This window comes from Lotus japonicus, chromosome 3 (genome assembly GCF_012489685.1).
Source record: "Lotus japonicus ecotype B-129 chromosome 3, LjGifu_v1.2".
Taxonomy (NCBI): domain Eukaryota; kingdom Viridiplantae; phylum Streptophyta; class Magnoliopsida; order Fabales; family Fabaceae; genus Lotus; species Lotus japonicus.
The window spans coordinates 45626571-45698659 of NC_080043.1; the positions used below are offsets into that span (position 1 = coordinate 45626571).

The 72089-nt window shown below is 38.4% G+C and overlaps 2 protein-coding genes across 5 annotated transcripts; one reads left to right on the top strand and one right to left on the bottom strand.

Annotated features, from left to right (window-relative positions):
- Positions 1 to 34378: 34378 nt before the first annotated feature.
- LOC130743079 (uncharacterized) lies at positions 34379 to 56164 on the bottom strand. Of its 4 annotated transcripts, XM_057595191.1 has the most exons (20): positions 55897 to 56161; positions 55172 to 55281; positions 51457 to 51538; positions 50918 to 50995; positions 50779 to 50838; positions 50582 to 50686; positions 49506 to 49616; positions 46094 to 46135; positions 43979 to 44092; positions 43692 to 43870; positions 43145 to 43284; positions 42972 to 43078; positions 42838 to 42880; positions 42643 to 42734; positions 42277 to 42325; positions 41347 to 41417; positions 40188 to 40307; positions 35668 to 35753; positions 35140 to 35185; positions 34379 to 34718 (listed from the first exon to the last, which is right to left on the bottom strand). In XM_057595191.1, exons 2-20 carry the CDS (start codon positions 55246 to 55248, stop codon positions 34686 to 34688), a joined length of 1635 nt encoding a protein of 544 aa, XP_057451174.1. In that variant the 5' UTR covers positions 55249 to 55281; positions 55897 to 56161; the 3' UTR covers positions 34379 to 34685. The 4 variants fall into 4 exon arrangements, 2 of the variants coding, with proteins under 2 accessions (XP_057451174.1, XP_057451175.1); XM_057595192.1 differs by lacking the exon at positions 55172 to 55281 and having other exon boundaries at positions 55897 to 56160; XR_009021342.1 differs by lacking the exons at positions 34379 to 34718; positions 35140 to 35185 and having other exon boundaries at positions 41343 to 41417; positions 55897 to 56163.
- A 3903-nt stretch (positions 56165 to 60067) lies between these two features.
- Positions 60068 to 60958, top strand: LOC130744220 (uncharacterized). Its single transcript, XM_057596414.1, has one exon. The coding sequence runs from the start codon at positions 60068 to 60070 to the stop codon at positions 60956 to 60958; it is 891 nt and encodes a 296-aa protein (XP_057452397.1).
- Positions 60959 to 72089: the final 11131 nt, after the last annotated feature.

Sequence of the window (72089 nt, forward strand, 5' to 3'; positions counted from 1 at the left end):
AGAAGTTCTGAAGACCAGATGTTCCAGAAGGAACGGTCCTGAAGTAGAAGACTCAAGTTCTGAAGACCTGTAAGAAGTTGGCTCTGAAGACCCAAGCTATTCTAGCTCTGGCGTTCAGAAGTTCTGAAGAACTTGTCCAGAAGCAGAAGTTGCAAGGTCAGAGGATCCAAGCCTCCGTCTGACTATGATCAAAAGCTTCACCAACGTCCATCTAAAGCACTCTAGATCATAAGTCAGCTGGTGAAAGGACAGGTCGCTGTCATAGTACACATCTTACTATCATAGCCTGTCCGCCACCTACCTCGTTCAGCCTAGCAATCTGATATTACAAGATTGCCACTCCAACGGGAAAAACCCTAGCAACGGCTACACCAATTGCCTTGGAGTATATAAGGGCTGAAGATAGAAGAAAGAAGCCAAGAAACTTTGCTGATATTCTTGAATTCATTCTAACCGATCTCTTAGCAATATTTCTTCACTGTTCTTAAACATCTGAGTTTACCATTAGCTTTTCAGAAGCATTTCTTGTAAACCCAAAACCTTTAACACTTTGTAAAGTTCCTTAAGAGACCAAGTTTGGTCGGATCTTGAGAGGACTGAATCAAGTTTGGTTAAGTGTTTAGCTAGTCTTGAGAGGATCGGTAGATCAGCTTCTTGAGAGTATACTAGTGAGAAAATCAGTGTACTGTTAGTCACTTAGCAGGTTGCAAGTGCAGTTGTAACATTCATTGATTTTAGTGGATTGCCTTCATCAGAGGAAGGAAGAAATCACCTTCACGGGTGGACTGGATTAACTTGAGCTTTTATCTCAAGTGAACCAGGATAAAATACTTGTGTGCTCTACTTCGTTCTCCTTAGCACCTAGTTCTTATCCTTAAGTTTTTCTAAACTTAAAAAGGGGAAACTTTTGTTTAAAAACTCTATTCAAACCCCCCCCTTTCTAGTGTTTTTCGTACCTTCAGGCAGTTGTTCTGCTGCCGTATGTCATCGACACTTCGGATCAGACGCTGCCAATCTCGACCAGTGATCGGAGCTTGTGGCGGCAGTGTTCCTCCCCTTGAGGCTCCTAGCGAGTGTGTTGGTGACCTGTGTTGCTCCGATGAGGACGGCGGAGAAGATAAAAGAGGTGTTGGAGAAGGAGGAAGTGGAGGCGGTGGTGGTGGAGGAGGAGTCAATTGCTCAGACTCGTCGCGGCGGACCTGTTCTCTTCGCGGCCTGCCTCTCACGCGACGCGGTGTCGAACCGCGCCGCTGCTCCTGCTCTCCGTCGCGTCTTCGACGACGTGTCTCCATCAGACTTCACAAGCGAACCAACAATTAAACCAAAATTCTAGAAAACCGAAGAGAATTGCAAGAAAAATTGAACTTCTCTCAATCAAATCACAATCCACGTGATCCGGGAATCGAAATCTACCATTCCCCACAGACGACGCCAAATGTTCTATCCAAGAACATAGAGATGAGGTACGGTACCCATAGTGAGAGGATCATGACGTGAGAATCTAGAGAGAGTAAGAACGTAACCGCTTAGAGAGAGAAAGTAACTGAATTTCAAGTTTGTATTTCTCAAATGAGCCAAGAGTCCCTTACAATTGGTAACCGTTCTCTATTTATAGATTTAGGGGTTGGGCTTGGCGCCCCTAATTTCTCCTAATGGGCCAATTGGGCCTCCCGAGAGAAGGCCCAACTCCCTAGCTCGCATATCACCCCAGGCTGACGTGCCTGGGCGAGAGACCCTAGGATCTCGCCCAGTCCACGCCTGGACCACTTTCTCCTCCGTGGGTAAAATATTTCTTCTTTTGACCCGGTTCCCACTTGTTGTCTTTATTTGATGGTCCTTTTCCTCTTTGTTGCTTGGTCCACATCTTCTTGAATCTTCTGTTTTTGAAGGCTTGTTCATCGTGTGACATTTCTCCTGAAGTTTCTTCATCATCAGACGATTCCTTAGCTTGAACAGTTATAGAACTTTTAGCTATGAAAGCAACGATCTTTTGCTTCTTCTCTCCTTCCTCTTGAGCAAGTTCTATTTCATAAACTTTCAATGACCCAAGAGATCTTCAATCTTCAAGGTGCTAAGATCCTTAGCCTCTTGAATAGCGGTGACTTTGGGTCTCCACTTCTTGGGAAAACATCTTAGAATCTTGGTGATTTGATCGATATTTTCATATTTTCTATCAAGATTTGTAAGACCATTGACAACGGTTTGGATTCTTCCAAACATGTCATCAATGCTTTCACTTTTCTTTATCTTGAAGGTTTCATACACAGCCACAAGCAGACTGACTTTAGCTTGTCTTACATTTGTTGTGCCTTCATATGCAACTCCTAGAGCATCTCATACTTCTTTGGCTGTTCTTAGCCCATCAACTTTGTAACACCCCGATTTCGGTGGCGTCACTTTAGTAACCAAAAGTAAACTTAATGCGGAAAAACGTGAAATATTTTTTTTTCGATAATAACTAAGACAAGACTGAATTAAATAAAACCCAGCTGAAAAGTAATAGAGCTAATATACAATATATAAACAGCCCCCGCTGTAAGTAACCTCGTCACGAGTAAACCTCCAGTGACGGAAAGAAAAGTGTAACGCCCGAAGGCAAAATGTACAAACCAAATCTAAAGGTAAGTGTCCGCAACACTATCCCTCAAAACTGAGAATAAGCTGGCCCATCGGCTTGAAGCAAGACCTCCTAAGTCCAACCAACTCTCTGTGATTCTCGTAAAGAACCACACAAAAAGCTATAGGTGGGAAACTACCCTGTCCCCAAAGAAAACAAATGATGTTCAGAGCTAAGACTCTACTCCTACACTAATCCCATCTCGAGGAGCTCACACCAGCACTAAAACCTACATGCTAGCATGATCGTCGCCCGAATCTGAATCCAGAACGACCTAGTCTATGTACACCATCCGTCCTCCTCTCGCTACCGCGATGCGCTCCTGTTCCAGCTTCTCCACTCTAGTCTCCCCCGAAGGGTGAACCGTCATGAACCAGCCCGCCAAAGACATCTGACAAAGGGCGTTTGTCCGCCAAAGCGCACACAGAAGACGCGAGGGTCAACTCCAAAGAATTATGTAAATAATAGCACCAATAGATATAAATAAGATAATAGCCACTTAGGCTTATAACTAGGGATAACATCCTAGGGTTGCATATTTCCACAAAGAATAGAACGACTGTAAATCACAGTTAACATACATCAAGTAGAACTAACAAGTATCAAACACACTCATTAACTATGTCAGTATGCATGTCGCATGAAATGATATGCAGGTTAACCCAGTCAACCAATATGCAATCCGGAACGGATGGACATCATCGGATCAGCCCTTCACCAGCCACGGTGGTGCCATTTCGGCCCGTGATGCCTCTTACTCCAACAACAACGGTAGCCAGATCTGCTACTAAGAGTCGCCTAATAGCGCTCTTACGCGGAAATCCAGGTCTTATGACCATTTTGGAATCCACCGAGGTCCGGTATCACGCCGTGTATTAACCTCCAATCCACCGAGGTCCGGTATCACGCCGTGTATTAACCTCCTATGTATGCATGAGTGCAATGTGATTAGCCAAACAACGTCTCCGACCTCACTCGACACGTCGCCACGTGTTCTAGGTAAATTAATGTCTCTAAAAGCTTACCCTAAGGTAAAAGTCGATTCTGCGACAAAATACAATAATCATAAAATGAGTGCAACCACTCACGATAACTCTTCGAGTCATCAATGCTCTCACGAAGTCTCACGCTTCAGTAGAGTCTCACACATTCACAAAGTCTCACGCTTCAGTGAAGTTTTATGCTTTCACAAGGTCTCACGCCTCAGTGAATTTACACACTTGCACGAAGTCTCACGCTTCAGTGAAGTTTCATGCTCTCACAAGGTCTCACGCCTCAGTGGAGTTCCATGCTTTCCACAAGGTCTCACGCCTCAGTGGAGTATCCCGCATTCACAAGGTCTCACGCCTCAGTGAAGCTTCATGCTGTTCACGAGGTCTCACGCCTCAGTGAAGATCCATGCTTTCCACAAGGTCTCACGCCTCAGTGGAGTATCACACATTCACAAGGTCTCACGCCTCAGTGAAGCTTCTCGGCTCATCCTTTGGATGGCTAACAAACTGCTCAACGAGCGAAGGAGTACCAACATACTCAGAACTTACCAAACTCCTCAACACTTGGATCCGACGACACTCCTCGCTTTTCCAAAACCATGATTTGACTTCCAATGCCTTCCTTCGAGGTTGTTATCATTACTTAAAGATTTTGAGGTTATTTAAGGTCTTATGAATTTTCTTTATAAAATAGATTCCATTTTGTCTTATCGCAAGTCTTATACATTTTCAGGATCTCCCAATCCCAAGTCGCTTCCAGAGGATGTCTCGATCCACTAAACAGAATTAAGGCCCGAACCTCGTTCGTCCTATCAAACTTTCTCAAAACTCTCAAAATAAAATCGGCATGACCTGCCCGCTATTCTCACCATTCAGAATCTCAGATTCCAGTACAGAGCATATTTAAATCATCACAATCAACAACATGTCATATATCAATAGATCGCATCATAAACACTTAGCACTTAGCATATAAAGCATGCACCACACATCCTAGATTACCCACATAGCACATAGCATGTAAGACAATCTCAAAAACATTCAGTAGATGAATCATCTACATTGTCAGCCGAAGCCTCAGAAAACATTTTCCAATCACACACAATTCCAGTGCATAAACAGTAAACAATGTCGAAACATCGACCCTAAGCATTAACTAGAGATTCAGTGAGAAGCCCTCACCTGCAGATTCTCCAGGATTATCTTCTAACTCTTCCTCACAAGCAAAGCGTTGCTCCTCAGGAAATTCCTCAAAAGTTCCTTTAAAGCAAAGTCACAGAAATACTATCAGAATCTATCGAGAACTAAGCTATCGATACTTACTAAGGTTACACGAAGTAATCTATACTCTAAGGTACGATAATCTAGCGCGAAAGGACAAGTTTTCGGAAAAGGAAATTTCCTCCTCCCCCCTAAATAGGTTCGGCCACTTTGGTTAATTATGGGGCTCGATTTTTCTTCGATCAAACTTGGTTCCTATGCTTTCATACGCCGTAACTAAGGGTATTCTGAACTCGGAAAAATTATCGGATCAAAAACTGTCGCAGGGGTATTTTGGTCATGATTTTTAACTTAGGATTTTCAAAACTGAAATCCCAAAAATAAAATTTTGCAGGGACGTCACCAACGACGTTTATGACAACTAATCCTACTAGCACTAAGCTAAGGCGATAGTTTTTAGCCTAAAGGTTGAAGCTTTACCTCAAAAACTCCAAAAATGGGTATTTAAGGCTAAAATAGATTTCGGCGGAATTCCGGCGACATAACGGAAAATCTAATCCGGCAGAAGTGATCTTGGGCACATATAGAAGAGGTTTAGAATCAGAAATGAAAGATTCAGGATAGTTTTGCAAAAACCCATAAACTATCCGCTCAGAAAACTCTACAGAAAAGCTATGGAAAAAGCGATCAGAGGTAAGGATTAGCGACTATACCTCGAAGACTTGAAGTAGCAACTGATTGATCGACGATCAAGCAAGAAATGAAGAAAATCTCTCCTCCTCCTCTCCTATGCAAACTCGCGGCCTTGAATGGGTTTTTGGGTGAGTTTTGTGATTTTTTTCTCATTTCTTGGCTATATATAGAAAATGGTAATTCGCGGGAAAATGAAAGTTTCGCGAATCTGATTTTTCCGGCATCATTCTCCATGAATTCTAAGATAGGTTTTGGCAAAGGAATTCCTAAGCTAAGAAGATGTCTCCTTGTATTTTTGGCAACTAATGCAAAGTCGGTGCAAAGTCGGTGTAAAACTATTTTACCCGATAAGTTGCTTTTTGCATCGAATGTCGGAATGGAAAACTTCCTTCTGAAGAAAGATTGAAATCATCAAGAGAAATGGGTGTACGCGTGTAGAATATCCATTTCAAGCTCTGAATAGATAAAGTCTTCATTGTCGAGAAATTCTAGGGTTTTGAAATACCAGGGATTCGGTTTTGGCAAACTTCCGATGATTGGAATCGGACGTTCGTAGATCCTAGAGTTTCGCCTCGAAACGATTGTGATATATGGAAAAAGAGAAGTTCTAACATTTCTCTGAAGATTTTTGGAATTAACTTCCGTCGTGCCTAAAAGTGAAAATTAGCTATATACTAGGGTTTCTGACCTAGGTTTAAGCGTATAACGATCGTGCTATAACTTTTATCGACTTCGATACGATCCTTTGACTTTTCCTGAACTTTCTCCCTCATAAATTTATTTCATTTGGTAAACTCTTGTTCAGGTTTCCTTTCACAATACATCAAGCCTAATCGTAAATGGAAATCTCTTCCACTTATTCTAAGCTTAAAAACTTGGGTTTTACATTACTACCCTCCAAAAAGAAAGTTTCGTCCTCGAAACTTAGGGTTCAGTAAAAGCTCTGACTATCGTTCTTGATCTTTTCCTCTAACTCCCATATGGCATCGTTTGTGTCTTTATTCCAAATAATTTTCACTAAAACACTCTGCTTTCTCTTCGATTGTTTCACTCTTCTAGTCCCAAGGTTGACCAACGGCGTCTCAACAGACATATCATGTTTCAACTTGCCGAGGTTTAACTACAATCATCAATGATAACACCACTAAAACTCTTACTCGATTATGATCTCCAGCTTCTGAAGTCAATCTTTACCCTAAGATTCTCATTCCACTTAGCAAAATTCACTCGCTAATCTCTAGCTTGTATCACCGAAATCCATAACAAGTTTCATTCACTCTTAGACTTTAAGCAACTTGTCCAAATATGACAACCTCAAGTGTTCATCTTAATACTAACCTTCCCTTTTCTGTAACTTGATCACCATCTCGTCAATCCACTTCTTAATCCCTCTATCAAATCCTAACCAACGTCGAGTCCTAGAAACTTAAGACAACAATTCATAGACCTAAAACCTGAACCTTCACCAAGTTTGGACCTTTAATGTCCGTTAATTCTTCAATGCTTCCTAAATGAATATCCATTTCTTCAAACTATATCTCCTTCGCAAGAGAACTTATACTTAATGCGAACTTTTTCCTCCCAGCTCGACTAATCCTCGATCCAATCAAGTTAATCTTACCTATCCTTCTATCAAAGTCCATAGCCAGCTCTGATTCCGAATATCACCCCCTCAATATTAAGTTGATCAAGCCTAATACATCGAAGGTGAAATTTAGAAAAAACCCACTGGAACAGTCAATGAGTTCCTATCATCCAGTAATCACAATATCCTGACATCACATCCTCAACGATTCCGCTACGGAACTACACGCCCTCAACATCATACGTATACTATCCATAAGAAATCTCTATGAGATTCATTCTTCAGCTTCTAGCTTCCTTTTAAACACATCGGTAGAAGACTACTTTCTAGGCTTAGCGTGTCATTCTAAACCTCGTATAACTTCTATAGCTAAAATACGAGCTACGGTCAAATAAGGTATTAATAGGCGTAATAACTATAAGGTCAAAGCTTAGACAGTATAAGTAAGTTAGGTGTGTTTGCACACGCTACGAGAGTAATGGAATATATTGTACTGAAATGAGAAAGAATGGTTAGAAAGTTACCATCGTTCTTGCGCTCTCCTCTGGCAAACCCCTCAGCTCTCTCACCGTCCATGGTGTAAACTCTTGCTTTAGCAGCAGGACGCTTTCCACGAGCAGTGTTCATGGTTGACTCCGTCTTGGGTGCTCTGCACTGACCAGCATTATGCCCCATTTTGCTACAATTAAAGCACTTGGGCCTCTTGTCGGGACAAGCATTAGCATAATGCCCCGGCTCCCCACATCTGAAACATGTCATCTCCTTCTTCAAAGTCTGATCTCCGGAACCTCCAGCAGTACCCGTCATGGGTCTGTAAGATCCTGAAGTAAATCCTTTTCCAGCAGGACGCTGATATGGCCCCCTGCTCTGAAATTTCTCTCTGCTCTGAAAATTTTGAGAGCCCGGCCTCATCGGCCCTCCAGTCCCAGCCCGGTTTAATCTCCGGTTCTTCATCAGCTCTACTTCCGTGGCTTTCTCAACCAACGACTGGAATCGCATGATTCCCAGCGGCCTCACTGAGTCCTCAATATCAGGCCTCAGTCCATTTACAAAGCGCTTGCACATGTAGCGCTCATTCACATGATCATGAAAGAATTGAAAATGCTTCTCCAAAGATTCCAGCTTTGAAGCAAATTCCGGTACTGACATACCTCCCTGACGGAGTGTCAGAAATTGTGACTCCCGCTCATCCCGAGCACTTGTTGCAAAATACTTTTCCAAGAATGCGGTCCGGAATGAGTTCCAGCTAATCTCCTCGTGATTGTCTTCCATAATTCCTCTGGTGCCCTTCCACCAGTACTCAGCATCCCCGAGTAGCAGATAAGTCGCCATGCCCACTTTGGCACCCTCAGCAGTTTGTAGTACGCCGAATATCTTCTCGATTTCCTGAATCCAGAGATCCGCTGCGTCTGGGTCAGTACCACCAGAGAACTTTGGTGGGTTTTGCCTCCTGAAGTCATTGAGGCCTTTGTTCTGGTCCAGAGTTATCTCTCTCTGACGTTGATGCTGTTCACGTGCTTCTTCAGTAGCACGCCTCATGGCATTATCATTTGCCTGTGCTGTTACCGCTTGGGCCTGCGCTGTTACCGCTTGGGCCATAGTGGCCATCATCTCAGCTAGCTGATTAGTATTCACCATGTTCTGTTAAGTTAAACAAACAGTTAGTACTCATCATAAGATAGCATCTAGTATAACTATACAATATGATTAAGCAATAACTTCAATCAATTTTTAAGCGAAAAATCGCTTGCAGACAATCAATTTTTTCACTCTTTGCAGAGTCACACAACCTAGCACAAAAGACCTATTCCCCAACAACTCCCGAAAGACTCGACCGGGCTCTGATACCACAATGTAACACCCCGATTTCGGTGGCGTCACTTTAGTAACCAAAAGTAAACTTAATGCGGAAAAACGTGAAATATTTTTTTTTCGATAATAACTAAGACAAGACTGAATTAAATAAAACCCAAAAGCGAAAAGTAATAGAGCTAATATACAATATATAAACAGCCCCCGCTGTAAGTAACCTCGTCACGAGTAAACCTCCAGTGACGGAAAGAAAAGTGTAACGCCCGAAGGCAAAATGTACAAACCAAATCTAAAGGTAAGTGTCCGCAACACTATCCCTCAAAACTGAGAATAAGCTGGCCCATCGGCCTGAAGCAAGACCTCCTAAGTCCAACCAACTCTCTGTGATTCTCGTAAAGAACCACACAAAAAGCTATAGGTGGGAAACTACCCTGTCCCCAAAGAAAACAAATGATGTTCAGAGCTAAGACTCTACTCCTACACTAATCCCATCTCGAGGAGCTCACACCAGCACTAAAACCTACATGCTAGCATGATCGTCGCCCGAATCTGAATCCAGAACGACCTAGTCTATGTACACCATCCGTCCTCCTCTCGCTACCGCGATGCGCTCCTGTTCCAGCTTCTCCACTCTAGTCTCCCCCGAAGGGTGAACCGTCATGAACCAGCCCGCCAAAGACATCTGACAAAGGGCGTTTGTCCGCCAAAGCGCACACAGAAGACGCGAGGGTCAACTCCAAAGAATTATGTAAATAATAGCACCAATAGATATAAATAAGATAATAGCCACTTAAGCTTATAACTAGGGATAACATCCTAGGGTTGCATATTTCCACAAAGAATAGAACGACTGTAAATCACAGTTAACATACATCAAGTAGAACTAACAAGTATCAAACACACTCATTAACTATGTCAGTATGCATGTCGCATGAAATGATATGCAGGTTAACCCAGTCAACCAATATGCAATCCGGAACGGATGGACATCATCGGATCAGCCCTTCACCAGCCACGGTGGTGCCATATCGGCCCGTGATGCCTCTTACTCCAACAACAACGGTAGCCAGATCTGCTACTAAGAGTCGCCTAATAGCGCTCTTACGCGGAAATCCGGGTCTTATGACCATTTTGGAATCCACCGAGGTCCGGTATCACGCCGTGTATTAACCTCCAATCCACCGAGGTCCGGTATCACGCCGTGTATTAACCTCCTATGTATGCATGAGTGCAATGTGATTAGCCAAACAACGTCTCCGACCTCACTCGACACGTCGCCACGTGTTCTAGGTAAATTAATGTCTCTAAAAGCTTACCCTAAGGTAAAAGTCGATTCTGCGACAAAATACAATAATCATAAAATGAGTGCAACCACTCACGATAACTCTTCGAGTCATCAATGCTCTCACGAAGTCTCACGCTTCAGTGGAGTCTCACACATTCACAAAGTCTCACGCTTCAGTGAAGTTTTATGCTTTCACAAGGTCTCACGCCTCAGTGAATTTACACACTTGCACGAAGTCTCACGCTTCAGTGAAGTTTCATGCTCTCACAAGGTCTCACGCCTCAGTGGAGTTCCATGCTTTCCACAAGGTCTCACGCCTCAGTGGAGTATCCCGCATTCACAAGGTCTCACGCCTCAGTGAAGCTTCATGCTGTTCACGAGGTCTCACGCCTCAGTGAAGATCCATGCTTTCCACAAGGTCTCACGCCTCAGTGGAGTATCACGCATTCACAAGGTCTCACGCCTCAGTGAAGCTTCTCGGCTCATCCTTTGGATGGCTAACAAACTGCTCAACGAGCGAAGGAGTACCAACATACTCAGAACTTACCAAACTCCTCAACACTTGGATCCGACGACACTCCTCGCTTTTCCAAAACCATGATTTGACTTCCAATGCCTTCCTTCGAGGTTGTTATCATTACTTAAAGATTTTGAGGTTATTTAAGGTCTTATGAATTTTCTTTATAAAATAGATTTCATTTTGTCTTATCGTAAGTCTTATACATTTGCAGGATCTTCCAATCCCAAGTCGCTTCCAGAGGATGTCTCGATCCACTAAACAGAATTAAGGCCCGAACCTCGTTCGTCCTATCAAACTTTCTCAAAACGCTCAAAATAAAATCGGCATGACCTGCCCGCTATTCTCACCATTCAGAATCTCAGATTCCAGTACAGAGCATATTTAAATCATCACAATCAACAACATGTCATATATCAATAGATCGCATCATAAACACTTAGCACTTAGCATATAAAGCATGCACCACACATCCTAGATTACCCACATAGCACATAGCATGTAAGACAATCTCAAAAACATTTAGTAGATGAACCATCTACATTGTCAGCCGAAGCCTCAGAAAACATTTTCCAATCACACACAATTCCAGTGCATAAACAGTAAACAATGTCGAAACATCGACCCTAAGCATTAACTAGAGATTCAGTGAGAAGCCCTCACCTGCAGATTCTCCAGGATTATCTTCTAACTCTTCCTCACAAGTAAAGCGTTGCTCCTCAGGAAATTCCTCAAAAGTTCCTTTAAAGCAAAGTCACAGAAATACTATCAGAATCTATCGAGAACTAAGCTATCGATACTTACTAAGGTTACACGAAGTAATCTATACTCTAAGGTACGATAATCTAGCGCGAAAGGACAAGTTTTCGGAAAAGGAAATTTCCTCCTCCCCCCTAAATAGGTTCGGCCACTTTGGTTAATTATGGGGCTCGATTTTTCTTCGATCAAACTTGGTTCCTATGCTTTCATAAGCCGTACCTAAGGGTATTCTGAACTCGGAAAAATTATCGGATCAAAAACTGTCGCAGGGGTATTTTGGTCATGATTTTTAACTTAGGATTTTCAAAACTGAAATCCCAAAAATAAAATTTTGCAGGGACGTCACCAACGACGTTTATGACAACTAATCCTACTAGCACTAAGCTAAGGCGATAGTTTTTAGCCTAAAGGTTGAAGCTTTACCTCAAAAACTCCAAAAATGGGTATTTAAGGCTAAAATTGATTTCGGCGGAATTCCGGCGACATAGCGGAAAATCTAATCCGGCAGAAGTGATCTTGGGCACATATAGAAGAGGTTTAGAATCAGAAATGAAAGATTCAGGATAGTTTTGCAAAAACCCATAAACTATCCGCTCAGAAAACTCTACAGAAAAGCTATGGAAAAAGCGATCAGAGGTAAGGATTAGCGACTATACCTCGAAGACTTGAAGTAGCAACTGATTGATCGACGATCAAGCAAGAAATGAAGAAAATCTCTCCTCCTCCTCCTCTCCTATGCAAACTCGCGGCCTTGAATGGGTTTTTGGGTGAGTTTTGTGATTTTTTTCTCATTTCTTGGCTATATATAGAAAATGGTAATTCGCGGGAAAATGAAAGTTTCGCGAATCTGATTTTTCCGGCATCATTCTCCATGAATTCTAAGATAGGTTTTGGCAAAGGAATTCCTAAGCTAAGAAGATGTCTCCTTGTATTTTTGGCAACTAATGCAAAGTCGGTGCAAAGTCGGTGTAAAACTATTTTACCCGATAAGTTGCTTTTTGCATCGAATGTCGGAATGGAAAACTTCCTTCTGAAGAAAGATTGAAATCATCAAGAGAAATGGGTGTACGCGTGTAGAATATCCATTTGAAGCTCTGAATAGATAAAGTCTTCATTGTCGAGAAATTCTAGGGTTTTGAAATACCAGGGATTCGGTTTCGGCAAACTTCCGATGATTGGAATCGGACGTTCGTAGATCCTAGAGTTTCGCCTCGAAACGATTGTAATATATGGAAAAAGAGAAGTTCTAACATTTCTCTGAAGATTTTTGGAATTAACTTCCGTCGTGCCTAAAAGTGAAAATTAGCTATATACTAGGGTTTCTGACCTAGGTTTAAGCGTATAACGATCGTGCTATAACTTTTATCGACTTCGATACGATCCTTTGACTTTTCCTGAACTTTCTCCCTCATAAATTTATTTCATTTGGTAAACTCTTGTTCAGGTTTCCTTTCACGATACATCAAGCCTAATCGTAAATGGAAATCTCTTCCACTTATTCTAAGCTTAAAAACTTGGGTCTTACAAACTTTGTCCAGATGAGCCTTACTCAATGCACATAGAAGAAATAGTTTTGCTTTAGCATTGAGTTGGTAGTCTTTGTGTTGTGCTTCCGTTAGCTGATCTTTCTTGATTGGTTCTCCAGCATTGTCTTTGTGGACAATGTTGCCTGTCTCAATGATGTCCCACAATTTATAGTTTGAGGACTGTAACGCCCCGATTTCTCGACGGTCACTTTAGTAACCTTTTTCCAAAAACGTGTGTAAATTTTAACCGAAATAAAAACCTTTTCGACACATTGCTTACAAATAAAAAGTTGTAACTTGAGAAGTAGACTGAATTATTCATTTTATTAATAGAAGCTTTGGAAGCGTACAATGATTCTTTCAAATTACAACATAATGATTAAACTAGTGTTCGACCGCCCCGAGCCAACACAACAAGAAGGTCTCTAGGTTAAGTTCGAACCCTATAAACAAACTCACCTCACCCCCAAGTACAGACTCAATTATCACACTCAGTACCCGACTCATAGGTCGCGTGCTCTCCAAGGCCTCCTCCAACGCTTGCATCACATCGTCCCGTATCCTCTTCTCTCGCCAATCCCATAGATGAACCATCAGTCGTGCGGTCGATGTCTCAAGCCTTGTCGTCGTCCACATCAAGCAGGTATAGAACCGCATCTTGACTGATTACATGCATGCTTGTTGTCTAGGCGTTAAGCGCCCCAAACAACAAACTGCAAACAAGCAAGGGTCAACTTCTAACACACACGTATCATAAGTAGGGTATACTACCCTATGAATCACAAGTTCTTCCCTAAGCTAACATTCACAAATAAGGGAACTATTTTAAGTTCTAGGTTTCACAAGTATAGGGAACTATTTCATAATTCTAAGTTATTGTTAGTCAATGCTCGTGCGCATGCATGCAGACGCTTTGGATATCCATAAGCCAATCCCTCTTGGAAAGGCTGGACGAACACGACTCCACGATTGGGGCTGGACCTCTCCAACGCACCGCTGCCCAACAACTTGATGATCGGGGTTGGACCTCTCCAACGCACTGTCGTTTCACGTTCATCCTTATTCAGGGCCTCCCCTGAATGTGACCATCGACTAGCCCAGTCCAGGTCACTAGCCGTGGCCAACCAATCCCAGTCCAGGTCACTTGGTCCACAGTGCATGCCATGCAAGTCAGTCATCATCACAAGGCCCTAAGCCTATCACGTCCATCTCTCATGAACAACATATCATAGCATAATAACTTGCATGCATAGCAATAAATATGGCTAACACCCTAGGCATTTTGGCATGTTCATAATAACACTAGCTAACATTTATTGCATCATTATCATATAGCATATCTAGTACATATATCATCGATAGTCCTAGCATCATGTTTGCTAACAATCACAATCACTACCAATTCATCTAGGCCGAGGTCGAAGTGCCCTTACCTTAGTCACAGCAGAACACGTCCTAGGACTTTGGATTTGGCGGGATCACGCTCGCTTCGAACTGCCTAGTCATGTGGACAGAGTAACGGTACGAATTAGTAGTCGTTTAGCGATAATATATCCCTTCTCCGTCATTTCAAAAAAATTATCTTAAACCACGAAAAACCAAAACTTTTCCTTTCACAAGATCAAAACCTCCTTTCTAAGATCCTTGTTTGAAGATCATAAGAATACTATAAGAACATCATGAATTTCTTTAAGAAAAACCCCACATTCATAAACATTCCTAAGCAACCCGATCAAGATCATTCTCTTCTGGTTTTTGGCAGATTAGCTTAAGCTACAACCACAGAGCATATTGAGAATGGCCTTGCTCAAGGCTTAGAAACTAAAACAAGAAAAATTAAAAGAAACACAAGAGAGGGAGAGGAAGCTCACGGCTAGAGAGAGGAGAGAGCAAATGAGCTTGGTGTGAAGAAATGAGAGGGGGAAATGCTCTATTTATAGTGAGGGGTGAGAGCCAAGCATTAAATGCTTTTCTTTCTCCCGAAGGAGCAGCCCAAACCCACGAAATTCTCAGCCCATATCACTACTAAAAAAATGTGATTTAGCGAGGGATTTTAGCGAGGGACAAAAATCCCTCGCTGTTAGCTACGGAATGCAATGAATTTAGCGACGGATTCACAGTTTTGAATTCAAAATGATGTTTTAAAGTTTAGCGACGGAATTAGCGACGGATTAGTAGCCTCGCTGTCGTTCCGTCGATGATTCCCTCGCTAATATTATTTAAATACTTTATCTTGGAATTTAGCGACGGATAATAACCGTCGCTAAAGGTTTTATATTAAAAAAGATAAACTTGTTTTACCAGGGAATCGAACATAGGACATCCCTGGCCAAAGAGTTGGGCTAAGCCATTTGAACTACGGCACAAGTTTGAATTATATTATAAAATGTGATTATTTAAACGTGTTGAACTTAAAAGTGTTAAGTTCAGGCACAAAACAAGACTAAGTCCATTGACACATACTATCTCACGAAAAACCCTAAGTATCAGTTTTCTCTGAAATTTCCTCTCACACTCTCATGGCCGACATCGTCGCTCCTGCTTCGTCTGTACCGTTCTTGCAGTCTCGCATACCGAACCCTCACCCTTCACGATCGAACATCTCATCTCGCACCCCAAACCTTCACCGTTCTCCATCATCTGGTTGTTGGGCACTTCTCTTGTTCAGGACAAAGTTGCGGACTCAGGGTAGCTCTGGTTCTAGATCGACGAAGTTGCGGACTCTTACGGTAGCACTTGCTCAGGCCATTCCAGAGCTTCATCAGCTTTTTAAGTTTCACTCTCCCTTTCTTGTGAAACCCTTACTCTCTCACTTTCTCTTCAACTAATTTTTTAAGTGTCTATCTCCCTCTGATTTCAATTTCGTATGGTTTTAGCTTCTGTTTCGTTCCCCGGCATTGAATAGAAGGTATGATTTTGCTTTTGGCTAGTTTTCTTGGAGGAATCATGAGCACATTTGATAATTAGAAGATTGGCTGACTTGATTTTGCTTTTGACTGGTTGGTTGTGCATATATGTGTTATTTGTAACTTTCATCTTCATAAAGTTGTTATTTTGCTATTTTCTTATTCTGATTATGTTCTCTTATGGGATCTCAATTATGTCTTTTTGTTAAAAGAGGGGCTAAAATCTTTAATGTTGGCAATACATGTACATGTTTATTTAGAATTAGGTGTCTATTAGTTTCTTAATTTCCTTCAGATTTGATGATTAGGAGTCAAGTATTAGTTTAAATAAGGGTTAGCCTTCGGCTTTTTGTGTTGAACTATAGTTACAATTTATAATCTGAAGTCTTTTATTTAGCCAATCTGATTTTCTGCTGCAGTGGTAAGAAATAAAGCCTAAGCCTGGAGCAATGTGTCTATGAAGATGATGTGCGCAAAATACTGATCTCGTTATATGAGGCTAAGGACACGTTAGTTGAATGAAGTGGTGTTTAAATCTGCTACTACTGCTGTGAATAAGGACAGGTTAGTTGAATTAATTAAAATGAAATCCTAGAACTTGTTGAGATGCAAGTTAAAGGGGTTCTCCTACTCATATTATGAGTGGTCTGCCAATCCTAAGTTATGCTTGGAAGGTATTGGTTGAATTGGGTTATGGAGTTACATAAATGTATAAAATGTATGCCAAGGAAAACATAATGTTTTACAATCACTTATTTTCTCTGTTTTGTAGTGATACCTTCTCCAGAGCTAAGGTCTTTGATCTTCTAAGGGAGGAACGCTAAAGATCTCAGGTACTGCAAACCATTCATAATACCACCTATTGCATCTCTTAATTAACTAAAGAATAACCAACTAATTGATTTTGATTTTGTAGATGGATGCTCTTTCGATCGAGAACTCATTAAATGAAGTGGCTCACGCTGCAAATGGGTCGCATCCTAGAAACTGCATTTCCCTTCCTCGCAAGATGTAAGACCATTTTCCAAATAAGCTTGGATCTGCTTTACCTTGTACAAAGCATAGAGTGGAGGATCTGCTTTTCTGTCTCTTTTGTTGGTAGTAATGAAGAGGCTAAATAACTCAGATTTCTCTGGACTTCTTTTTATCCTCTAGATCAATTTCTGGCCTCTTCCTCTCTGTGATAATTATTACTAATGATTTCTCCTCTGATTCTATTTCTTCAATAAATAGATAATTAACACTACTAGCATGTATAGTTTTCACGAGTTTGCTATTTTGCTTTAGCTTTCTATTGTTTCCATTTATTTAATGAATTATTAAGTGAATTATTGTTTTATCACATTAGTGAATTATTTACTGGATGGTGTATGATTCTTTTGGTTGCATGTGTATGAAGATGCTAACTTAACCATGGAAGTTTTTTAAGTAAATTGTTGTTTTATCACATTAGTGAATCATTTACTGAATGGTGTATGATTGGGAAAAGGGATCAATTATCACCATAATATGAAGCCTCTTACTGTGCCTTGGGATCTAAAATCCCCAAACCTGTTTCTTTCGTGATTCATTGAATTTGATGTTGATTTGCTGCCCTATGTACAGGTTTGGGTTGGAACTTGCGGTTTCATCTCCTCTATAAGCCTCGACATCTCAGGATAGAGAGGGTGCAATCTGCTTTGGGTTTCCCTTCTGTGGATGTGAAGCCTCTTGAATCAAGAGGTACATCCCTATTTGTCTTAAGTTTGAAGCTACTGAAGGGTTTGACACATGTGCTTCTAGGTAAAATCATTGTTGGGACATAACTTTATGGGTTCTCACTATTTTCCGCAACAATCTTTACTGAACTGCTACCATATGTTGCTTTAAAACCTTGCTTGCATGAGTTAAGTATGAGGATTCAAACCTTCAAAGTTTATTTTAGCTTGAAATCCTTGTTATGTTTTAGATTTAGTACCATTTCCTTGTTTTGTCAATTTACTTATATATTGAATGCTTTGATATAAGCCTGAATATGCTTTTAAATTGGAGATTCATTTACTGAACTGCTACTTATTGTGTTAGAAACATGAATGTGCCAGAAAATAGGAAATGGATGGATAGTAGATTGGATTGTCAGAAGCATGTGACAATTCCTATAAATTTATTAGCGAGGAAATGGAAATAAAAATGTCAGACGGTTGACGAACACACTGTCGCGGGTGCGTGTCAAAGTATTTTTGCTTTGAATGCAGTACAAGGTGTTAACACCAGGATCGTTCTCACAAGGACTTGATAAATTATTAATTGATATTAGAGTAAAACAAAAAACCTAAAAGGGGTTGATTGATTGGATTGAAAAGTAACAAAGCAATAACTAAATAGACTAGACAGAAGAGAGAAAGCGTTAGTCATCGGATTATAACATTCAAGTGCAACAAACCTTCATTGGTTACAAAAGATTAATTCTTCCTTATTGTTTCCCTAATTCGTGAGAGTTGATTAACTAAGCGAAAATCAATTCACAGTTTCCTAAACTAAGCGATTAAGAAACAGTTACGAACTAACATGAACTAAGCGAACATGCATCAACTCTTATTTCTAAAACTACGGAATTAAGCAAACCCTAGATCAGAAATAGAGATGAAGAGAATTAATAAAGAAAGAATTTGCATTAAGAACAGAACCTCAAGTTTGCAAACACATGAATATTAAAAATCCTAAGACTAACTATGGAGTTTAGCAACTCATACTAGAAAAGATGGAGAGAGATATTAGGAGAAGGTGGAGGAGGTGATGGTGAGATGTGGTGAGGTGATGGTGTGGTGAGGTGGTGTTGTCTAACTAAAGCCTAAACTCACTTATTTATACAAATAAATAAACTTGTTCATCAAGTAACAATCTTTGTTATCTAAATCTTTTCTAAATCTTCACAAAATCGGGCCCACATAAAGGAGTAAGCTGCTGAACAATCAGGCATTCTCAGGTCCCACAAGAAGTCTGAATCTTCAATTGAGGTAAACATGAGAGTTGTAGCTCTTTAAGTCAGCTTCGAGGGCCTTCAATCGGATCCTAATTTGGAGTTCTGTAGCCCAAGATATGATCATTTTAGTGCAGACTGTTCCAGACTCGCAGGATTAGCGACAGCAACTTTGCAAGGAATTTATGACCATGTTAGAGGCTGATTCTCAAATTGTGCTGAACATGAAAGTTGTAGGGCTTCGAGTGATCTTTCCAATGACATATTATGCGCCCAATTTGGATATTTGTAGCTCCAGGTTCAACCTGTTCTAGCAAAACAGTCACAGAAACTAAAAGTGTAGAATTAAGCACTTTTCCATGAATAATCCAAATAAGCACTAATGGTCAAAACATGGCTAAGTCATAACAATTAAGCACAAAAATATATATAATGAAGCTTTGAAAGACACACGTAAAGTGCATCAATTATGCGCTTATCAAATACCCCCACACTTAACCTTTTGCACTCCTGGGCAAAACTTAACTTCAAAAAAGATTCAGAAAATCAATTATGATAACAAGTACTTCCTAAAACATAAAAACTCAGCTCACACTTATCTTTGAGAAGTAGAAATTCAGATTTATGAGCAAGAAAACAACCACTTCATTTTCCACAAAGATTAGACAAATTAGATTCCATCACCTACATTCCAAGCCAACAAGAAATCGCAAATTGAACATCAAAGTTGGATGCAAGTGTTATACTCTCTACTCTCAAGTGTTTGGGCTTGTGTTTAATTATGCTTAAGCAACTCTCATCATCTTATGAAAACATGCATCTATCATAGGCTTGACAAGATTCTAACACACCAATTAAATTGAACAAATGCATACAAAGATCAAAGGACTTTTGAAGGTTGTAATGAGGCTAAGGTCAAGGAAGGATTTATGAAAGATATTCAGAGTTAAAACCTTAGGAAAAATAAGAGCAATGGGGAAAAATTCAAATTAAACTTACTCACAACCCCAAGAATTAACACATTATTCCTTATACAACTTTATTTTTTCAACTTCCACTTCCTTTTCTTTCTTTAGTACCTTCCTTCACTTTGTAACTTCTCTTTTTTTCTTTCTTTTTCTTTTTTGACATTTGCATATATTTTTTTTTTTCAGCATTTCCATTTTTTTTTCTTTCAACTTTTTTTTTTCAGCTTGCTTACAATTTATCCACAAGGAAGGTACCTTTTTAGAGCAACTTAGACCATGCATTCAAATAAATCACCCCCGCACTTGTTGAATACTCATTCCCAAGTCAATTCCAAAGCTCTTACATTTCCTAAGGTAAGGTATCATCATTGTTTTTCACTTAGGCTTGTATTGAGCTACAAAAGAATGGAGATATTAGGCTCAAAGGGGCTAAAACAAAGGTTAAAACATGCAAGGTCAGCTTTTTAGGCAAATAACTTATTGAAAAAGAATGCCTTATCACTTCAATGTATACACATGAACAACAATTTCAGTCAGAATCAAGTCAAGTTCTGCAGTGCATATAAACATGAGGAAATCACACAAGAAAGAAGAGAATGATGGCAAAGACATTACCATTCAAGTGTTTGGTCCAAAACCTCACAAGGTATTCTCACATGGCAAACATATAACACAATGAATCCAACAAATCAATTCTCAATGCAAATCATGATGAACTCAAAATACAAGCAACTTCATCCAAAAGAGACATGAAACTTAACAGAAAAGTGGTTACATTGCTCACAAACTCAGCATCTCTAAAACTCATTGAAAAAGTGTGAACTATTTTATTGAAAACAATAAAAACAAAGCAAATAAATTATAATTGCAAACTATCCTAACTGAGGTTCTACTACTCCTAAATAAGATTCTCACCCCACACTTAAATCACACATTGTCCTCAATGTGAGGCACAAATCATCAAATAAATTAGACAAGTGTAATAAAAGAGAAAGGTTAGGAAAAACCAGGGATCAAGGGAGCTGGCGAGGCATGAAACCTGGTAATGCTCTGAAAATGCTATCACCTGGGTCCGGTGGAGGCCTTGCATTAAGGGGAAGCTCATAGTCTTGAGGCACAACAACAACAATCCACAAGTCAGGTGGCTTTGGAGGGATCTCATCTGCAACAATCTTACCAAACCCAAACTGTTTTCTAGCACCTTCAGCATGACTCATGACAATGTTCAGTTTGAGTGAAAACTTTTTTCGAGTATGTGTCCAACCTGAAATAAGAGTAAATGAAAAATCAGTACATTCAACAATCAACTCTTTGTCTGGAGGTTTCGGTAGAGGTTTCAAAAAGTATTCCTCCATTGAGGTTGGCTTCTTGCAATCAACAAACTCTCCAATAAGCACGACTTTTTCAAAAATGTCTAGGTTAATTAAAAGTGGCTTATGTGGAAAAATTGCTAATTTAGATCCACGTTCTACATCCATCTTCTTAACTTCATCCCCTGCAAAATATTTCTTGAAATTATCCAACAACTTATTTTCTTCTTCACTAGGATAAATCTTCTCACTCTCATAAGTTCTATGTGGAAGAGGGAGATATATTTCTTGTTTGTTGTCCTCATCATTAGAATTAGCATCAGAAGCAACATCGACTTCAAACTCATTAACATCACCAGAACCATCAGTGCTAGCATCAAGATGAGTATCAACACAAGGATTAACTTCATCATCAATCTCTGCATCAGCTTCATGTTGCAATGTGGGAGCGTGTGCAACTAGCTCGTTAACTGGAGCTTGTAAATTCGCAGTATCTTGCAGGTGTTGATTAGCATTTGCATTGAGATTTGCAGACATTTGGTTCAACATGTCTTGAATTTCTTGCAATATGGAAGGTTCCTCGTGTCGAGGTTGTTGAAACTGGGCTTGGTTTGCTTCATATTGCTTTGAAATGTCTTCCAGAAATTCGGGTGGATCATTCCAAGGTTGATGAAATTCCTCTTGTGAATGGTAGCATGGTGGTGAATAAATAGGCTGCTGGTATTGCCCTTGTGGATGGTAGCAAGGTGGGTCACACCAAATATTTTCAAAATTCTCTTGTGGATAACATTGAGGTGACTCAAACTGTTGTTGATAGCTCTTGAGCAACATTTGTGTAACAGAAAATTGTATCTTGTCGAGTTTGGCTTCTAGCTTATCAAGTTTAGCTTCCATCACTGCAAAAGCTCCACAAACTAACACTTGTGTTCTCTTTATTTTCAAATTAAACAAAAATATGTTAGTGGGAAAGGAAAAAAAAAACGTTTAAAAAAAAATAAGGAAGAAAAAAAAAAATAATCCAAACAGTAAAAGAAAAAAAAAACTTAAAAAGAATAATAATGAAGTTAGTAACAGCAAATATATAAAAGAGAAGAAAAAGAAAATCTAAAGCAAAACCCAAGGATCTGAAAAAAAAAAAAGAAAAAAAAAAGTTAGTATACCTTAGAAAAAAAAACAAATAATAGTAATAATAGAAAGAATAATATTAAAGAGAAAGAAGATAGAAAAGATAGCAAAATAAAATAAAAGATTGGAAAAAGAATTAAAAGATAAGAGATTGGGATAGAAGATATAAGATAGATATAGAAGATATAATAGAACAAAAGAAATAAAAAACTACAATCTAATAAAATAAAAATCAAATCAAATCAAATCTTTGTTCGCTGGTCTTTTTTTTTTATTAAAAATGAAAATAAAATAAATAAAACAAAAAAAGAAACAAGTACTCTAAAAACAATTAATAATCACCGAAGTCCCCGACAACGGCGCCAATTTGACGAACACACTGTCGCGGGTGCGTGTCAAAGTATTTTTGCTTTGAATGCAGTACAAGGTGTTAACACCAGGATCGTTCTCACAAGGACTTGATAAATTATTAATTGATATTAGAGTAAAACAAAAAACCTAAAAGGGGTTGATTGATTGGATTGAAAAGTAACAAAGCAATAACTAAATAGACTAGACAGAAGAGAGAAAGCGTTAGTCATCGGATTATACACATTCAAGTGCAACAAACCTTCATTGGTTACAAAAGATTAATTCTTCCTTATTGTTTCCCTAATTCGTGAGAGTTGATTAACTAAGCGAAAATCAATTCACAGTTTCCTAAACTAAGCGATTAAGAAACAGTTACGAACTAACATGAACTAAGCGAACATGCATCAACTCTTATTTCTAAAACTACGGAATTAAGCAAACCCTAGATCAGAAATAGAGATGAAGAGAATTAATAAAGAAAGAATTTGCATTAAGAACAGAACCTCAAGTTTGCAAACACATGAATATTAAAAATCCTAAGACTAACTATGGAGTTTAGCAACTCATACTAGAAAAGATGGAGAGAGATATTAGGAGAAGGTGGAGGAGGTGATGGTGAGATGTGGTGAGGTGATGGTGTGGTGAGGTGGTGTTGTCTAACTAAAGCCTAAACTCACTTATTTATACAAATAAATAAACTTGTTCATCAAGTAACAATCTTTGTTATCTAAATCTTTTCTAAATCTTCACAAAATCGGGCCCACATAAAGGAGTAAGCTGCTGAACAATCAGGCATTCTCAGGTCCCACAAGAAGTCTGAATCTTCAATTGAGGTAAACATGAGAGTTGTAGCTCTTTAAGTCAGCTTCGAGGGCCTTCAATCGGATCCTAATTCGGAGTTCTGTAGCCCAAGATATGATCATTTTAGTGCAGACTGTTCCAGACTCGCAGGATTAGCGACAGCAACTTTGCAAGGAATTTATGACCATGTTAGAGGCTGATTCTCAAATTGTGCTGAATATGAAAGTTGTAGGGCTTCGAGTGATCTTTCCAATGACATATTATGCGCCCAATTTGGATATTTGTAGCTCCAGGTTCAACCTGTTCTAGCAAAACAGTCACAGAAACTAAAAGTGTAGAATTAAGCACTTTTCCATGAATAATCCAAATAAGCACTAATGGTCAAAACATGGCTAAGTCATAACAATTAAGCACAAAAATATATATAATGAAGCTTTGAAAGACACACGTAAAGTGCATCAATTATGCGCTTATCAACGGTTAGCGACGGACACTTCCGTCGCAAACAGCGACGGAATGCTATGTTCCGTCTTAAATAGCGACGGATAGTTCCGTCGCAAATAGAGACGGATTGTTATGTTCCGCCGCAAATAGCGACGGATTATCCCGTCGGAATTAGCGACGGATTCATGGGATAATCCAGCAAGCTGTTTTGCGACGGAACAGCGACGGATTTAATAATCCCTCGTTAAATATTTAGCTACGCTGCTTTGCACGGCGGACGGGCTTCCGTCGCTAATTCCGTCGCTAACTGTTTTGCGACGGAATTTTCCTTATTTAGCGACGGATTTCTCCCCTCGCTAATTTGCTTTTTTTTAGTAGTGTATTAGGGTTTCTAGAGCTTTCCAAGCTCCCCATATTCAGCCCTCAAATTTAGGTTTATTTCCTAATTAAACCCTTTAAAAAAATAGCATTTAAATCCTTAATCATTAAAAATATACAAATCTGAATCCAAATAGTTTTAAATCAGATATAAAAAGATCCTTGGAGGTTTTAAAAGTTCAAAAATTAATCCCCCATTAATTGAAAGTCAAGGAATCAAAATCCCTAAAATTTCACCTTCATAAAACCTAGCCAGAAAAGGAAATTACTTGCAAAAGTCTCATTTTCCTTCCTCCACAAGCCTTGGCCGTCCACCACCTTCACCATGCTCATATTTTCTCAAAACAATATTTAAAATAATAATTTAAATAAAAACCCAAAATAATTAATGCATTAAATACACAATTTCCCTCCTAAATGCATCAAAACTTCAAATTTAAAATTAAAAACCTTATCAATGGTTTTGGCTCCAAAATTTTGTGCACCACTCTCATAATATCTCAAAAATATTTTTCATAATAAATTTTGATATTAAACCATAGGTTAAAATTATTTAAATGCATTTTATGTAAATAAAAACTCATTTTATTTAAATAAAACCTTCAAAAACAAAACCAAGGAATATTCCCTCATATAATATTCTTAAAATCATCCCGAGAACCTCCCCACAAGGTGTGGCCCACGAAATCGTCCTCGTCGACTCGATTCGCCAACTCATCGCTGCTGTCGGGCTGATTTTCACCTAAAAGTCGCCGTCACAGAACACTAGCAATATTACAGTCCAAATGCTCGTATCGTCGCGCACATCAACGTCTAGAGGTTTCTAAGACTTAATATTGCTTCTAAAAATTAATCACCCTTTTTAAAAGGCATAATATCACATATAGCACAAGAAATTCACAGAATATTATTTAATATTATTATTAAAATAATATGCCATAAAACCGGGTCTTACAAGGACTCAATGAATAATTGCATATGAGTTTTCCAGTAAGGATACTCAGTTCCATCAAAGAAGGGAGGTTTGTTGGTGGATTAGTCTGTAGCGATAGCTAGATCTTCTGTCATGGATCTTTACTCTACACCTGTTAAGATGTTAGTTCTAGACACTAAGCTCTGATGCCAATTGAGATGTAAGTAAATAACACATGAAAGGGGGGAATGAATTGTGTCCTCTTAAAAATAAGTTTTTCGAAAAGAATATAAGTTTTTGAAAGCTTTTCGTAAACGTTTAGTGTAGCAGAATTATATGCAGAGTTATCAGACGATCAACACACACAAATTTATACTGGTTCACCCCTAAACGATGGGCTACGTCCAGTACTTTGCCACCACCAAGATTTTCACTTGCAAGTACCAAGGACTTCTCCAATACAAGTATTCTCCAGGACTTCTCCTACAAGTATTCTATAGGACTTCTCCTACAAGTATTGTCCAGACTTCTCCTACAATCTTTACAAAGATTGTTTGGTTCTACAAAGATTCTCTTCTTACAAGAGTTATGGTAGAGAATTTATAGTACTGGAATTCTAAGTCTTTTGGTTCAGATTTGACTTTGGATCACTCAAGAGTTCTGAATCTAGAGAGAAATAAATGAACAGGTTTGACTCTTTACGGTTCTATCTTTCTCTCTTTTAGCAGATTTGGTGGTTAAGTATTTGACACTTAAGAAAGTTCTTCTTTGAGTTTGAAGAGCTTTGAAGAATGAAGAAATGAATGCTTTGATGTTCTTGTTCTTTTTGCCGTTTGACTCTTGTGTTCTTCTTTCTTGAACTCTGCCTTAAATACTTGCTTGCAATTGTTGTAGCCGTTGTGAGATAAATCTGGTCGTTGTTCTAAACGTTGTGTGATGAGATCTGGCCGTTGATTCAAATACCTCGGTTATTAGATGCATTGAATGCATGCACCTGTTTAAGTCTATCCTTTAGCTCAAAATGTGATGTTTGTCAGCTAGTAGGTGACAATAGACTTTGGCTACTTTTCAGACATGAGAGAAGTCATTTTCCCTTATTGGTCAGCGCACTTTAAGGAAAGAGATAGTCTTCACGTGATCTCTTTTGAATCCTTAACAATTAGTTTCATTTTGACTTTGTCTTTGGCGCCTTGAAATTTGTCTTCAACTTTCTGAATAATGAGCTGGCATTGGACGGTCAGGAACGAGTGTGCCTTGACTTGTGTTGTACGTGTGCCAGACGATCTTGTGAATTTTGAATCCTTTTCTTTTTGAAATGGTTTGACGTTGAAGTACTTTGTTCAATTTGAATTTATCCTGAAATTATTAACTGAAAAGCTTGGTTTACATTAAAGTGCTTCTAGATAAAAAGTTTTATTCATCAAAATTAGATTTTCAAACGATATGATGCGTTTGAACTTAACATATGTTTCGTTATTTTTTTCATTCTTCATGTTGGTCACTAGAAGTTTAGAGATAAGCTTTGACCACTTACTTGAAGCTTCTTTTCTCGAGATGGATTGTCTTGAAGTGTGTTGCCTAGATGAGTAGATGATAGTAGGCAAAGACAATAAGTTGTATTCCATTTCTCCATTTCTTCTATGAGAGAGAAAGAGGAAACCTTGATGATGACATCTTTGTACACGTTACTTTAATCAACATGCTTCATAGTTTGTCACTTGATTCTTTGCACTTGACTGTCTCCTCAAGCTTGTCAAAAAAGAATTTCATATGAGTTTACTATATTTATTTGTGTTATTTAGAGATATTTATTTTAAAGAACTAAAATTGTTATATGTTTATAAAATTTCATGAGTTTGAAACCCATTGTCATTTATAAATTATAACACAGTGTCTTGCTTGTAAGCTACTGCAAATTTGATATCTTTATTTTTCAAAAAAAAATCATGTTTATTATAGCTATTTGTTTTGTTTATAAATACTTAAATAAAGAAAAACCACATATTTATTTTTTTTCTTTAAAATAAATATCTATAAAGAACACAAATAAATATAGTAAACTAATGAAATTATACAAAAATATAAGAATTTGGAAAAACCAGGTTTCTGCCCACACTTTGGAAAAACGGTTGCCTTATACCATGGCCTTTTCCCCAAATGCTACCCCAGTTTGTTAAATAAAAAAAAATTTCACCCTTTTTTGCTAAATAATTTTTTTTCCCATTATTCAGAAAAAAATTGAATGTTATTCCCCATATTTATATAACTGTACTTTTCCTCTAAAAAATTATCACATTAGTTGAATTACAACTTTTCACTTGCCAAACTCGCTAGCAGAATGAAGGTTCGAAGCACGCCGAGGGGACTGAAGGATCTCAAGAAATCGAAAGATAAAAGATAATGCTACAAGAATGATCAAAAAGTACGATAATGCTACAAGAATGATAAAAAAGTAGTGAACCATCGACTAAGTAGAAGAACCTTTCGAATTGACATATGTAGCTTTAATGAAAGAGCTTGGCATGCAAAAATTGACACGCCAAGCCGAGATATTGTTTTGGTCGGCTACCGAGCCAAACGACCAATAGCATCGCAACCAACCCTTCCCTTGCACATAAGAAAATGCTATAAGGGTATACTTGATGACTTAGTAAAGGAACACTCAATCTCAGCTTTATCAATTTGTGGCTGAGTTCGACAATTTTTCCAACGAGTACGACCCAAACGCACATGTTGGTGTTAATCCCAATTCCATTAACTCTGACATGCTTGACGAATGGTGAAACTTCCACCCTTTTTGTTTTTTAATCAGTTTTAATCCGGTTGAATTTTGGGTTTTGATTTTTGAGATTGATTCCTAATTTTTCCTCCTGTAATTCTTTGGGGACTGGGTTGCTCTGGCCCATTATTTTAGTACATTCACCATGGCCATTTTTCCGGCCAGCCACCACCCACCACCAGGTAAAGGAGGTGTTAGGGTTTTTTGAGAGGAAGGAGAAAGCTTAGTGTAACACCCCGATTTCGGTGGCGTCACTTTAGTAACCAAAAAGAAAATAAAGCAGAAAAAAAACGTGAATATTTTTTTTCGATTTGTTTAAATAATAAACTTAACGACTTGTCGAAATAAAGACTCTTCAGCGAATGATAAACATAACTAATGTACAATATATTTACAGCCCCCGCTGTAAGTAGTGAACCACGTCACGAGTATCCTCCAGTGACGGGAAGTAACCGAAAGTAGTGCCCGTGGGCAATATGTACAAACCAAAGTGAATGGTCAAGTGTTCGTAATACAGTCCTCCAAAATGAAAGTAGATTAGCCCAAAACGGCCTAAACAAGACCTCCTAGTCCGACCAACTCTCTGTGACTCCCATGAAGAAAACCACACAAAAAGCTAACGGTCGGGAACCTACCCTGCCCCAAAATACGAACATGATGACCAGAGCTATAACGCTACTCCTACCCTAATCCTGTCCAGAGGAGTACACCCCAGCACTCACAACTACATGCTAGCGTGATCATCGTCCGAATCAGAATCCAGGACGACTAGGTCAATGTCTGCAACCATCCCCCCCTCTCGCTACCGCAATATGCTCCTGAGCTGGTCTCACGGGTCCGGAACCCGATCCAAAGTCATCAGCAACAACAACAGTAGGTGAGCTAGAGTCTGATGAAGTCCCTCCCACAAGCTCCTCCTCCGAGGGGTCCTCGTCGTCAGAAGACGATGGTGGTGGTGGTACTCCTACACCGGGTCCACAGTGTACACCGGGTGGCAGGTTAAAGCTGACAGTGTAACGCCTCAGAACTCCCTCCGTCAAGTGTCCCAGACTGTCGACACGATCTTCCATTATTCTCCCCGAGTAAATCGCTCTGTGGCCAGCGGGGTCGACCACCCATGAGCCGGGGATCTCCTGATCAAGCATCTCAAACCTAGTCCCCCCCGAAGGGTGGACCATCGTAAACCAATCCGCCATGGACATCTGACAATGGGCGTAGTCCGCCAAAACACAAACAGAAGGCGCGAGGGTCAACTCAAGGAATTACATAAGTAATACACCCAGTAGATAAAGTTTAAGGGATAGCTACTTAGGCTTAGAAGTTTGTGATAGCATTATAAATTGTATATCTTCCAATTGAATATAAGTGATAATTACTGACAATTAACATATATCAGGTAAGATTAACAAGTATCAATCACACTCGGCAACTAAGTCAGTATGCATTGTGCATGAATGAGATGACGAGGAACAAGATGCAATCCGGAAGGATGGACACCAACGAGTCAGCTCTATCACCGGCCAAAGTGGGACCATTTCTGCTCGGGCATCTCTTACACCAAACAAAATGTAGTCAGATCAGCAGTATACCCGCAGGCCTGCCATTTCTGTCTGCTACTAAGAATCACCGTAGTGTTCTTATATGGAAATCCGGGTCTTAGGACCATTTTGGAATCCATCGAGGTCCGACTTCCCGCCGTGTATAAACCTCAAAATGTGTGAATGAATGCAATGTGATTAGCCAAACAACGTCTCCGACCGCACTCGTCACGTCGTCACGTGTTCTAACTAACTTATTGTCTCTAAAAAGAATACCCTAAGGTCAAAGTCAATTCTGCGACAAAAGACAATTAAATATAAAAGGAGTGCAATCACTCATGATAACTTCTCGAGTCATCCGACTCATCTAATTCGATGGTCAAAACTGCTCAGCGAGCGAAGAGTAACAATGTACTTGGAAACTTATAGTTCCCTGACTTATCCTTTAGATAGTCAAATAAATAAACTGCTCATCGAGCAAAGAGTATAAAATACTCAGAAACTTATTAGTTTTCCTAAATCTTGGATTCGGTGACACTTCTCATTTTCCAAAGCTAATATCCAAACCCTAAGCTTCCGTCTGAGGTTGTTATCATTATTTAAAGGGTTCAGAGATTGTTTAATGTATTATGAATTTTCCTTGTAAAATGGTTTCCATTTAGTTTTGTCTCTAATCTTATGAGTTTAAAAGATCCCATAATCCCAAGTAACTCCCAGAGAAGGTCTCGATCCACTAAAATATGAATAAGGGTCCGAACCTTCGTTCGTGCCGTCAAACTTTCCCAAAATCTCATGATGAGTGTGGCATAACTGCCCGTTATCCTCACTCTGACGTACAACACATATATGTGTAATTGCAAAATCAAAATAACACAATCCAACAGTCATGGCACATATATCAACACATCCTAGATTAACCATTTAGCACATAGCATGTGAATCAATATCAAAAACAAATCCAGCGATAAATAATCATCATTGTCAGCCGAAGCCTCAGAAAACATTTCCCAGTCAATCACAATCAAGTGCATAAACAATAAATCAAGTCGAATTCGTCGACACCTAAAGCATTAGCTAGTATTCAGTGAGTAGCCCTCACCTGTAGCTCCTCCAGTGTGATCCTGTAGCGTTCCTTCACAATCTCCTCCTTGGAATTCCTCAAACGAACCTTAGAGCGAAACAACAGAATTCAATCACAATCAGTCAGAAACTCAGCAGACAACAATTACTAAAGTTACACGAAGCATCATAAACTCCGAAGTACGATAATCTAATGCGCTAAGACAAGTTTTCGAAAAAGAGAAATTTCCCCCCCTTAAAGGATGCTCTCGGCCACACACATGCAATTGTGTTCGCCGCTTTTTCTTCGATCAAACTTGGTTCCTAGGTTATTATTAGTCGTAACTAAGGCGAATTAAAGCTCGGAAAAATTATCGGATCGAAAACTGACGCAGGGGTATTTTGGTCAGTGTTTTTAGCTCGGAATTTCAAAATTGGAATTTCGAAAAAAAAATTAGATGGGGACGTCACCAACGACGTTTATGATAACTAGTCCTACTGGCGCTAAGCTCAGTCGAGAGTTTTGAACCTAAAGGGCGAAGCTTTGGTCAGAAAATGGGTTTTTGAGCAGAATTGAAACTCGGCGGCAATTCGGTGAGATTCAGCGAAATGTAATCCGCTAAACATGCTCTTGGGCATGCAGGGAATAAGTTTAGACAAAGGAATCAAGTTATTTGGACAGTTTTACAAAAAGCTCAAAACTTTGAGCACAGAAAGACATAGAGAAAAACGACAAAATTGACGATTAGAAGTAAGGAATAGCATCTATACCTCGAGGTCTTCGAGTAGCAACTGTCGGTGCAGCGATCAGGCAAGAAACGGCGAAAATCTCTTCCTCCCCTTCTCCTCTCAAGCTCATGGGTTTGGCAATGTTGGTGTTGAAGAATTTTGATTTTTTTCAAGCTATTTATAGTTGCGGAAAAATGAAAATTTCGCGATTCCGATTTTTCCTGTGCCATCCTCTGTGAATTCTATGATAGGTTCTGGCGACAGAATTCCAGAACTCAAAATAGGTTTCTTGGAATTAAGGCAAACGATCCAAAGTCGGTGTAAATCTATTTTACCCGAAAAACTACTTTTTGCAGTTGATGTCGGATGAGAAAACTTATTTCTGAAGAAAGTTTAGAAACCTCGAAAGAAATAAGTGCTTGCGTGTAGAATCTTCGTTTGAAGCTCCGAATAGAAAAAGTCTTCATCGACCGTTTATTTTAAGTTTCTTGAGTTATCAGAGATTTAGTTTCGGCAAACCTCCGAGAACTAGAATCGGACGTTCGTACATTCCAAGGTTTCGTATTGAAATGCTTGTCATGGAAAGATTAAGAGAAGTTCTAACATTTCTCTGAAGATTTTTGGAATTAGTTTCTATCGTGTCTTTAAGTGCAAATTAGTCGTTTACTGACGCTCTCGTCCAAGGTATAAGCGAATACTACTTGCGTTATAACTTATATCGACTTTAATACTATCCTTAGCCTTTTCCTGAACTTTCTCCTGCATAAATTTATTCCATTTGATAAACACTTGTTCAGGTTTTTCCTTCACGATACATTGAACCTAATCGTGAATAGGAATTTCATTCATTTATTCTAAGCTAAAAAACTTAGGTCTCACACTTAGGTTTCTGGAATGGAGAGGGATGAGAAGCATTTTTCTTTTTTTAGTCAAAATGAGAAAAGTAAAAGAATATTAATTAATTTATTAATCAGAAAATGAAAAAAAAAAAAACCCTAAAAACCTGCAATAGTAAATCACGAAGCACAAAATTAGTTTTGTGCATATTAGATTTTCCCAAATAAATGTATTTAACCATCATATATAGATGATATTCATAAAATTTTACTATCAATTTAAAATTAAATGTTATTGCGGTATGTCAAAATTAACACAACTTTTTGAAAATATATAAAATAGGAATAATTTAATAATAAAATTACTATTGTCTGAAGTTTATGGCTTAAAGGGTCAAATGGCCCCTGAAATTACAAAGGGAATCAGTTTCAGGACCTAAACTTTTTTTACATCAAATTGGGTCCCTAGAATTTTTTTTTTTTAATTCAATTAAGGCCAATTGCTAACAGACTTCAATTTTATCATACTTAGCAATTCCACATGGCATTTTTAATTTTTTTAAAATTGAAAAATTCTAAAACTTTATTTTTTAATTCCAACTCATATTAAAGCATAAATAAAAAAAACTTAATAAAATGTTAATACAAAACCTAAACTAATCAAGTAATAATCCCTAATCTTAATTAAAACCTAATCTAATTAAAACTAAACCTAATCCTTCACCACCAACACAACCTGGGCTTCAACCCCACCATCTTCTCCCTTCACCACCAACCCAACCTCATCGGTTTCCTCTCCAACTGGGTCAAAACCTTCTCCTCCCCCCAAAACACCTCCTTCCCCAACCTCACCGGCTTCCTCTCCAAATTCGACCTCTGGCTCTTCTCCTGCCGGCGCATCTGCGCTCATACCACCGGCACTTTCCCTCCCCGCAACGCCATCCACACCCACGTCCTCCGCGACCTTGTCTCCTTTCTTCATCCTTCTCGATTTTCCTTTTCCCTCCACCGAACTATTTCTAGGGTTTCGCTTCCTCATCGCTATCCAAGGTACGCTCCTTTTCTTCTCTCAATCTCCTTCCATATCTCCTACCTCTGTCTTCTCCAACCGTTGATTCCGTTGTGGCGTCGTTTCTTATCTACGAGGTTTGCTTTAGTAGCGGCCTATTTCAAAAAAATGGGATCTTGTGAACTGGGAATTGGATTTACCACCCCACCCATTAGAAATTCCACCCCACTGAAATACTTAAATGTCCCTCAGTGTTTTACTCCGGAAGATTAAGTTCTGGAGTGCTCCAGAAGTTAAACTTCCGGATCGTATCAGTTGGTTTATTTACTATGCACTTAAATTTGGCACCCTCATTTTTAAAGGACTTCGGAAGTTTATCTACCGGAGTGCTCCAAAACTTAATCTTCCGGAGGAAAACACAGAGGGACATTTAGGTATTTCTCCACCTTTAAGTAGGGTGGCAATTCTAATTGGTGGGGAGGCAAATCCAATTCTCTTATGAACTGGGTCGATGCGTTTTTTTGGTTTCGAGAAATTCAATTGGATCACTGGGAATGTTTTAAGTTTCGGGAATTATTAGGTTTTGGTTTTTAGGCATTTTGTATATTATTGGAATTGTTTGATTGAAATTTATTTAATTAGGATTTATGATCATTTGGTTGCAGATTTTGGTGATTTTGGTGTCTGCATTGAATTTTAGTTTGCTGGAATGTCTATGAGTGCGGCAAGACTATCGACCTAGAAAAAGGATGAGACTTTATGCAAAAGGCAAAGCTGAAGAACATTCTTGATTTTCAATTAATTATAACATGTGGCATTATTAGATTTTAAAAAAATAATTGAAAAAGCCACGTGGATAAGCTGACGAGATAAAAAATGAGACACATCAGCTTCAAACACACTTTGTCCTTAATTGAATTAAAAAAAAAATTCGGGACCCAAGTTGATGTGAAATTTTTTCAGGGATCGGAACTGATTTCCTTTACAATTACAGGGCCAATTGATCCTTTAAGCCGAAGTTTATAAGTTGGATAAAAATAATCTAGATAATAAATAATTATAATTCAATGGATGAATAGGTATTAATCACATTGTTATTGTTATTAATGGTCTAAAAGTGCTAAAGTTTTATACTGCTATAACTTGATGTCTCTGTAAATATGTGTAGCAAATAACAAAATGCAATCTAATATTTTAAGAAATGTAAAACTACAGATCCTTGTTACGATACTTGCACACAAAACCTGAACAAAGAAAAGAGGGTAGTTAAGCTAGGCTGAATATGGAGTTCTGATTTAACTAAAGCAATTTTCTCACACTTTCACTGAGATACAATGTTACATTGTAATTTTTTGTTGGAAAAAATGTTGCACATTGTTAGTGCTTTCTTCAAATGCTACATTTTCTTACCTTTCTATATGCTACTTCTGTTTTTTACAAGACAGTAAACTAGAGTTATCCCAAATATAACCAAAATACAAAATAAATGCGACTGTAAAATTTTCTCTGTTTTGTATTTTTCTTTTATTTTGTACCATGCGTGAAGAGCAGGCTTGGACATGGTAACCTGAGGTCATGCCCTCCCTTTCCTTTTGTCATCCAATGCCTGTGTACCCTCAAAACAAGGCCAGGCAGAATAAATGTTTTGTCAGAGAAACTGATAGCAAACAATTATACAGAATTATTATTGAAATAATTTCGCATAAAAAAATGTAAGAAAACGAACACGATCGATCGTAAATTGAAAGCCAAAAAATTATTAAAGAAGATAAAAAAGAATTCTGGTGACAAGTTGTTTGAAGAAAGAGTATCAGAACAATTTCATTACGGTAAATTGGCAGCTGCAGAGATAATGCTCTAATAAAATCCATGGCGGGATTAGGAACCTTTCATATTAAAGACTTCACATGACTTTGCCAGGTTAAAATTTTGTGTCAATCCCTCTCTTCATAAATATTTCTCAACTACATGTCATTATTGCCAATGATGTACAAGCAATTGTATGAACAAGATAGAATACGGAATACCTTACTCTGGAAGATTCGCATGGTTAACACAAGCGTGTCTCGCATTCTACAAAGAAAAAGGGAATGTAAATTGTTAAAACATGTTTGTAAAATGGATTAACATTCAAATTTGTACTTTCTGTAAGGGTGTTTCAAATCAAATTGCATATGCAAGAAATTCAATGTTGCAATGCAATCACTAGCAGAACTGACATCATTCAGAAATTACGGAATAAGAAAATTGAATTTACTGAATTGCATGAGTTAAGTGAACCCTACAAATGAGGATACACATTACGATCTTTCATTTACAGGAATAATAAATAAGCTAAGAACATTTCCTAGGAAGCTAAGGTTCCAATGCTGCCTCTGAACTAGTTAATTTATTTAATATGTTTCTAATGCTACTTGAACCTAATCCAAATGATGAATAATTCAAATGGTATGTGACTTCCAACACTAAAATTAATAATCTTTGTTTAGGAGTGCAAAAGACTACAATAATTGCATGCAATGAGTATGAAAGTGACACACAGTTGACATTATTACCTGACACTATATGTGCTTAGAGGATGAGAAGATCCATTCGAGCATGTTAGCACAAATTGCGTTGAGAGACCACACGGAACTTTAATCTGCAGAAAATACATGACAGGAAGGGCGTGTAACTCTTTAAACAGGAAATAACAAATAGCTGAAGTTCAACACAGAAAAATGTAGTGTCAAATGAATAATATGAAGCGCCAGATTGAAACTCACGAGCTCTTTTCATAAACAGTAATTTAACATTTACGCAAATTTCATGAGATTTTTGCCTCCAAGCTATATTACATAGCTTTTAATCAATCAAATGAACATTAGAACCAGCAATTTTTTTTGTTTCTTTAAAAAGAATGCTTCTCTCCAATTAGAAATGAGGAATTGAGCCTCTAATCTTACACAAAGGTGAGGTCAGCACTCCCTGGCAGATATTGAAGAATAAGAGGGAAGAGGAAAGGGAACCCTTAACGTCTGTTAGCACTCAAAAATGTGTAACAGCTAGAAAACAGTCGAAACATCTAGCTTGCCAGCGTGGCTGGTGAGCCACGAGAGGTTTTAGCCGAAGGAAGTGAGCGGTTGATCGAGCAGGACAGGAATCGGCTAAAGGTTTGAACTTCGACAAAATTGGAGGAAGGTGCACAGGCCTTGGGGCCACAATGGAAATATTTTGCATAGGTCCTAGAAGGCCTGCATGTGATGGTTCATCCTTGAAAATAGGGAAAGCGGTTACTATTTGAAGAACCAGCCGAAGCAGGAAGCTCGGCTTTACCAAAGCTTCTATGCTGATCAGAGGAAGTAACTCCCAACACCCCACAAAATGTAATTATACCGGGCAACATAGGTAGTGTCGGAAGTTATTAACCGCTGTAGGTTAGCCGAATTTGCCTCTATAAATAGAGAAAGGGTCATTTGTACACGACACAACTCATCAATCAATCAAACTACAAATTTCCCACATTTATCTTTTCAGCCTTTAAGTTTCATTTACAGTCTTTCAGCAATTTACCTTTACGGCACTTTATTTACTTTCAACCGATTTAAGCCTTTCTTAATTCATTTTCGTCTTATTTTAGTTAATAGTCATCCTGATAGGATTGCTAGTCAAGTTCGGCCCCCTATTAGCGAAGTTAATGAAAGAAGGAACCGAGCTATATAGCTCTTAGCTCTTGTGAGTTGTGATGTGATTCCGTTTTGCTGAGCTGTGCCAGCTGTAATGCCAGCTGTAATTCCTAGCAGATTAGTTACGAATATAAATTAGTTAGGGCAATTCAGTTGACATCTCTGTAACCATTTGCAAACTTGTAATTGTTTTCTCTCTCAGGTTTCAATACACAGTTCTATAGTGTTCATCTTCTTCCTCATAATTCTTGGTTTTCTCTCTGGTTCACAGTACCAGATCTATCACTGGTATCAGAGCACCGTTCAGGTGCCCTGATTTCTGCTTCCTTCAACTGCGCATTGCATGAAGACAAGAAGCATGGTGAGAGATTCGAACGATTGGGAGCAGGAGCGAGAGGAATGGCGCACACGATTGGAACTGGCAGAGGCGCGCGCAAAACGTACGGAGGATCAATTGGCTGCTCTCGCGGCTAAGATCGACTCCAGCGGCGGCGGAACCGTTCGAAGGGATGAAGCGAAATCCAGCGACGGCGGCGGAAGGACCCTGGGTGACCACGTCGAGCGCGATAGGTGGAGGAAACTCGAGATTCCGATTTTCTCCGGCGACGGCGCGTACGGTTGGACACACCGATTGGAGCGATACTTGAGTTACGAAGCGTTCCAGAGGAGGAAAAGTTGCGTGTGACGCTGGTGGCCATGGAGGGTAGAGCGTTGAGCTGGTAGCACTGGTGGGCTAGGTGCAATCCTGAACTGACTTGGGACGGGTTCAAGCTGGCAGTGGTTCGCAGAATCCCTTTGAGTTGTTGCTGGCACTCAAACAAACAGGGACAGTGGTGGAATTCGTGGAAGAGTTCGAGAAATATGTTGGAGCTTTGAAGGCCATTGATCAAGAATTTGCAAGGGGAATTTTCATGAATGGCTTGAAGGAGGAGATACAAGTGGAGGTAAAACTTTATGAATTGAAGTCTCTGTCTGATTTAATTCTAAAGTCAATCATGATTGAAGAATATGGTTTGGAATAATAAAGGAAAATCAAATAATCACTTCAAATCTAGTTCTTACACTAAGACTGTGACTGTGGATACTAAGCCTTAGTTAGAAAAGAAAAATGAAACTGGTCAAGCTGCTACTTCTCTGTTTGAGTAAGTCTTTGTCCCCCATTTTATTTCCTTTCAGGGATTTTTCCTTCATTATTGGTGTTCTAAGCCCCTTCCTTAAGATTTTGAGGTTTCCCTTCATTCCCCTGAGTTCCCCCCTGCTCCCTTAGATTGGTAGCTCACAATAGGGTGAATAATCCTTCCTCTGGTCTCTCCAGAATTAGTAGAAAATCTTCCTCCAAATCCTCCCTTCTCCTTCCATCCTCTTTTGTCCTCCTCCTTGGATTTGCCTCCTCTCATGGCTGAGTTTTTCTCTTCCAGTAAAAGAGCTCTATCCATGAGATCTGCCAAATCCTCTGTTGGGTACAGCTTCATCTCAGCCTTAATCTCCTCATGCAACCCATTTAGAAATACTCCCTTTAGCACTTCTCTGTCAGCATTTCGCATACGCGCAGCTAAGAGTTCAAAATGCCCCCTGTATTCCATAACACTTCCCTTCTGCTTAGCACTGAGCAAAGGCCCAAAAGGATTCTGAACCAATTCAGGTTGAAATCTGCGAATCAGTGCTTGTTTGAGCGGTTCCCAAGCTCGCACTGGAGCTTGCTCCGCTCACCATTGGAACCAGCTGAGCGCGCGGTCCTCCATGGCGATCATCACCATCTCAACCTTCTCGGTTTCTTCGACTCGACTGAGTCGGAAAAACCTCTCCACCTTTGTAATCCATCCGTACGCGTCGTTACCATTGAACATCGGGATATCCACGCGCCACCCTATGACAGCTCGAAGATGGCTCTCATGATGAGCGTGCTCGTGAGGTTCACAATTGCGTGCTCGTGAGCGTGCTCGGAGCTCCTCGAACTGTTCGTGAGCTACTTCCTTCATCTCCGTAATGGAACGCTCCAGATTGTCGACTCTCGATTCCATAGCGCTGCGGGTAAGCACCATACAAAGCTCCCTTTGGATCGGGAGCTCTGATACCAATGTTAGGTACCAAAAAAAACAGAGCACTGAATGAAGAAACAGATATGTATTATAGCAATGAATCCTCTGGATAAACCCAGAAGCAGTGTATAGAGGAATTACAAATAAGGAAAATGACAAGAAAGTCTTGAGCAATTCGAGAGTGCTCAATCTCTTCTAATTCCAGAATAATTTCTGCCTCGGGAATTCTCTCTCCATAACTAACCTATATACTCAAATGCCTATGGTCCCCCCTCACCCACATGGGTGCTGCCACCTCACCTGGTGGTTATCTTGAAAAGATACCTTCTACAAGGTTGGCTCATCAGGTACAGCTTGCACCAGTTTGGGCTTTCTAGTATATACCTTCCCAAATCTGGGCCTGGCCAAAGGGTCTGTATCACAAACCCTTGTTGCTCGCTCCAGCACAAAGCTGAGTATCGAAGCTTGGCAAATACCACCTCTGAAATTCTCTGGATTCAGTCCTTACTTCAAGAGCTGCAGGTTCCTTATCACACTCCTCATGTCTACTGTGACAATATGAGTGCTATGGCTCTTACTCACAATCCTTTCCTCCATGTTAGGACCAAGCATATGGAGTTAGACATCTTTTTTGTCAGAGATAAAGTTCTTAACAATAGTCTCATTGTCACTGATGTTCCCTCCTTGGATCAGGTTGCTGACATCTTTATTAAAGCCTTATCACCCACAAGATTTGCTGCTTTGGCTTCCAATCTCAAGGTTGTTGACAAGTTCTCCCTTCATCACCCACCTTGAGCTTGCGGGGGTGTATTAGAGATATACTATAGACTAGTTAGTTCTAGTCAACTATCCTGTTAGTTGACTAATAGTTAGCTATTACAATAGTCTTTAGGAAAGACTATATATACCAATTGTATCCAACTGTAACAGTTACCAATTTACATAATAGAATTCAGTAACAACAAACACACTCTCTCTCTCTACTCTCTCTTTTCTGAATCTGGGTCATCTTCAACAATATCTAATAATGGCAGGGGCATTATCCATAGGAAGGGTGTGAATGAGCTGCTGAGTCTCTTCACAGGAATCACTTAAAGGAACTGGTTACTCACCATAGTTACTTGTCATGATCTAGATCTTGAGTAATTAGAGGTGAAAACAACATTTTTACTTAGTGAGCTCTAGAAGCAGATTTACTGAGTAGGGCAGAACAATTTTCCATGCTAGGTATTCCAGTAACAGTTGTTTCCTTAAGATATCACGTATAACTTGAAAAAGTTCTCTAGGAAGTGGTGTATACAGTTTGATACATTAATAGCCCATACGATAGGTATGTGTATCACCAGAAGTCCAGAAATTTGAATTACATACCGATAAGTCCTTTGAGAATTTCTCAGCAACTACTGGACCTTCAGTACCACTTATTTTAATTTGGTATCCTGATCGTCTTAAGAATAGAGTTGCTTGTTCCCAATTTTCAGAAGAATCCATCTGTCAGACATAACCAGGAAAATGTGAGAATGCACATCAACATGAATTCGGAACAGAATATGTTTTTTATACTTGAGAAATGATATTAAATAGAAAAAAAGAGATAAGGATTTTGTAGAATTGAATTTTAATTCATTGTCACCTGTTCGTTTAAAAGTATTCTGCAGCATTATGCAATGATTTGTGGCCACAAAATTTAATGTGATTAATAATACATCAGGTGTCAGTAATTAAATGATATGGAAAGATGTCATTGGATAACGGTGTAAAGCTTTGATTGAATACTGAGTGCATCAATTAAATTGTGTGAATCTTTTTATTCTCTAATCTGTCATACTTCTGGTTCTAGTTGGAGTGAAATGCTTGAATTTCAGGGTGTTCTGAAGTCTTCAGAATTGTTGGAGCTGTAAGAAAGAATAAGGTCTTTGGCTTCTAGCCTTCTATTTGGTTCTCTGTTCAAGTTAACTTTGGGAGTTCAAGTTCAAATACCAATTTATTCCAGTTTTGAAGAATAACCTGTTAACATTCCTTGATGAGATACTATTTACATTATAGAGAATGCACAAAAATACTAACAATCCTAGAATTATAGGGAAACGTGAACTTTAAAAATTAATCAGTACAAATAAAAAAGGAAATAATGAACAAATTAAGATATAATCCCGCAACACAACTAACAAGACTGTAATATACTACTTATTAAATATTTAAAATTATACATAATGTCAAAAATGACTTCAGCAGGGAAGATACACGTTACTACTCTAAGAAAAAAAAAATCTTCTTTTCAAACATACACCTCAAATCAGATAGACTAAGTATAAATATATGAAAGCATATGCTAACAAATGCCCAACAGGCACTAATTAAGGACTAAAAAAATGTCAAATGTTATTGAAAAGTACAGTTTTGTAATTTAACACTATTAAATGCTGTACTTTTCAATAAATATTCCAGTGTCCTTACTGTACTTGTTAGTTAGACCCATATGTTACATGATCTGAGCATAAAAAAAAATTCCAGCAGAAACCACACCTACCAGAAGTAGAACACTGAACGTTGCTTCTCCTTTAGCCAGATTTGTGTCAATCTCAAGTTGCATTTCTGGGTCTATAAAGTTAGCAAACAGAATACCATGATTAGGAAACATAAGAGGAAAAGCTAAAATCAGACAAAAGACAAATATTACACCAAATAACAAATTGGAAAATAAAAAATAGATTAGTGAAGTTGTTCATCTAAGCATGTATGTTTCAGTTACTGTGTATATGACAAGAACCTTTCGGAGAAACAAACCACAAAAGCTAAATGTCGCAGTTGACGAGTCCAAGGCCTTATAAACCCCACAAAAAACCCCATACTTTCAATGTGAGACAAAAATATCATACTTTTAAACTCGATAGTGGATCCTAACATCCGTCCACGCTTCACACGCTTGGCGTCCAGGCAGGCTGGCTGCGCACTTTCCCTTTAACTAGTCCCAAGTGAACATTGCTATATCGACATCACCACCGGAGCCGCTCGCTTGCGGCTGAGAGCCATGGTGGAAGATTTTGATACCAATTGATAAGAACCTTTTAGAGAACCGTAACACAAAAGTTACCTATTGTAGATGGAGAACCCAAGGCTTCATAAATCCTACACTAAAATCTCATATTTCTAATGTGAGACTCACTCAAGTCCCATACCTTGCAATTAGAAAACACGATATAGAATTTTCCCATATCTCTTTTCTTGCTTTCTTTCTCTCTCTCTCTCTCTCTCACTCTCTCTCTCCCTTCCAAGTTCCAACTATATTATAATTATACTGTTATAGTTCCAACTTCCAAGTACCTAGACCAATTTTTTTTCAACAATCAATTTTTTTGATTCAGTAATTTAAGTTCCACCATCATAATATATATTTAGTATCACATAGAAAGGAAATATGACCAGTGAGACTTCCAGATTCAGCAGCAAATAAACATACCACATTTTATTTTGTTCTGATCATTAGCAAAAAGCCTCACTAGCTCCCCCTGACAAAGAACAAATTTGACCAAAAAATCCATGCATAATATTTTAATGAATTGTCTGGGCCAGAAATTGATAAATAACAATAACTAAGGCAGAATGAGGACATAAAACAGTAAGATAACTCTAGACAGACAAGGAAATATTGAATACAAATAGTTTAATTTATTAATACTTGAGCACCTGAGATATAATCAGTTCCAAGTTCAATACTTTAGCATACATAGATTTGTTTGTAATTTTTTTTTTAGTATATTGCGTAATGATTAATGAACACAACATAAATGACAGACCCTGCATCACTGAAAATGTTATTTCAAACCTGATGGCCTTTGTCATCCATTGGAATACACTCAACTGCTATCAACTTATCAACATCATCGGCTGTAACTACATACTCTGGATTTGTGGCTCCTGAACCAAGAAAAACAGGCAATATATATACACACTCCCCTCTCAGTAAACAAACATAAAATTACTAAAAAAGAAAAAAAATGAGTAATAACAGACCAACCACCTTCAATATACTGCCTAGTGCCATCCTGAAGATGCCGAACCCACTGACATGAGCCCAAGAATTATGATGACATCAGTAATAAAAGTGATGAAAAAAATAAGGATGATCACTAAGCAATACAGAAAGAATTTTACCTGAAACATACAAAGAGAAGTTCCACGGACTGGATAACCACATCCAAGAAGTTTTTCTCCAGGAATAGCCTCACCACAAATTTGAAAATTCTCAATTCCAGGGCCATCTAGAAATTTGTAACTTCTTAGTATATGTTGATATACTGTCTATTACACTGAAAAACGTAGATTACCTTCAGAAACAGAGGAAGCAGTCTCATCATGCTCAGGTGGAGGTTGATACAACTTGCCATTTACAAAATTTCTCTCTCTAGTTCTCTCATGCGCTCCAATTTTATCAATTGAATCATGATGGAAAGAAGAAGATACTTCCCTGCGCAAATTGTTTCATAGGTAAGTACATATATAAAAAACAAAATATGCCTAATCAGATATACAAAGTATTTCTCACCTTCTATGCACACCTGCCTTTTTAATAAGCTTAAGAAATTCATCATCATTGGATTATGCATGTATGGTCAAGTACACATGAGTTGAAAGTGCAGATGTGATGGTGTAGTACATATAATATAAGAAAATATTTCCAAACATTTTGGGTTAGTTAAACCACCAGTAGAAATTTCTTCACCATCTTTTCATGTAAGGCCGTGAGTATTTTCAAATTGTGAAAGAGTAGCTCATGATGTCATCCTACAAATTATTCCTAAGTAATGGTGATGGATAATGGATATTCAGTATTCACATTGTAAAAACAGAAGTAGATAAACAATCCCAACCAACCTATCAGCCTTAGAAATCTCCTGATTGAGCCTTTGGAATGTCCTGTTTATGTCACTATCAATAATTGGATTCATATACCCACCATTAAGAACTGGGTTCATATACCCTGTGATATTGCTCATTGGTTGAGGAATTTGTTCATTCCCAGTAAGATTTTGCTGGGGATAGTTATGCTGGAACTGCAATTAAAAGTAAATTTTTAATTAATGAAAATGAGAGAAAGTCATCGATGATAAAAAAAATATAATGAGGACATAGCATACAACAAGATTGCATGCCAAACATACCATGAATTCATTATGAATGTGACTTGTCAAATTTCCAGAACCTGGACTTTCAACAACAGGATTACCATTATCAGCATGAGTTTCTAGAACAGCAGTCAACTCTCCAATTCTATCCTGAATGTGATAAAAAAGAATAGAGTATAAGCACTAGCAGTGTTATGTAAATAACTAAATGTAACAGATCCCAGTTAGTTAGTGAGTTTTTAGTTACAAACTGACAACTGACCAGTCAGTTGTATAGCGTCACGGCTGCAACTATACAACCACCATGTATGCTACTCATCATTGTATAAATGCATGCCACGTACTCTAAACTATTCAGTAATGCAAATATGAGATAGTAATCTCTCACAAATTCATGGTATGAAGAGCTTCTTGATTTTTTGGCCTTGGAAACTGAAGCCCACCCTTCCACAATGTTAGAAATATAATATAGAACTATTGATGTGTCTTCACCCAACAACATAAGCTGCAGGGACAATTGTTCCATGACATAGTATCATAACCTCTATGACCAAGTGGTCTAGAGTTTGATCAATGTTACCCCCAATTAATCTAATAAAAAAAGTTGAATTTCAACTAAAGATAGGAAGGCATGTGCATTGCCCACACTTGAAGCCCAGTGAGCTCTTGTATGAGGGAGCATGTGAGAAATACATTATAGAATCATCCATGTGTCTTCACCCAACAGCTTAAGTTTTTGGGATAGTTGGTTCCTGACACACCACCACCCTCTCCCATCCGGAAAATTTTCCACTTTCGAGCAAATTCCAGTCCTAACTTCTATGAACAGTGTTAGATACCTTGTAAATAAGTAGGATATCTTATAACTAATTGTAAATAGGTAGTGTAATTATTGTAAATAAGGTAACAATGACATTGTACATTTATTGCATCTATTATATATAATAGACTCCGTTAAGTAGTTGAGACACACGGATGCACCAATTGCCTCTTGTGGAGCCTTGTTATTCAATTTCAACATGGTATCAAAAGCCTAACAAGAGGCCAACCCTAATCCTAATCCGTGACTACCCGGTGGACCCACTGCCCCTCAAAGCCAAATCTTTTTTTTTTCCGGAAACCCTTTTTCATCTCCGGTTTCTGAACCTTCTTCATTGTCGTGCTTCATTCCGACTGCCTTAACTGGCCGCCTCTGCTGCAGCAAATTCTTAAGGTTTACCTACTGAATATGAAGATATGTAGCAAATTCCAGATCCTCACCACTGATGAAATTGAAGGCTTCCTTCTTGCCAAAGAAGCCGACTCAATAGATATCAAAGTGGATCTCTATTAATTGACGCCACTGCAAATCTTGCAAATCCCTAGGGACACCACATTCCGGCCTCTTTTCAAATAGATGACATTCTAACAAAAGCTTTACCTACTACAAGGTTTTTTGAACATAGAGACGAGCACAACGTTCATGATCAACAACCTGTGATCCCTCCATTATTTTGAAGTGGGGATGCACAAGCAGTGTTGTGTAAATAACTGAATGCAACAGAATCAAGTTAGTCAGTCAGTTAGGTTAACAGTCAATTGTATAGTTACATGGCTGCAACTATAAAATCACCATCTATGTTACCCATCATTGTATTAAGGCATGCCTTGTTCAAAACCATATTCAGTAATGAAATTTGAGATAGTTAATCTCTTTTCTCCCTCACAAATTCTCTCACACTTTTGTACTGTGAGACATCACTTATAAACAAGGCATAAACTAAATAGAGCTCCAGTAATAGATCAAAAATGCAGATAAACATATGGGCATCAAGAAATCAATAATCCGTCAATAGAAAGCTCACAAATATAAAAATAAATAATTTTAAACTAGAAAGCACATCCTATAGTAACAGACAAGTATGTAAAGAAACCACCAGTTATCAAGACTATAAAATTCATGAAGCAAGGAATATATAATGGACAATGTTAAAAATGTTTTAAGTAAAGGGTCAATTTGTTTACTATGAACATGAGATATTACAATCTTTTTAGTCATATTTTAATATAGCAGGTTACACACAAAAACATTTGGCAAAGATAGTGATACAAATTATAACGCTGAAAGACTTCAATAATTCCGAAATATGCACCAGAAGTCTGGAAACTTACATGTGAGTTTCGAATCCTCCATTGTAACTGATCGTGTAAATGCTGGATAAGGGCCAATACAAAATGTTAGAATATCTACAAAATATTTCGTAGAAGATAATGATGTATCATCCATTAAAATAAATTATATTATTGTAGGCAGTGACGGATCCTGGAATTTTAGCTCGTGGGGGCAATATATACATATAAATTTATAACTCTAAAAAACCTAAGAACAACAATAATTATTTAAAAATTCATATATATCATTACTATTTCTTATAAGTTTTTAAATTAACTCAATAAATTTACCATTTAAGTTTTTCATTCTTAATATGAAATATGTCTTTCTCTATTCATTTTTTAGTTACTGGAGTTAAAAATTATATTATTAATTTTATAGTGATAGAATAACCCACTTCTCATAAAACATAAGAGAAAATATTCTCTTAGATAAAATAAATAGAATTAATTAATTATATTAAATATAATTGTAGCCCAACTTACCCATGGCACAAGTGTACGATTGACGCCACAAACTTAGTAACTTACTATCATAGTCATATTAAAATAAAGTTGGTAAAGAGAGCTTTGCCGCCCATAATAATTCTCTCCGGCTCAAAATTATAAAAATAATTAAACAAAAAAAAAATCATATTCAGAAATAAAAGTTTAAAAAATAGAAGGAATAGGAAGACAAGCTGTCACGATAGAAAAGTTGAAAAAAATAGAATTCGAATCTAGTAGCTAGTAGTCCATGACGAAGAAGTAGGAGTGAAATAAATTCTTTTGAAAGGAGGAGTGAAATAAATTAAATGAATAGAGGGTGTGTTTTTAAGAATATATACTGTTGAAAGAAATAAGTAAAGGAAAGAAGAAAAAATTGTTCTAATGGAGAAACAAACAAACAGATAAATTAAAATATTAAAAATATAAGTTGATAAAGTCTGAGCATTTATTGGCAGTTTGGCACTTACCGTAAAAATACAAACTCAAACTCGTGGGGGCACATTTTTTACACTAATTGCCATGGGGGCTCCTTCTCTTTACTGGGGCAATTAAGCATTGAATCAATTGTTATATATATGTTAAGCATAAGTACAACTGAAAATCACGTGGGGGCATTTGCCCCCACTTGGTCTAAGGTGCGTCTGTCCCTGATTGTAGGGATAACTGTTTTACCTTCTCGGATCATGCCTTGTTAAGAACGTTGTCATATTCTTAAAGATTTTATCCTATCTTGCGGAAGTTATTTATTTTCACATTTAATTAGGATTACAAGTCTATATTAGTAAAAATAGGTGTAAAAAATTAGATAAATAGGGAACATACCCCATTATCATTGTAATTAGGTACGATAATCATTGTAATTAGAGAAACTACGATATCTTGTACTTATGAAAAGTATCATATACTATTCACTCCATGGTGAGGTTAATTCAAACGGATTAAGTCATTGGTCTCTCGTTTTCTCTTTCAACATGGTATCTGGACTCTGGAGGCTGACGAGAGGCAATCTAATCCGTGCTTCTGGGTGGACCCACTGCCCACCGGTGAAAAACAAATTCTGGAATCCGAGCCTCACCTCTGGTTTCCAGCACCTAGCTTGCTTTTATTTCGCCAATTTCGCAATTTTTTCATAGAACCAGCCCAAATAGAAGAAGATTGATATTATTGAATGTAAGAATGTACAAGATTGCTGAGATATTTGAGAGTCCCAGCCTCTCTCCCTAAGTCCCAATTCCCAATTGATCCAAAGGATGATCAATCCTATCTAACCCACTCTTATTTATAGGCACATGCCTCACACACTAACCCTCTAACTAACTAACCTAAGGGAATGCGGTTACCTGTCACTTTTCGTCTTTTCCAGCAACCACCGTTGCTGTCCACCGCTGCCTTTGTCGTGCTAAGATCGGCGAAAACCCTCCACCGTACACACACGCGCGCTGCTTGGTATGTCAAACTTACGCAACCTGCCTGCACCGGCCCTTGGCGGCGCGTGAGATCTCATCAAGATGTCGTCGATATCGCCTAGCTCGTTGTCCTCTTCTCCTCCTAGATATAACCTTGTTTGTTCCAGGTCTGGTGAGTGTCAGATCAAGTTCAGACGCTTAATATCGAGCCATGGATACAACTACTTGTAAACTTATAGGGCTCAATCAATTGCGTCAAGATGTGAAATTTGGGAATGTTTCACATATGACAATCATTTGTGACAATCATGTAACCTTACACATTGTCTCCAACCTTAACACTCTTTCAATAATTGTAGGAAAGATAAGGTTGTTAGAAGTGGTCCCCAAAAATGATTTACAGTGACGTCCTGCTGCTTTTAAGGTTTTTTATTGTTTGTCATTTTATTCATTAGTTAGACTATTTGATAACTTACCAAGCAAGAGAACACGACATCAAGCTCTAAATAGGAGGGGTATTCCCAGCTATACCAGATAAATATAAAACGATTCACATGCTATCAGCTAACAGATTTTTCTTTTTGAATTGTTTCATGATGACATGAAGTTGGAGCCTTTATAACTAAGTGTATAGAGTTCAATCCTTGTTATGCCCTTTCTTCTAAACATAAAATTAAATTTTAGCACAAGGTTCGGTGAACTTGTGCATTGTCCACGCTTCAAGTCCAACTCCAAATGGCTTTTGCAAGAAGGATTGTGTTAAACCATTCATAGACTTTCATCTTACAGCTTAAATTTTTCCACATTACATGTCAAAAATTCATGCTCCAAATGTCCGGACCTAGACATGAGGGGTGTGCTAAGGTCCCACCCACATAGGCTAGACTAGATGTTTGGCCAAAGTACTCCTTATGAAGCCTGGGGCAATTCCCCTTGCCCCCCCCCCCCCCAACCTAGCTTTTGATTTTGAGTTAGGCCCAGTCAATTTTCAATTTCAATATCGTACCTATCCGAGGCCTAATATTGAGCTACCCAGAGATGTTCAAACTTGAAACTCCAAATCCAATCCTTACAAATACTTGGACAATCCTCCCCTCTAAGCTAACTTTTACAGGTAAGTTAGGCCTAATCCATTATCAATTTAAATAATACCCATGAAACTCAAGAGTGATAAGATTACAGTACAAATATGAAGTGAGCTGAAAATCAAATTTTCATTATGGTCAATTTTCTAAACACGGTTAGCAGCTAAATAGTGGCCTTACAAATATACTTCTACAAAATTAGATATTTCAGTAGCAAGTCCATTTCTGAAGAAAATCGCTTTGCACCACAACAAATGCTCCATAGACAAATATTTCAGGATTATTCAATCCATTATTAATTTATGTCCTTGAATTTGTCGTCAATTCAAACAAATATTGGTTTTCAAGGTCACTTCAGAGTTCATGTAACTGGTGACATGAGAACAGTACATATGTTTAATCTATCATTTATCAAGCACCACATTTTCATACCTTCACATAGTTGGATATTGAAGATGCATTCATAACACGAGGCCATAGACCATATTCTGCCAGCAGTCCCAGCATAGATGACATAAAGATATATCTCTCATCCTCTGCAACCTAACAACAATGGAAATACAAAATAAAAATAGAGAACGTTATCTTAACCAATTCTAATTACTTGGCCTTATTTCTTTTTATTCCTTGATCATGGGTCCAAGACCAGTAAGTTTACTATTGTTCTAGCCATGGGGTTTTGGGAGCTCAGAGTTATGCCATCCAGGCTCTTAGTATGATGACCATAATGCTCCATAACACTACCCACTGCCCTAGAGAATCAAGTGCTGCAAATTGGATGATTTTTGTTTCAAAGTGAAAATTTTGGGAATATCTTGAAGAAAATAGACAGTGAATTTATTTAGAGAATAATGTCTCAGGAACTGATCTTTTCTCATCCTATTCTGATAACCTAATAAATGAAAAGCCAATTTTATTCTTGACAGTTCCATTCTATATATTGAACTTCAACACAAGGTCATTAAGCTTGTACTTTGTCTGCTGTCGAAGACAGAAGGGCTTTCACTTATGTGGTTACATTGCATATAGTAATCAATCGTACACCAATAAAATGTTTAGAAACCTGTTGATTCTTGACACCCCATTCTACATATTAAACTTCAAGACGAAATAGATTGGTCTGTCCTTCGTTCACCCTTCAAGTGAAAATGGCTTTCACTTATTTGTGTTACATACAGTCATTTCTAAGCCACTACCAAAGAGAGTAGGCTTTTAGGATAGTACATAATTGCAAAGCAATAATTACATCTTTTTTAATGTTATTGATTTTAGAATTTTACAATTATAATCTACACCAGTAAATCAAAATAAACATAAAAAATTGCGAATTTTAAGTTAAGCAATCATTATTTTGAGTTGTTTCAAAAATGAACATTCAAATCATTCCAACAAATCATTATTACATGTCAACAACTTCAATAGAGCTTCCAGCTAACTACAATTGTCTAGGTGAAGAAAAATACGAAAAGGGTAAATAAATGCTGATATCATCATGAAACTAGACTTACTTTCAAATCATGAGCAAGTTTTAAATTTTCTTCAAGATATCCTTTCCTTTGAGCCAACTCATTAGACGCAGACGTGATGGCTTCATTTTGCTTGTCATCAACTGCCTAATGATAAAATATGAGAAACAAATTTTAAAATTGAAGCTATCTTAGTAAGATAATACATGATAACCAAATCTACAAAGAACCTGACTAACCATTCTTAGTTCAGAAAATTGCCTCTCTAGTTTGCATTTCTCGTTCAAAAGTTGCATTTCCTGCCACCAGTTAATTTAGTTAATTTCCTTAAATGTCAAGGAAGTAGATATAAATTCCATCCCTGCGTGTATTTGATACCTTCATACAGGCAATAGCAATCTGTTCGTGAAGGGAGAGGATCTCTTCTTCTTGCCCCCTCGCTTGTGAGTAAAGTTCCTGCAAATAATTTAGATAATCTGATGGAGTTGTCTTACGCTTATTGTATCTTGCAAAGAAAAATTATATGCAAGAATGCAATCAGGCATCTTCTAGAAATTTTTTCAAGTTTCAGAATGTACGACATAAAAAATATGGTTACACTTTATTACTATCAGAAACCAACTATGTCAAAGAATCGGGTTGTTTGAAAACATATGAATGATTTTATATTATAATTCAAATACACTCCCTCACGCAAGAGCCCATTAGACTTGAAGCATGGACAATGGACAAACCTGTCTACCTATAGCTGAAATTAAACTTTTTATGCGAATAATAATGGGGTCACCAAGGATCAAACTCCAGACCATGTGGCCATAGAGGTTTTTGATACCATGTCATGAACCGACTATCCCAAAATCTTAAGTTGTTTGGTGAAGACATATCGTTGGTTTTATATTATATTTCAAAACAATTACCATAGTGTCTTGGTCTTGCATGTGATTGAGAGCATCATTGCTTTTGAAATTGCTTTGAGCCAGCTGTGTTTCAAAATTGTGCCTACCATGCAAACAGAATCAAATTTATCACGTAACAACTCAACATAATAGATTGTGAGTTACAACATAACTCAAGCAAACTCTTTAATGCATCCAAAGAATGAAAAAAATACTGCATACCAGGATTTTCTAAAGAAAAACCTTGTCAGTACTTGCCTTTCTTAAAAATTTCTACTTTTACCATTAAAAAAATGATATTTAATTGAATGTGTAAATCAGTTAATGGATACATCATACATCCACTGGAGCAGTTACTAATGATAATTTCAAATGTAGAAGTGAAAGTAGGGAAACTAAAACTTTTTCAGCAGTGTACATTTTATGTTGCTCCGGTGTATTGAGTGAGAGTCAAATGCCTCCATTTTCAAGCGCATCAATTCGCCTTATCATTAAGAGTAGTTTTTCTTTTTTCTATGAGTAGTAATTGTGTAATTGAGGGTTGAAGTGAAGTCGATTAGCTGATCACGGAAAATGGCAAGAAACAAAAATCCGCTATGGATGGCGGATGGCGCCGCGAGTCGCATGGCGGTTGAAATAAATCAATTATATATTTCAAAAAATTACGCTTATCCACATAAAAAAAGCTGTATTAAAATAAAAATAAGCTGCATAAAAAAAGGCATAATGTCATGATTGCATCTTAGACTCCAAATCTTAATTAAATAAGTAAACCAATCAACATAAATAAGAAAATTGTAAAAATAAATCCTAAAGAATAATTAAATTACTCGAAATTATGTTCATTATATTATAAGATATCATTTTATATCAGTTCATCCACCATGATTCATCATATTATTGAGCATTTAAATCTGAGCTTTGCTCTAAAGCGATTGGCACAGCTTGATTGTTTTCATTTTCTGGGAATCGAGGAGAAATATCCAACCAAGGGAACCCTTCTTCTAACTCAACAAAAATACATTTCAGATCTTCTTCAGAAGGAAAACATGTTAGATTGTCAGCCTTTCACTTCTCCCATGGTTAGTACAACAAAGTGTTATCAAATAGCGGCTATAGCGGCCGCAACCCGCTATAGCGTAGCGGATTTTAGGGCCACCGCAATCCCTACGCCGCGACATAGGGGCCACCGAGAGAAACGCAATCGAGGCTGCGACGGCCGTAGTGGCGCTGGAAGCTGAAGCGGAAATAGCGGATTTTGAGTAATACTGCACGTCTTTTAATTTTTTTCGGTTTTTTAAATATGGTAATTCTTGACTATTGGACCACCGACTGCCCAATTAACTACCCATTAATTATTTTTTTCTATATTTATGCTTCATCATGAAGAAGAATCACGGCAGAATTGAAAAGGTTTCCAAAATCCTAATTCTCCTTCTCTCATCTCCTTCTACAAGCCCAATTAACTCCCCATCCTTTTTATTGCATTTCCTTTTTCTGTTTCACTATTTTAAGACTTGTGTTTGGTTTATGTTGTTTTAAGTCTTTTGACATTTGTTTTGAGCAGGTGGCAGCCTATAATAATTAACATTTGGTTGTTAAAAATGATGATTTTATGCAGTTTTTATTGTTATGTGATAAGCTGCTGTTTTTTATGCAGTTTTTATTTATTCATTTCAAATGTTTCTGCTCTAGTATTGCAATAGATGTCTGATAAGCTGCTGTTTTTTTATAATATTTAACTTATTTTAACCGCTATGTGGTTTCCGCTATTTGCCTGCGATTGTGATTTGATAACACTGGTACAACATGACTGACTATCCAAGAGTGATGGAGTTCCGGTTGCTGATGCTCCTCTATACAGGTCCATTGCTGGTGCTCTCCAGCGTGTATCTATAACCAGACCAGACTTGAGCTTTTCTGTCAACAACGTCTGTCAGTTTATGTCCAATCCTTTGACAAACACTAGACAGCAGTTATGGGGACTCTTAGATACTTAAAGAGCACAATTTCACATGGTTTTCTGTTGAAGTCTGCCACTGTTTTTCTTCTAAAGTCAAAGGGTTTTCTGATGCAGATTGGGCTACTGATGTTGATGATCGCAGATCTACTTCAGGTTCTTGTTTGAATCTTGGCTTGAATCTAACTTCCTAGTGGTCAGGGAAGCAAACTGTGGTTCTGCAGAGCAGCACTGAGGCTGAATTTTGAACCTTAGCCCAGTTACCTGTTGATGTTCTTTGGGTGCACTGTTTCTTTGGCCCACAATCCAGTGCATTCAAGGCACATGGAGCTTGACTTGTTTTTTGTCAGGGAAAAAGTCATCAGTAAGAAGCTTTTGGTCCAGCATCTGCGCTCAGCTCAACAAATAGCTGATGCATTGACCAAACCTCTCTCTTCAACAAAGTTACCTTCACTCAGATCCAAGCTCACTGTGTTAGCTGCTTCTACATCACACTCTAGTTAAGCTTGATGGGGGGTATTTGAGTATTAGACCAGAGTGCTCCTGTGCACACTGGATATGTGTATTCTGTTAGGTTGTTATACTGCTCATGTGAGCTCACATATATATATACATATAGTGTAATAAATCATTCAAACCAGTGTAGTCGTTTTCAGATAGCGGGGCAACCACAAAAATGCTATTGCGATATAGCGCAATACTATTGCAGTATAGCACACAGCGGGTTGGCCGCTATGCTTTTGTATATTTAATATAATATAACAATATACATATAAATGATAAATAATATTCAAAATTTATGGCATTCATAATTAACATGGAAAAGTCATAGGTGACTTAAACAAAACATAATAGTACCAACAAAAGTAAAGGTAACCATGAGGTTTAAGTCTATTTCCTAAACTAAACTGCCTAAAAACATGAAAGTTCTATATAACTTCTTCCTCGTCCTCCTCGAATTAGACCATTTTCAGTATGTTTCAGAAGAAAAAATATCTCCCCCAAAATTCCCTAACATGAACTTTTTGTGGGTTGTTTTTCGGTTTTTGTCAATTCCACTAAAGAGCGGCCAAAAAGTGCCGCTGTGGCTGCTATTTCGCTTTAGCGGCCGCCAACAGCCGCTATACTGAACTTCACCATTTTATATTGACCATGGTAAAGGCTCCTTGTGTCGAAAGTCTTCCTAGCAGTGTGGCTAGGAAGACTTTCAACACTAGGAGCCGTGACCATGGTCCCTCGAACCATCGGCTCTGATACCATGTTAAGTAACCATTTATCCCAAAAGCTTAAGCTGTTGGGTAAGAGCCACATGAATGATTTTATATTCTAACAACCACTAAGCAACAAACAACTAAGAGTGACCAAGGGCCGCTACGCTCCACTATGATGCTATAGGGAGCTATTGACAACCCATTTCAAACTATTCATTCATGTTTGGTCAGAAACTTCTCTCTTCTTCTTCTTCTTCTTCTTCTCTCTCTCTCTCTCTCTCTCTCTCTCTCTGAATAACTCTCTACTTCCATTCCTAGTTACAGTTTTTGGTTTTCCTAAATCATTGTTCTCTTTTAAGAATCTATGTTTGTGAGGGCATCAAATTTTTCTCTCTGATAGTATTCACTGCTCTACTATCAGCGAAAACTTTCTTACTTCATATAAGGTAAAACAAGGAATCAAAGATTTTTACTGCAGCACCGTGTGATATTGAATCAAATTTCTTTCTGGATTCAAAAGGTCAACAGTAACAAAAAAAAAAAAAATTTCATACGTATGTACTACCTGCCTAGAATTTCAGAGCGTTGACCCTGAATCTCATCATTTTTAAGCCCCTGCGAAAAGCTTTTAACAGAAGACATAGAATGGCCAACACAAGGTCCTCTTCAAAAAACCTGTAATTAAATCATAGTAGTTTCTTTCCATTATTAGCAATAAATTCCTGCATTTTGCCTCATTTGATCCCCTTATTCAGGTCCACAAAATCAAGATTTCGGTATATCCAATTCATACCAGGAAATGCTTTATGAAGAAACAGATACCAAAGAGTTAACAACTTTTTCAATGCCCTAAAGCAAAATTCTTGATTAGTAATATGTCACTTCTCATATGACCAAGTAAAAGCACACATAAAAAACTCACTGGACATTGATCATTCAATTAGCACATAAAAAATATTCCAGACAAATAGCAACAATTACACCACACAATCATGTAGTGACAACCCAAAATGAACATGAACAACTTGTATGTAGAACTATCCAATTAGCAGCACGATCAGCAAAGAAGCTCTCAAATTGACAAATTTAATCCATTTGACCACACTGACAACCCAAAATTCTCAAGCAGACACACAATCAACATAGGAGAGGACCCAATTGCAATTCCAAAGATTAGACAAAAACATCACAGAATGAAAAAATCAAGCTTAGAACACGCGGGCATCACAGAGCACATCATTCAAACAATAACGACAACAACCAGATACGTAATTAGAAGCAGGGACTAACCGACAGCAAGTGCAACAACGTTGGCAACCAACCAACGACCTTAGTCTGTGTTGGACCTCAAAAAATGAGATTGTGAGGAAAACATGGAGAGCGAGAGAGAAAACCCAGATGTTATATGGGGGCAGATTCAGAACTTGAATGGGAATGGAAATGTGAGACACGTCAAGAAATCGGGAAATTTAGAAAAATCTAAGACTTTTTCAGAGAAAGAAAATAAGTGAAATGAATGAATGAGGCAAAATTGGTACTAAATGGTGAATGAAATTGAAATTAAGATGAATATGTTTTTACGTTAATTCAATTCGTATTTAAATACTCATTAAGACGTTTCAATGTGTGTTTCTTTTGATGTCGCTCTAGGTAGGGGTAGAGCCATTAAAATGGGTATGGTCTGATTGGGCAATTTGAATAATCTGGAACTAAGCATGGGCTAGATTAGGGTCCAGTTTGGAAGAGCTTATTTGAGCTTATCTGACAGCATAAGCTCTTATGTCAGTGTTTGGGAGGGCTTATGCAAACAGCTTATGACCTGCCATAAGCTATTTTCAGCTTATTTTCATAAGCTACTTAGGATAGCTTATGAAAAACAGCTTATATATACAACTTATTTTTAATTTATTTTAATAAATTTTTCAAAAATAGCTTATGAATAATCGCTTATGTCATGCTCTTATGTCATAAGCGCTTGCGCATAAGCGCTTATGACATAAGCGCTTATGACCATAAGTGTTTAATTAAGCTGTTTTTCCAAACGGGGCCTAGATTGATGAATGATGTTTTTTGCACACACTAATGAACTAATAACTCACTTAATATGTGAAGGGATCATCTCTATGTTTGGTGCTTATGGACCATGCCAAGACTTGAATCGTCCTGCTCCATAATTTAATTAGTTACACTTGTAACTATCATTTTAGGATATACTTTACTATGTTACATTGTATTTACTACCTTAAACATATAGTATTGTTCCGCTTGTTCGCTTTTTAGATCGATTTTTGATATGATGTTTTCCATTATGCAATATAGAGTCTGACTGGGGTGCGTCCTTTATTGTACTGTCATCGTATCTTAGTTTTATCATTTCACCACTTCCTTCAAGCATAACTTAGGGAGTCTAATCGAGATGTGTTCCTTTGTTCGATCGCTAATATATCTCAGCTTGCACACTTGCAATTGTTCCAAGTAATCATGTTAAATTAACTTCAAGTATCTAATACATTTTGACACACCTTTTAAGATTTCAGCGTTGTTTATGCTTTATGTGGTCGGAAGCCTTTAAAGAAACGAGTTAAGAGTCAAGACACTCTTCTTCCTCTCCTTATAAAAAAAGATATCAAATGTTGTTAATCCTGCTATTAAACAAGTTATTTATTGCAATAATTTGTGAGTATAACCAATTATCATTAAGAATCTCATCATTGGACCAAGTCTTCTTATTTTGGGGTATATATGATACTTCGGCTCCCGGCGGTGGAAATGCAAGAAAAATTACGAATTTGACCACTTGTGTCCTTACTCTTCAATTTTCTGTTGAGATCTTTCCCATAAAGGTGTTCAAATTGGATCAATGGGAGAATTTTCTCCTACTCTGAACTTATGAGGACATGCATAAGGTTTGAACCGCCCAGAAAGTACTTCGAATTTTTCTTTGCATAAATTAGGGATACAAGCCTTCCAACCTATAACCTATTTTAGTTGAAAGGGTTTTCGAGGAAAACAAATAACCTTGGGTTTTTTTTAAGATTTGGTGAGCCTTTAAAAAATGATTTTAGAATCTACTTTCTTTTTCATTTTGGATCAAAGGAAAGAAAGCATGCATCTGAAATAACGCACTTATAATACATTTTTAAAGGATTATGTGGTACAATGGGGTTGTGCATATTGTCGTACAAACATCAAATGTTGGATATCTTACTTTGTACTTACTTTAACAAAAGGGAAAGAGCTCCCAAAGATCATTTATTCTTTTGGAATACAGGAACCGAATAGCGGGACCAAAACCTATTGCCTTATCGCTTGGCCACGTCTTGTCGTTTTTATTTTCATTTTTCCTCCTCTTTTTTTCGACATATTTGATAAATGTTGATAACTCTCGGGTACAGTATTAGAAGGGAAAAATCAAAGCTTTATGGGAAAACTTGTTGAGAATGTGCTTTGTTGAGATCGAAGCTCCTAAATCCTTTAAAGATGGGCGGCCCAACAAGATGTTGTAAGTAGATGGGCAATCCACAACTAAAAAACAAACCTTAATTGTCTTATACATTTTTCCCTTAACTTCTCAAATTGCACAGCATCAAGAGCTTTAGTGAAAATATCTGCCACTTGATTTTCAGTCCCCACATACTCTAACTTCACAATTCCATCCTCAACAAGTTCACGTATGAAGTGATGCCTGATATCAATGTGTTTTTTCCTACTGTGCTGTATAGGATTCTTTGAGATGTTAATTGCACTCAAATTACCACAATATAATGTCAGGACATCCTGTGAGACATTGTACTCTTTCAACATCTGCTTCATCCAAATTAGTTGTGTACAATTACTCCCAGCAGTATTCAGCTTCTGCCGTGGACAATGACACACTATTTTGCTTCTTGCAAAACCACGAAAGCACTACCAGCCCAATCAGCATCACAATAGCCTATTAACATAGAGTTGGGATCATGAGAGTAGAAAAAATTCCATAATCACTAGTTCCATTAACATACTTGATGATTCGTTTAACCTGCACAAGATGGCTAGCTTTTGGTTCAGATTTGTACCTAGCACAAACACCAACAACAAAAGTGATATCTGGCCTACTTGTAGTAAGATAGAGAAGACTTCCAATCATACTCTTGTAAAGACTCTGATCAACACTAATCCTTTTTCATCCCTAGTCAATTTGATGTGAGTAGTAGCTGGAGTCCTCTTATGACTAGCATTTTCTAAGCCAAACTTCTTAACAATGCTTCTAGCATATTTGCTTTGAGATATGTGTTAAACATAAAGTTTAGAGTACTTTCGACCTAAAGAGAAAAAATCGATTATGGTATATGGAAGTCGAATGTATGAAGATTTATGTATATAAATTTGTTCAGTGTCTGATGTGGTCGACAACAACATTTTCGACTCAAAATTTGTGTTTCGAAATACAAGAAGACAAGTCAAAAGCCAGGTATCGGGAATATGATGCAAGAAGGGCACGTGTTAGACGAAAAGACACGTGTAAGATGAGGAGACGCATAGAGGACACTTGTAATGGTTCCATCAATTGACCGTTGGAAAACAGTTGTGTTTCGTGTCTATAAATAGCAGGTTTTTACATAGAATAAGGGGTTCACGAATACTTACTCGAATGTACTCAAAACGCTTACATTCGAATGCAATGACTACAAGCAAACTTAGAGGAAAAAAGTAGGAATTTCGTGAAACTCTTGTACTTTTAGATTTAATTGCTATACATAAAGTTTCTATATTCATATTCATTTGCTTTCCGTCGAATTTACTTATTGCATTTACATTTCTTGTCAAGTTTTTTCTAGTTTTATTAATCAATTCACTCAAACGTTTTCACCAAAGAACCCAAGAGGACTCGAATCCAGTCCCAGATTTATCATTGGATTCTCTATTTGTTTTACCAAAATTTGGTGTAAACAAATTTGCACACCTGGTGGGACCTCTTTGTGAAAATAGTTGTTGAATTTGGTTATCATTCAAACTTACTTGACCCACGTTTATGCGTTTAAGAAGTGGAAGATTAGTAAGTATGGCAAATGGTAGATCAAGAAGTGGCAATTCCCCTTCTGCGAATTCTGGACCTTCGGCAAGTCAAGCCGGAAATCCCAATGCTGGAACGAATATTGAGGGAAATGCTTTGAATTCTGGAACGGCACAGGCAACGAAAACTAATGTGGCGGAAAATGTGATGCATGTGGCATCACAAGCGGCTATAGTGCCTTCTCCGACAACTCCAGTGGTGTCACAAATGGTTGTCGGGGCCTCTCACCCTCAACCGGTATACATGCCGGTGAACCCACCATTTGGAATGCCTCCAGGATTGATGGCTGGAGTGGGGACATTCCCTGCCATATATTAGGATAACATAATGTCAGTCGGATCCCCAAGGAATCCGCACCAGGCTTCGGCTTCCAACGTAGGAGGTCGAAACAATATTTACCCTCGAGGAATGGCGGGGGTGAATGTCAACCCTTTAGGGAATTCCTTGACAAATACCTCTGTTAATGTGTTGAGGCAACAAATGGATGATAGTAACCATGAAATGGTGAACATGTTGGCCCAACAAATAGGAACTGTGTTTAACCATTTTATCCAAAACACAAACGAGTCTTATCAACAGTTGACCAGACAGATGGGTCGAATTGCTGACGCATTTGGAGTTCCTCGAACTGTGGTGGCGAATCCTTTGGGTGCAGCGGTGAATAACGCTGTTGAAATCAATGCAGTTCCTCATAATGAACCGCTTCAAGCAAATGTCGAAATAGCGGCATTGCAAGGTGGTCGAAACCAATTGGATAACCCTCATGTCCAAGTGCCTCAAAATATTGAAAATCCTATTTTAATAAATCGAAATATGGATGCAGATAGGATAGTCGAGAGAGTTAGACAAAATAACATTGGGGGGCATCGAAATATAGCAGGCATAGTCGAACTATTATTGAACCAACATGGGTTCAATGTGGGTTATGCGAACCGACCCCATTTCGCTTCGGCCTTCTCCGAGTTCGTCCTCAAGGCCGAATTACCTAGAGGTTGGAAGGTCCCAAAATTTACCAAATTTTCAGGGGCCACTAGGGAATCGACGGTCGAACACATTGCTAGGTACCAGATAGAAGCAGGGGATATAGCAAATAACGAGAATTTAAAAATGAAATATTTTCCTAGTTCTCTAACCAAAAATGCTTTTACATGGTTTACCACTTTGTTGCCTAATTCGATCCATAATTGGACACAATTGGAAAGAGTTTTTCATGAACAGTTCTTTAGAGGCGAGTCGAAAGTTAGTCTAAAAGAACTGGCTAGCGTGAAAAGAAAGTTTAAGGAAACCATAGACGATTAGTTGAATAGGTTTAGACAATTGAAGTCGAAGTGCTTCACTTAAGTACCAGAACATGAGTTAGTCGAAATGGCGGCTGGTTGTAAGACCCAAGTTTTTAAGCTTAGAATAAGTGGAAGAGATTTCCATTTACGATTAGGCTTGATGTATCGTGAAAGGAAACCTGAACAAGAGTTTACCAAATGAAATAAATTTATGAAGGAGAAAGTTCAGGAAAAGTCTGAGGTTCGTATTGAAGTCGATAAAAGTTATAGCACGATCGTTATACGCTTAAACCTAGGTCAGAAACCCTAGTATATAGCTAATTTTCACTTTTAGGCACGACGGAAGTTAATTCCAAAAATCTTCAGAGAAATGTTAGAACTTCTCTTTTTCCATATATCACAATCGTTTCGAGGCGAAACTCTAGGATCTACGAACGTCCGATTCCAATCATCGGAAGTTTGCCGAAACCGAATCCCTGGTATTTCAAAACCCTAGAATTTCTCGACGATGAAGACTTTTTCTATTCAGAGCTTCAAATGAATATTCCACACGTGTACACCCATTTCTCTTGATGGTTTCAATCTTTCTTCAGAAGGAAGTTTTCTATTCCGACATTCGATGCAAAAAGCAACTTATCGGGTAAAATAGTTTTATACCGACTATGCATTAGTTGCCAAAAATACAAGGAGACCTCTTTATGGTTTTGTAATTCTTTTGCCAAAACATATCTATTAATTCACGGAGAATGACGCCGGAAAAATCAGATTCGCGAAACTTTCATTTTCCCGCGATTTGCCATCTTCTTTATATAGCAAGAAAGGTGAGAAAAATTACAAAAACTCCTCCATTTTCTCTCCAAGGCCGCGAGCTCCATAGAAGGAAGAGGAAGAAGAGCTTTTCTTCATTTCTTGCTTGATCGTCGATCAATCAGTTGCTGCTTCAAGGTTTCGAGGTATAGTCGCTAATCCTTACCTCTGATCGCTTTTTCCATAGCTTTTCTGTAGACTTTTCTGAGCTGATAGTTTATGGGTTTTTGCAAAACTATCTTGAATCTTTCATTTCTGATTCTAAACCTCTTCTATATGTGCCCAAGATCACTTCTGCCGGGTTAGATTTTCCGTTATGTCGCCGGAATTCCGCCGGAATCAATTTTAGCCTTAAATACCCATTTTTGGAGTTTTTGAGGTAAAGCTTCAACCTTTAGGCTGAAAACTATCGCCTTAGCTTAGTGCTAGTAGGATTAGTTGTCATAAACGTCGTTGGTGACGTCCCTGCAAAATTTTATTTTTGGGATTTCAGTTTTGAAAATCCTAAGTTAAAAATCATGACCAAAATACCCCTGCGACAGTTTTTGATCCGATAATTTTTCCGAGTTCAGAATACCCTTAGTTACGGCTAATGATAGCATAGGAACCAAGTTTGATCGAAGAAAAATCGAGTCTCCTAATTGTGAAAAGTGGCCGAACCTATTTAAGGGGGAGGAGGAAAATTTCCTTTTCTGAAAACTTGTCTTTCGCGCTAGATTATCGTACCTTAGAGTATAGATTACTTCGAGTAACCTTAGTAAGTATCGATAGCTTAGTTTTCGATAGATTCTGATAGTATTTCTGTGGTTTTGCTCTAAAGGTGATTTTGAGGAATTCCCAGAGGAGCAAGCCTTTGATTGTGAACAAGTGTTAGGAGATCGTCCTGGAGAATCTACAGGTGAGGGCTTCTCACTGAATCTCTAGTTAATGCTTAGGGTCGATGTTTCGACATTGTTTACTGTTTATGCACTGGAATTGTGTGTGGTTAGAAAATGTTTTCTGAGGCTTCGGCTGACAATGTAGGTGATGCATCTACTGAATGTTTTTGATGAGTGAATGACATGCTAAGTGCTAAATTGGGTAATTTAGGATGTGTGGTGCATGCCTTATATGCTAGGTGCTATGTGGTTATTGCTTAAGATATTGACATATGACATGTTGATTGATTATGATGAGTTAATTCTGCTTTTGCACTATAATCTGAGTTCCTGAACGGTGAGAAAAGCGGGCAGGTCATGCCGATTTTATTTTGAGAGTTTTGAGAAAGCTTGAAAGGACGAATGAGATTCGGGCCTTGTTGTGGTGTTGTATGGATCGAGACATTCTCTGGAGTCATTTGGGGATTAGGGGATCCCGAGAACTTATAGGATTCGCGATAAGACTAAAAGGATAATTATTTTGTAAAGAAAACTCATAAGACATTAAACAACCTCTAAATCTTTAAGTAATGGTAATAATCTCGGAAGGAAGCTTTGGATGCAAATCATAGTTTTGGAAAACGAGAAGTGTCGTCGGATCCCAGCATTGAGAAAGTTGAGGGGCTTCGGGTATGTAGATGTTGTGGTGCTGTTGGAGCAGCGTTTGTTGTTGTGCTGTTGGAGCAGCTATTGTGGTTGTGCTGTTGGAGCAGCTATGTTGTTGGGTGTATCTTCGACTTTGCGGCGCGAATCCGTATGTCCAAACCCGACGGGTTGGGCCGATTCGGCAATAATTGTTGACACGCGCGGATCCGTATGTTCAATCCGATGGATTGGATCGATTCGGCGGTAGTCACTCAGGCACGCGTGAGTCCGTATGTTCAATCAGAGGGATTGGATCGATTCAGCGATTGCCATTTTACCTCGCGTGAATCCGTATGTTCAATCCGAGGGATTGGATCGATTCAGCGACAACTTTTCGACACGCGCGAATCCGTATATTCAATCCGATGGATTGGATCGATTCGGCGGTAGTCACTCAGGCACGCGTGAGTCCGTATGTTCAATCAGAGGGATTGGATCGATTCAGCGATTGCCATTTTACCTCGCGTGAATCCGTATGTTCAATCCGAGGGATTGGATCGATTCAGCGATAACCTTTCGACTCGCGCGGATCCGTATGTTCAATCCGATGGATTGGATCGATTCGGCGATAGTCATTGGACACGCGCAATGTCCGTATGTTCGACTCTTTTGAGTGAACCGACTTGGCGTTGTCATTTGTTGCGTGTGCGAGTCCGTATGTTCATCCCGATGGGTTGGATCGACTCGACATGCCTAATTGTGGGAGTTGCGTGTGCGAGTCCGCATGTTCATCCCGATGGGTTGGATCGACTCGACATGCCTAATTGTTGGGCTATCCTGGGGATAAGTCCGGGAAACCGGTAGTTTCCGAGTATGTGATACTCTTTGCTTGTTGAGCAGTTGTGACCATCGGATTGAGATGAGTCGGATGATCCGGAGATCATCATGAGTTACTATGTTAATGTGAAGAAGTGTCTTTTGTCGCAGAATCGACTTTACCTTAGGGTAAGCTTTTAGAGACTTTAATTTACCTAGAACACGTGGCGACGTGTCGAGTGAGAGTCGGAGACGTTGTTTGACTAATCATCCTGCATTCATGCATACTGATTTAGTTGTCGAGTGTGATTGTTATTTGTTAATCCTATTTGGAACATGTTAATTGTTATTATTGCTGTTAAGTTCATTATGGAAAATGCAACCCTAGGATGTTATCCCTAGCTATAAGCCTAAGTGGCTATTCTCTTATCTATATCTATTGGTGCTATTATTTATGTAATTCTTTGGAGTTGACCCTCGCGTCTTCTGTGTGTGCTTTGGCGGACAAACGCCCTTTGTCAGATGTCTTTGGCGGACTGGTTCACGACGGTTCACCCTTCGGGGGAAACTAGAGTTGGGATGCTGGAACAGGAGCGCATCGCGATAGCGAGCGGAGGACGGATGGTGTACATAGACTAGGTCGTTCTGGATTTCGAATTCGGACGACGATCATGCCAGCATGTAGGATTGAGTGTTAGTGTGAGCTCCTCGAGATGGGATTAGTGTAGGAGTAGAGTCTTAGCTCTGAACATTATTTGTTTCATTCGGGACAGGGTAGTTTCCCACCTATAGCTTTTTGTGTGGTTTCTTTACGGGAATCACAGAGAGTTGGTTGGACTTAGGAGGTCTTGTTTCAGGCCGATGGGCCAGCTTATTCTCAGTTTTGAGGGATAGTGTTGCGGACACTTACCTTTAGATTTGGTTTGTACATTTTGCCTTCGGGCGCTACACTTTTCTTTCCGTCACTGGAGGTTACTCGTGACGAGGTTGTTACATACAGCGGGGGCTGTTTATATATTGTATATTAGCTCTATTACTTTTCGCTTTTGGGTTTTATTTAATTCAGTCTTGTCTTAGTTATTATCAAAAAAAAAAAAAATATTCACGTTTTTCCGCATTAAGTTTATTTTGGTTACTAAAGTGACGCCACCGAAATCGGGGTGTTACACTGGTGGCCTAGACTATTCAATTCGTAAGAAAATAGATACCCAGCATCTTAGGGACATGGCTCAATTGGCTGATAGAGTCAGGCAAAGTTTTGAGCTTTTTGTAAACCTGTCCAAATAACTTGATTTCAGTGTCTAAACTTATTGCCTACATGCCCAAGAGCATGAATATCCGGTTGTTTTCTACTGAATCTCGCCGAATCGTCGCGGAGCTTCAATTCTGTGAAAATACCCATTTTCTGACCAAAGCTTCGTTCTTTGGATTAAAAACTCTCGACTGAGCTTAGTGCCAGTAGGATTAGTTGTCATAAACGTTGTTAGGGACACGCTCATCAAATTTATTTTTCAAAATTCCGACTTTGAGTTTTCAGGCTAAAAACACTGACCAAAATACCCCTGTGTTAGTTTTCGACCCGATAATTTTTCTGAGAGTTTCCCTGGCCTAGATATCGCCTAAGAATACCTAGGAATTAAATTAGATCGAAGAAAAAGTTCGGGAAACCCTATTTTGATAGTGGCCGAAACTTATTTGCTATGGTACCGTGTCCAAAAATAATTTTTGGGTCTGTATGACCTGAGTTATAGCGTAGCTCTCTCCATTGTCGAAATTTTGGCTTTGGTTTCGTGTCATTCCGAGTTCTGTAGCTCGAGTTATGTACGTTTTAGCGAATAAAGTGTTTTTGTACAAAACTTGAATCGAGTCAAAACTCATCCATTCGGAGAAAGCCCTTCCATCGTGCCTAAATGTTGTACTCTGAAGCTCCTTGAGCTTTGTCTAACGTTATTTAGTATTGTTTCGATTGTATCGACTTACTTTGATTGATTTTTTGCTTTGTTTGCTCTAAGGTTCGTTTGTGGAAACCTCGGACTTGACTGAGCAAGCTTGTGAGTGTGACTTACACTGTGATTCTAGAGGAACTAGAGGTGAGGGCAACTTACCTTGCTAGCTAATGTTTTAGGCGTCGATGAATTCGACTTGATTTATTGTTTATGCACTTGATTGTTGATTGACTGAAAAATGTTTTCTGGAGGCTTCGGCCGAGTGAACTAATTGAGACGTGTGTCTCTGTTTTCTGAGGCTTCGGCCGACATTGGTGATTGGGATTTATTTATCGCTTTGATTTGCCATTGATTGATTCATATGTTGTACTTACTAAATGGATAATCATAGGCTATGTGAATACTTGTGCACATGATTTGCTGGATTATATTGATTATACTCTGCAATTATACGAATATTTGTGGAACGTCAGAGTGTGGGGAAACGGGTAGTTATGCCATACTCAAGATGAGAATTTGGGAAAAAGTTTGATGGGACGAACCGAGGTTCGGACCCTTATTGTTTTAGTGGATCGAGACCTTCTCTGGGAGTTACTTGGGATGATGGGATCTTTTAAACTTATAAGATTAGAGATAAACCTAAATGGAAACTATTTTACAAGGAAAATTCACAATACACTAAACAACCTCTGAACCCTTTAAATAATGATAACAATGTCAGATGAAAGCTTAGGGCTTGGATGTTAGTTTTGGAAAATGAGAAGTGTCGCCAAATCTTAATAATCTCACCTCAGGGGATTCCGACTAAAATTAAGTTAGGAATCGAAGGTGAGTGTTCGAATAACGAAGCAGAATACGAAGCCCTAATGATAGGGCTTGAAACAGCCTTGAGCTTAGGCGCTAAAGAACTTGTAATTCGTGGAGATTCGGAGTTGGTTATTAAACAACTAACTGGTGAATACCAATGTATTAATGAAAATTTGATGAGGTATCATTCGAAAGCAACCAGAATGTTGCAAAAGTTTGATGAGGTCGAGTTATTACATATACCTAGGGTTGAAAAATGCCGAGGCAAATGTTTTGGCGCAAATTGCGTCAGGTTTATCGACTGCCATGAAAGATGTTCAAAGAACTAGAAAAAATCAAGAGAAAGTTCATTCCTAGTTTTAAAGAGGGACGAACGGAGCTCGAACAAGAAGTGATGGTCATTAATAACTTGGCCGATAATGATTGGAGAAAACCTGTTGTGACGTACTTGCAAGACCCAAATATTCAAGTAGATTGAAAAGTGAAGTACCGAGCTTTGAGTTATTTGATTTTGAATGATGAATTGTTTAAGAAAGGGTCGAACGAAGTCCTTTTGAAGTGTTTAAGTGAGGAAGAAGCTTTTCGAGCAGTTAAAGCGGTCCACGATAGGATTTGCGGGGCACATCAAGCAGACCATAAAATGAAATGGACGTTGTTTCGACAAGGCGTATATTGGCCGAGTATGTTAAAGGATTGTATCGAGTATGCAAAGTCCTGTGTCGAATGTCAAAAGCACGCTGGCATCCAACATGTACCCGCAAGTGAGTTACATTTGATTGTGAAGCCTTGGCCATTCAGGGGTTGGGCTTTAGATCTGATAGGCCAGATTTATCCTTCTTTGTCTAAACAACATGAGTATATAATTGTGGCGATCAATTATTTTACTAAATGGGTCGAAGCCATTCCACTAAAGAGTGTGGATCAAGATGCAGTTATTAGTTTTATTTGAGAGCATATTATATTTCGATATGGAATTCCTGAAACGCTAACCACTGACCAAGGGTCAGTATTTACTGGGTGGAAAATTGTTCAGTTTGCTGAAGATGTAGGGATAAAATTATTAACTTCGACTCCTTATTATGCTCAGGCAAACAGCCAGGTTGAAGCGGCTAATAAAGTTTTGATTAATTTAATTAAAAAACATGTTAGCCAAAAGCAAAAGAGATGGCATGAGACTTTAGGCCAAGTTTTGTGGGCTTATCGAAATTCGCCTAAAGAAGTGACCGGAGCTACTCCATTTCGACTTACATATGGTCATGAGGCTGTTTTGCCAATTGAAATATGTTTGCAATCCGTGAGGATTCAAAGGCAGTTCGAGATTCTATGCGATGATTATTGGAATATGATGTATGACGAATTAGTCAAGTCGGACGAAGAAAGGTTGGATGCATTGGAAGTAATGATTCGCCAAAAAGAACGAATTACTAAGAGTTACAAGAAAAAAGTTAAGCCTAAAGCGTTCAGCGTTGGAGATTTAGTATGGAAAGTAATTCTTCCTATGGATAAAAGAGATCGAGCGTACGGGAAATGGGCCCCTAGGTGGGAAGGACCATTTAAAGTTATTAAATGTTTTTCAAATAACGCTTATTCGATCGAGGAAATTGGAACAGCCGCTAGAATATTGACAATTAATGGCAAATATTTAAAGCAATTTAAACCGACAATTCATGAAATAAAGATAGACGCCGAAGCGTAGTTCATAAGTAAAAGAAAATATGGCGAAAACGCCATCGAAAGTACTTAGAATAATAAAGGGCACAGGCGCTAAAAAGGACGAAAATATAAACAAGAAGCTAAACTAGAACGGAGGAGTGGTCTTCATGGGTGCATATCGGCCTTTGAGTTTCTTGAGGCGCTTGTCAACTTTTGTTTTCTTGTCCTTAAGTTCTGAGACTTCACCTTCAAGCTGAGTCTTATATTTCACACAGGAGATGATTTTGGTGGCAGCATCAGCCTTCTGTTTCTTGAGCTTAGATAGGTTGACTTCGAGAGATTGCTCTTGCTGTTGAAGCTCAGCGATTTGTTTTTTAACCTCAACAAGTTTGGCCGAATCAGTCTGTTCAAGAGATTTGATGGAATCTACTTCGACCTTGGCTCGATCGAATGCTTCAGCCACATGAGTGCATTCCGTAGATTTGGAAGTCAGGTCTTGGTCGATGGCTCGAGCACGATCATGGGTCGAGAGTAGCTCGTCGAAGATTTCACGGAATTGTTGAATGTTTTTCTCTTGTTGTTCAGTGAGATCTTGGTTATCCAGATCAAAGATGAGTTGCTTAATTTCCTGAGTCAAGCCGGGGTATGATACAAAAGAATCGAACAGGTCTTGCTCGAATACCAAGGTCCGGAGCTTGTTGATGATGATGGTAGAAGTGTTCAAGGTACTTGTGCCTTCATTTTGGAAAGAAGACTCTTGGCTTCGACTACAGCTAAGGGAGACTTGGTCGCTTAAGAGTTGCTCGAGAGCTAACACAGGATTATCTTTGGCTAGGGCGTCGATGTAAGACCTGGATTTACAGAGCAAGTTAATTTCCGACTCACGCGTAGAATCAGTGTAAGCGTGACAGGAGTTTGATGTTTGAGAAAGATTAATGAAGAAGAAAGTTCAGGAATTTCTTGAGGAATGTTGCGTAGTCGTTGTAGGAAATAGTGCGAGTCGTCTGCACACCTGCCTGATGGAGAGCGTGTCCAGAATAGGCTAATTTCGTTTTTAGAGCAACGTATTAAGTGAGATTTCAAATCCTTGGGAAATTTAAAGGTTCTCTTTATTTTTCCTTCGACCAGCGTTTCATTTCGGAACCCTGGATTGTACGCACGATAGTATTCACTTTTCGGAAGTCCGACGACGCTAATTTCTTTGCTTCGAAACCCTAAATTCAATCACTGGATGAAGACTTTTTCTATTCGGAGCTTTTAAAGAAGTTCCCGTCCGCGTTGCCAGATTTGTTTCGATGTTTCCAATCTTTCTTCAGAACAAAGTTTTGTCGTCTGACCATCACAGCAAAAAGTAGTTTTTCGGGACAGATTAACTTACATCGTTTTTGGGATTTTAGATATCTTTTTTCCCAAATGTCAAAGATTTGTTTTGAGTTCTGAAATTCTGTCGCCATAATCTCTCTTAGAATTCATCGGTGAACGTGCTGCAAAAATCGGAATCGCGAAATTTTCATTTTCCCGCGATTTCACCTGCCTATAAATAGCTAAAAATTCAAAATATCTTCTCATTTCTTTCTCTTAAGGCCGCGAGTTCAAGGAGAGGAGAGGGAGAAGAATTTTTCGCCGAAACTTGACCGATCTTCGCACAGTTCGTTCCTACTTCAAGGTATCGAGGTAACTAGCTTGATTCTTACCTCTGATCACTGTTTCTACTGCGTTTCTTTAGCTGTTTCTGTGCTCAAAGTTTCGAGCTTTTTGTAAAACTGTCCGTTTTTCCTGATTTATCTGTTGGGGTATCTTCTCTACATGCCCAAGAGCCTAAAACCTTCGTCGGTATTCGCCGATATGGATCGAATTGTCAAGGATCTGAAAAACTGATTCAAAACCCTTTTTGTCGCACATTTCGAAACTTTACTGTCGTAAAGTCGTAATCTGACTTCGTGTATTTAGGATTAGTTGTTACGGATGTCGTTAGGATCATTGCTGTCAAATTTGTTTTCCGAAGTGATAACTTTGAGGTTTTGAGCTTTTATTTTGGACCAAAACGCCCCTGAACAGCCGTATTTCGATCCGATCGTCCGAAAATTTTTCCGACAGTTTCTTTGCCTTAGTTTTACCCTAAAACTACCATGTAAACTGATTAGATCGAAGAAAAAGAGCCGGAGCTCTTTTCCATTTATGGCCGAGAGCTATTCCAAGGGGGGGGGGCAGTTTTTCGTTTTCGAAAACTTGTCTTTTCGTATCCGATTGTTGTATTCTGAAGCTTTAATGCTTTGTCTATCGTTAATTAGCTGTATTGAGATCGAGCTAATCGATTTTGGTTGGATTTCTGCTTTGTTTTCTCCGAGGTTCAGTTCAAGGGACTTTGGATATTTCAGAGCAATCGTGTGAAGGATATTTGAACCACGAGACTGGAGCAGCTCGAGGTTAGGGCAACTTACTATTAGCTATGACTGCATGATAGGCGTCGATAAATTCGACTTATGCTTTACTATGATGTTGATTATGTTGATGAACTGATGTTATGATGTTTTCCATAACTGATGATGTTGAGATGTTATTGAATTGTGCGTTTTGACGCGACTTCGGAGTGGGGATTCAGTGATCTGGTGTTATTTGATATTTCGGGTTGGATGAACAACCCTAGGCAAGTTCAAACGTGGGGTTTGAGACTTAGCCATTCGTTGGTATTCGTTGGAATACTTAGACTTTCCCCGGGAAAACTTCTTTTGGTGGGTTTTTTTGGAAAACTTAGAATGAATAGAATTTCGAAAACTAAAGACCTTAGAGAACTTAGTTTTCAAAGAATTAAACTCATAACCTGACTAATTCAATTTAAAACGTTTTCATTATTGAATGAACCATAGGGAACCTAAAGGGGAAAATGATTGCGAAAGACGGGGAAAAGTTGACTTATGTTGTGGGTTTTGGAGAGTTACTGGGAATCGGGGAAAGCCACTGAGGTGAGCTACGGTGATGATTGAAAGTCACCGAGTACTCTAGTACTCTTGTTATTCGAGTTGTGTTGTATTGACCGACACTAACTCTGAGTTTTGACTTTGGGTTTTGTTTTGGAGTTGTGTTGTATTGACCGACACTAACTCCGAGTTGTGTTGTATTGACCGACACTAACTCTTGGGTTTTTGAGATTGGGTTTTGAGCTAAACACCTGTGTTGTGAGGACGATTCGATGTTTGGCTAACCATATTGCGTCATGCATCATTTGGTGAAGAACGGGAATGCTTCACCGATGCATTATTCGATGAGGAACGGGAATGCTTCATCGATGGTGAGGAACGGGAATGCTTCACCAATGCATCATTTGACGAAGAACGAGAATGCTTCGTCAAGGATGAAGAACGGGAATGCTTCAGCCATAATGAAGAACGGGAATGCTTCACTAGTGGCGAACGGGAACGCGTCACAATTATCCGGATCATATTGAATTGCATTTCACGCATACATTCATCCTGACTGGAATTGTGTGCTGTTTGCATTACTGAATTATTGTTAGAGCCGATAACATGCTAGGAATATATTTCTATATATATATAATGACATATATATATATATATATATATATCCCTTATCACATGTTGCTTGTATATCTACTCTATTC

What these genes read in the sequence shown, in the direction of transcription:
- LOC130744220 (XM_057596414.1), top strand. Translation starts at nt 60,068, where the DNA reads ATGGCGGGGGTGAATGTCAACCCTTTAGGGAATTCCTTGACAAATACC.
- LOC130743079 (XM_057595191.1), bottom strand. Translation starts at nt 55,248, where the DNA reads ATGTCTTCTGTTAAAAGCTTTTCGCAGGGGCTTAAAAATGATGAGATT. An exon ending in CACTAGGCAGTATATTGAAG is followed by an intron (nt 42,735 to 42,837) that starts GTGGTTGGTCTG and finishes TTCTTGGTTCAG; the next exon opens with GAGCCACAAATCCAGAGTAT. An exon ending in TCAGAACAAAATAAAATGTG is followed by an intron (nt 41,418 to 42,276) that starts GTATGTTTATTT and finishes CTAACTTTATAG; the next exon opens with ACCCAGAAATGCAACTTGAG.